Here is a 72,089-nt window from a genome sequence, read left to right as displayed (position 1 = left end):
TAAAAGCACGTAAAGTTTCAGAACTGTATGGCAGACCTCAGCTTTTCAAATCGTTCCATTTGCCTCGCAAAATTACAGCAACTTAGCATGAACCTTTTTTGCTCATCGTCCCAATTGCATTGCCAAGCAGGGTCCCTTCCTTTTCCGAAATGAACCCGAGTGTCGTTGAAATTCAAACGCCAGCATAATTCCATTTCACTGCTTTATTTTCAAAGTTCAATTTAAGTATTCATAGTTGGCTACAATAGTTAGATTACACAAACACAAATTAAGAGTGCGAGTTTTGTTACCGTATTTTAGCTTACCTGTGACTGCAGCTCAGCTTGGTACGTACTAAATTTTACAATTGTTAATTGTTCAGAATCGTTTAATTCAAGTTCAAAGTTAAATCTCTTCTTTCTAAATTGCGTAGATTCAAGTAGCTTTAGAATATGTCGATGTATAATTGGTTTGTTTCGTAAATATTATTTGTATTTTTACGCTGGGTCTTGCCTAGGGAAAACTGCTCTTAATTTGTGCTTGTGTAATCTAGCTATTGTAGCCAGCTATGAATACTTAAATTGAACTTTGAAATTAAAGCAGTGAAATGGAATTACGCTGGCGTTTGAATTTCAACGACACTCGGGTTCATTTCGGAAAAGGAAGGGACCCTGCTTGGCAATGCAATTGGGACAATAAGCAACAAAGGTTCATGCTAAGTTGCTGTAATTTTGCGAGGCAAATGGAACAATTTGAAAAGCTGAGGTCTGCCATACAGTTCTGAAACTTTACGTGTTTTTAGTCTTCCTTGTTGGTTGATTGAAGGTTTGAAGCCGTCGATCGAGGAGGTGGCGACAGTCACTCATTGACGGCCATCGCTGTTGCAGAAGCTGGATGTTGGCGCGCCTTCTTCTCGACACGGTCACCAGGCGAAACGGGCTCTTGATGTGCGCCAGCTAATGCTTCCCGTCCGCGACACCATGTCAGAAACTATCATCACGAGTCGAGCGCAATTACATGCTGCCAAACCCCGAAAGCGCGGCAACTCGCGGGAGCGTCACACAACACACCTGCTCCACTCGCTACTCCAGCCAGACTCCCACAGCTCTGCCCGCGCTCCACGCGGCAGAGTTAACACTACCAAAGATCCTACACACTTTGAGTCTTCACACGACCTATCGATGTAATCGTTCGATAGCAGTTTTCCCTAGGCAAGACCCAGCGCAAAAATACAAATAATATTTACGAAACAAACCAATTATACATCGACATATTCTAAAGCTACTTGAATCTACGCAATTTAGAAAGAAGAGATTTAACTTTGAACTTGAATTAAACGATTCTGAACAATTAACAATAGCAAAATTTAGTACGTACCAAGCTGAGCTGCAGTCACAGGTAAGCTAAAATGAAATGATTGTTGAGGTAGTCCAAGACTAACTGTATTTCGATGTGCTTCAGAAAGGAAGCTCACTATTAACTTCAGTCACTAAATTAACTTTCGATTTTCCGGTTTCATTAATTCTTTTGCTAAATTAAGTGTTGTTGTTGTTGTGGTCTTCAGTCCTGAGACTGGTTTGATGCAGCTCTCCATGCTACTCTATCCTGTGCAAGCTTTTTCATCTCCCAGTACCTACTGCAACCTACATCCTTCTGAATCTGCTTAGTGTATTCATCTCTTGGTCTCCCTCTACGATTTTTACCCTCCACGCTGCCCTCCAATACTAAATTGGTGATCCCTTGATGCCTCAGAACATGTCCTACCAATTAAGTGTAGCGAAATTTATTACTTCTGACAAACTTTCAGTTTTCACACTACACGTGTCAACCTTCAGTTGCCACGCTTCTAGTGCTAATTATATGTGTAATAAACTTTCTTTTTCAGTTATTATAGTAATTGTCCATAGGACTGGCGACCGTAATTTCCCCCAAATCTCAAATATCTAATTACCGCTAGTTGATTGTTAACGTAACGGCCGCACGTTTACTTTCTTTATTAACTTTATCACTATTTCAAAATTAATTTCCACCAGTTTCACTTGCATTTTTCCTTTCATTTAGATGTAACCCTTTCCTCCCTCTTTACCGACAGGTTAACTTCGGTGACGATTGCTTTTCCAAAATTCCCATTAGGTACACGCGGTTTCATTTTTCACTGTCATTAAGGTCGATAAGGGAGGGGGAGGTTACAATGTGATTACATTTTCACGCAATTTGGGTGCATAGATCCTGAGGAATCAGTTCCCAGAACAACCACCTCTGGCCGTAATAACGGCCCTGATACGCCTGGGCATTGAGCCAAACAGAGCTTGGATGGCGTGTACAGGTACAGCTGCCCATGCAGTTCATCGAGAGTACTAACGCGTATTGTGACGAGCCAGTTGCTCGACCAACATTGACCAAAAGTTTTCACTTGGTGAGAGATCTGGAAAATGTGCTGGCCAGGGCAGCAGTCGAACATTTTCTGTATCCAGAAAGGCCCATATAGGACCTGAAAACATGCGGTCGTGCATTATCCTGTCGAAATGTAGGGTTTCTAAGGGATCGAATGAAGGGTAGAGCCACGGGTAGTAGCACAGCTGAAATGTAACGTCCACTGTTCAAACTGCCGACTGTGCGAACAAGATGTGACGGAGACGTGTAACCAATGCCACCCTATACGGGTAATACGCCAGTACGGCGATGACGAATATACGCTTCCAATGTGGGTTCACCGAGATGTCGCCAAACACAGATGCGACCGCCACGATGCTGTAAACAGAACCTGGATTCATCCGAAAAAATGACGTTTTGCCCTTCTTGCGCCCAGGTTCGTCGTTGAGTATACCATCGCAGGCGGTCCTGGCTGTGATGCAGCGTCAAGGGTAACCGCAGCCATGGTCTCCGAGCTGATAGTCCATGCTGCTGCAAACGTCGTCGAACTGCTCGCGCAGACAGTTGTCTAGCAAACGTCCCCATCTGTTGACTCGGGGACCGCGACGTGGCTGCACGATCCGTTACAGCCATGCGGATAAGAGGCCTGTCATCTCGACTGCTAGTGATACGAGGCCGTTGGGATCCAGCACGGCGTTCCATATTACAATCCTGAACCGATTCGATATTTTGCTAACCAACGCGAGCAGCAATGTCGCGATACGATAAACCGCAATCACGATAGGCTACAGTCCGACCTTTATCAAAGTCGGAAACGTGATGGTACGCATTTCTCCTCCTTACACGAGGCATCACAACAACGTTTCACCAGGTAACGCCCGTCAACTGCTGTTTATGTATGAGAAATCGGCTGGAAACGTTCCTCATGTCAACACATTGTAGGTGTCGCCACCGGCGCCAACCTTGTGTGAATGCTCTGAGAGGCTAATCATTTGCATATCACAGCATCGTCTTCTTGTCTATCAAATTTTGTGTCTGTCCGTTGTCACGGAGCGACATGCTTCCACGATGCACCGTTGGAGATCATCGGAGGTTGTGACATATACACTATTCTTTAGATATTCCCATAAAAAGAAATCTACTGGTGTTAAATCGGGCGACCCTGCGGGGCATTCATGAGGACCACAGTGCTCCAACCATCTTCCAGGGAATCTGTTGTTCAGTTCTTCCACAACAGCATACGCAGAATGGGCTGGAGGACCATTGTGCTGCATCCACATGTGGGCGCTGATGTCTCGACACACAAGTTCAAGGAGAGCACCCAAACTGTCGACTGTAGAAGCCTGATATATATCATCTGAAAGTGTACCTGTGAAGCAGGTGAACAGATGATTTCATTCGCAAGGATTCCACAACATACATTAATAGACCACCGGCGTTGCTGTTCGACAGATCGTACCCTCCAAGGATTGTCTATGCCACAGTAGTGTATGTTATGAACGTTCACTGCACCATAACTTGTAGAAGTGGACACATGAGAGAACGTAGCACTTAGTAAAGAGTCCAGAGCGAAATTACGCATGGCCCATTCACAGAAAGTAACTCCCAGACTGAAATCATTCCCCTCGCATTTCCTGGGTCAGTAACAGGTGGTACGCGTATAACCTGAGTCTCGTAAGCTGACGTGGGGATCGTGGCGTATTGCAACTAAGACAACCACCTCCGTCTCCTCACTTTTTGCATGTCTTCGTCTGCTACTGCTGCGCCTGTTTCCCGAAGTCCTTCAGCACGAAAGAACGTAATAGCTGCCGGAGTTTTTCTCTTAGGATACCTCACCAAATACTCCACGGCTGCTTCGGTGGCATCGTGTTGGTATTCGCCGAGCATCAGCAACATGTCAATGTGCTCGTTATACTGTACGTGTATGCCACGTTCACACGACGTCGGTAAATGCGGCACACTGAACCCAGTTTGTTTGTGTGGCGCGACTTGTCGCTTATACGGCCGTATATGGTGACAGACGGTAGTCTAACAGCGCATCGTCGATGCTGGTCGCTCTGTGACACCGGCAACATTATCATCTCCCCGCAGCACCTTTAGAAGGAGCATTGCTCTATGTACAGCGTGTGGTATCCGCCCCTGAAGCTTTCAAGCGTTGTAGCTGCCATACTAAACGTGATAGGACTGTGATTTAAACTGATTTGTACACTTGTGCTTTCAACCATTCCAGTGCATGATAGAAACAACTATTGTTCCATTTAAAAAATTGTATCTCTTTGCTGTAACTCTTTAGAAAATAACGCAATAAACTATGTTCATAGATCCGCAGAGAGTGTAACGTTTCTAACGTTGATCTACCGCAACAGATTTTCCCGTCACCTATTACGTTGTAAGCCACAGAGGCAAAGACTTTTACTGAAACACCGTGTATATACAGGGTGTTACAAAAGGGTACTGCCAAACTTTCAGGAAACATTCCTCACACACAAATAAAGAAAAGATGTTATGTGGACATGTGTCCGGAAACGCTTAATTTCCATGTTAGAGATCATTTTAGTTTCGTCAGTGTGTACTGTACTTCCTCGATTCAGCGCCAGTTGGCCCAATTGAAGGAAGGTAATGTTGACTTCGGTGCTTGTGTTGACATGCGACTCATTGATCTACAGTACTAGCATCAAGCACATCAGTACATAGCATCAACAGGTTAGTGTTCATCACGAACGTGATATTGCAGTCAGTGCACTGTTTACAAATGAGGAGTTGGCAGATGCCCATTTGATGTATGGATTAGCACGGGGCAATAGCCGTGGCGCGGTACGTTTGTATCAAGAAAGATTTCCAGAACGAAGGTGTCCCGACAGGAAGACGTTCGAAGCAATTGATCGGCGTCTTTGGGAGCACGGAACATTCCAGCCTATGACTCCGACTGGGGAAGACCTAGAACGACGAGGACACTCGCAATGGACGAGACAATTCTTCGTGCAGTTGACGGTAACCCTAATGTCAGCGTCAGAGAAGTTGCTGCTGTACAAGGTAACGTTGACCACGTCACTGTATGGAGAGTGCTACGGGAGAACCAGTTGTTTCCGTACCATGTACAGCGTGTGCAGGCACTATCAGCAGCTGATTGGCCCCCACGGGTAAACTTCCGCGAATGGTTTCTCCAACAATGTGTCAATCCTCATTACAGTGCAAATGTTCTCTTTACGGATGAGGCTTCATTCCAACGTGATCAAATTGTAAATTTTCACAATCAACATGTGTGGGCTGGCGAGAATCCGCACGCAATTGTGCAATCACGTCATCTACACAGATTTTCTGTGAACGTTTGGGCAGGCATTGTTGGTGATGTCATGATTGGGCCCCATGTTCTTCCACCTACGCTCAATGGAGCACGTTATCATGATTTCATACGGGATACTCTACCTGTGCTGCTAGGACATGTGCCTTTACAAGTACGACACAACATGTGGTTCATGAACGATGGAGCTCCTGCACGTTTCAGTCGAAGTGTTCGTACGCTTCTCAACAACAGATCCGGTGACCGATGGATTGGTAGAGATGGACCAATTCCATGGCCTCCACGCTCTCCTGACCTCAACCCTCTTGACTTTCATTTATGGGGGCATTTGAAAGCTCTTGTCTACGCAACCCCGGTACCAAATGTAGAGACTCTTCGTGCTCGTATTGTGGACGGCTATGATACAATACGTCATTCTCCAGGGCTGCATCAGCGCATCAGGGATTCCATGCGACGGAGGGTGGATGCATGTATCCTCGCTAACGGAGGACATTTTGAACATTTCCTGTAACAAAGTGTTTGAAGTCACGCTGGTACGTTCTGTTGCTGTGTGTTTCCATTCCATGATTAATGTGATTTGAAGAGAAGTAATAAAATGATCTCTAACACGGAAAGTAAGCGTTTCCGGACACATTTCCACATAACATATTTTCTTTATTTGTGTGTGAAGAATGTTTCCAGAAAGTTTGGCCGTACCTTTTTGTAACACCCTGTATAGAGTGTTCCAAAAGTAATGGTCTATACTCACAAGGGAACCTCCCCATCGCACCCCCCTCAAATTTAGTTATAAATTGACACAGTGGATAGGCCTTGAAAAACTGAACACAGATCAATCGAGAAAACAGGAAGAAGTTGTGTGGAACTATGAAAAAATAAGCAAAATATACAAACTGAGTAGTCCATGTGGAAGATATGCAACATAAAGGACAACGTACGCCGATTAGCGCCGTGGTCTCGTGGTTAGAGTGAGCAACTGCGGGTCGAAAGGTCCTTGGTTCGAGTCCCCCCACGATTGAAAATTTTACTTTCTTTATTTTCGCAAAGTTGCGATCTGTCCGGTCATTCATTGACGTCTCTATTCACTGTAATAAGTTTGGTGTTTGTTTTTTGCGACCGTACCGCAAAACCGTGCGATTAGTAGACGAAAGGACGTGCCTCTCCAATAGGAACCGAAAACATTTGATCGCAAGGTCATAGGTCAACCGATTCATCCACAGGAAAACACGTCTGATATATTCTTTACGACACTGGTGACGGCACGTGCGTCACATGACAGGAATATGTTGTCGACCCACCTAACTTGCACACTTGGCGAATGGGTAAAAAGATTCTTCTACCTTACCCGATTTAGGTTTTCTTGTGGATGTGATAATCACTCCCAAAAAAGTGATGAAAACATAAGAGTTTGTCACATAAACTGCATCAAATGAATGCAACAGTTTCACAGTCGCAGAGTTTTCCCTGTGCTCTGTCAAAACATATGTTTTTTACGTTTTCAAATGTTTCCGTGCGTAGACCGTAAAATCCTGTATATGTCCAAGCAAATCTGAACATGTACTGGAATTTTGGAGAGCGAAGTTGATTATGTGTGAGTGCCTGAACATTGATAATTATCTGAAAATAAAAAATTAAACTTTTTACTCAAGAGAAGATTTGAACCCAGGAACTGTCGTTTCGCAGCTGCTCACGGTAACCACGGGACCACGGCGCTCGTAAGCTAACACGCTCCTTGATGTTGCCTACCTTGCACATGGACTACTCAGTTTGTATATTTTGCTTATTTTTTTCATAGTTCCACACTACTTCTTCCTGTTTTCTCGATTGATCTGTGTACAGTTTTTCAAGGCCTATCCCTGTGCCAAATTATAACTAAATCTGAGGGGGGGGGGGGGGGGTGCGATGGGGAGGCTCCCTTGTCAGTGATATGACAGGAATCATCATACGGAAGAAAAGGGTCAAGTAAACATAGGCTCTAAAGCGCATAGCTTAAGAGCAACGAGCAATTCTTGATCTTCGATAATGTGAAACAAATCTCTTCTACTGCAAGCTCTTTGCTTCCCATGCGTCTGGAAGTGGTAGTATGGACGAAAACAATAAAAAAGGTCCAGTAAACATATGCTCTGAAAAGCATATATTATGAGCACTTGTTCACTATAAGGGTTGAGTTTTAAAGTAGCGAAGATGAACAAGTGCTCATACCTCAAAAGGTATGAATTTTAGAACACATATTTACTGAAATTTTTTTCTTGTTTTGGTTCATACTACCACTTCCAAAAGATATGTAAAGCAATGAGCTTGCAGTAGAAGAGATTTGTTTCACAGTATCAAAGATCAAGATTTGCTCACAGCTTTTAAGGTATGCTCTTCAGAGCCAATGTTTACTTGACTTTTTGTTTCGAATGATCATTCCTGTGATATCCCTGAATATTTACCATTACTTCCGAAACACTCTGTACAAACAGACAAATTCTCATTGAAGTTTCTAAAACGTTTGAAGGGACAGAGATGACGCTGAGACTAGTAATTCAACATTTGCAAATGTCGGCAAACACCACAGTGACACGGATGACAAAGACTGAACATGCAATGTCACCAGATGACACACCTCGCCGCACCGGTTGAGCCAGTCGGTCTGCTTAACCTGACCATCCGAACCCCGGTGAATTATTCATGCCGCCGTGGCTCTGTGCCTACGTGCGCGACTTAACGACGCGGGGCTCAGGGTTCGAGTCTTGCGTCTAGCAGGCAGTACTTTTTTCATTTTCTGAGACAATTATCTGTTTATATTGAGGTATTAAGTTATTAATTTATTTACCGCTCGCGATTTCCACTTGTCTATTGCAAAGCACACTACAACAAATATCTACAATACTGCGTAACAAGTAAATCAGTATAAACTTCGAAATTGGGACGTTATAAGTAAATGAACTATGCTTTCGTTACTAAATAATGTTTGTTAGCAAAAAAGTAGAGGGAAAAGGAAAGCAACACGAAATAACAACAGATTGTGGTTGGTTACAGCGAGAATAATAATTTTGTAACCCCCACGTTTACAGTGGATCACATTTGTAAAAGGTGTTCGAAGTGTGCACCGTTCTCTTGAATGCATCGCTCAGTTATCCCATCACGAACGCGCTCGGAAATACCCTACGTATTTTGGATGTGACGTCATACATTTAACATTTGTTATCCACTTTTGAGGTACTTTCCGACTTTAGCTGCAACATATGTCGTATATTAAATTACTTGTCTCAGCGCAGTCTACGTTGTAGCGTTTCTTTTTAAACGCCAATTAGAATCATCTTCCCCACACACACACACACACACACACACACACACACACATATATATATATATATATATATATATATATATATATATATATGGCAGCAAACATCGGGAAGTACCTCAAAAGTGGATAACAAATGTTTAATATGCAATGCCACATCCATAATACGGAGGGTATCTCCGAGCGCGTCCGTGAAGGGATGTATATAAGGTGATTCCTATTACATATATTGAGTTGACAAAAGTCACGGGACGGCGATATGCGCATATACATTAGTACACAATGTATAAAAAGGCAATGCATTGGCATGCTGTCATTTGTACACAGGTGATTAATGTGAAAAGCTTTCCGACATGATTATGGCTGAACGACGGGAATTAATACACTCTAAACACAGAATTGCAGCTAGCCGTATGTGATATTCCATCGTTAGGGAATTCATCTTCCGAGAACTACAGTGTCAAGAGTGTGCCGATAATATCGAATTTCAGGCATTGCTTCTCACCACGGACAACGCAGTATCGTTGACAGCCTTCATTTAACGTCCGAGGGCAGTGGCGTTTGCCATTGGTAACAGTGGTAACAGACAAGAAACAGTGCGTGAAATAACTGCAGAAATCAATGTGGGGCGTACGACGAATGTATCGGTTAGGACAGTGCTTCGAAATTTGGCGTTAATGGGCTTTGGCAGCAGACGACGGACACGAGTGCGTTTGCTTACAGCACGACGTCAATAATGATTCAAATGGCTCTGAGTACCGTGGGACTTAACATCTGAGGTCATCAGTCCCATAGACGTAGAACTACTTAAACCTAACTAACCTAAGGACATCGCACACATTCATGCCCGAGGCAGGATTCGAACCTGCGACCGTAGCTGCAGCGCGGTTCCGTACTGAAACGCCTAGAAACTCTCGGCCACATAGGCCGGCAGCACGACGTCCCCTTCAGCGCCTTTCCTTGGCTCATGACGCTGGAAAACCGTGATCTGGTCAAATGAGTCCCGATTTCAGTTGGTAAGAGCTGATGGTAGGTTTCCATTGTGGTGCATCCCCGCCAAGCCATGGACCCAAGTTGACAAAAGGCACTGTGGAAGATAGTGGTGGCTCTGTAATGGCGTGTGGTGTGTTTAAATCGAATGGACTGTGCCTCTGGTCCAATTTAACCGATCGCTGACGAGATGGTAATGTTCGGCTGCTTGAAGACCATTTACAGCCACTGATTGACTTCATGTTCGAAAACAACTACGAAATTTTTATTGATGACATTGCACCATGTCAGAACATTCTGAACAGTTTGAGCGAATGATATGGCCACCCAGGTCGCCCGACATGAATCCCATTGATCATATACGCGACATAAGCAAGTTGTCATTGCGTGCAAAAACTCCTGCACTCGCAACATCTCAGCAATTATGGTTACCCACAGAGGCAGCATGACTTAATAGATTAGATTAGATTAGATTAATACTAGTTCCATGGATCATGAATACGATATTTCGTAATGATGTGGAACGAGTCGAATTTTCCAATACATGACATAATTAGGTTAATTTAACAACATACTTAAGTTAATATAACTACTTTTTTGTGTTTTTTATTTTTATTTTTTTATTTTTTTATTTTTTTAATATTTTTTTTCTTAATTTATATCTAAAAATTCCTCTATGGAGTAGAAGGAGTTGTCATTCAGAAATTCTTTTAATTTCTTCTTAAATACTTGTTGGTTATCTGTCAGACTTTTGATACTATTTGGTAAGTGACCAAAGACTTTAGTGCCAGTATAATTCACCCCTTTCTGTGCCAAAGTTAGCTTTAATCTTGAATAGTGAAGATCGTCCTTTCTCCTAGTATTGTAGTTATGCACACTGCTATTACTTTTGAATTGGGTTTGGTTGTTAATAACAAATTTCATAAGAGAGTATATATACTGAGAAGCTACTGTGAATATCCCTAGATCCTTAAATAAATGTCTGCAGGATGATCTTGCGTGGACTCCAGCTATTATTCTGATTACACGCTTCTGTGCAATAAATACTTTATTCCTCAGTGATGAATTACCCCAAAATATGATGCCATATGAAAGCAATGAGTGAAAATATGCGTAGTAAGCTAATTTACTAAGATGTTTATCACCAAAATTTGCAATGACCCTTATTGCATAAGTAGCTGAACTCAAACGTTTCAGCAGATCATCAATGTGTTTCTTCCAATTTAATCTCTCATCAATGGACATACCTAAAAATTTGGAATATTCTACCTTAGCTATATGCTTCTGATTAAGGTCTATATTTATTAATGGCGTCATACCATTCACTGTACGGAACTGTATGTACTGTGTCTTATCAAAATTCAGTGAGAGTCCGTTTACAAGGAACCACTTAGTAATTTTCTGAAAGACAGTATTGACAATTTCATGAGTTAATTCTTGTTTCTCAGGTGTGATTACTATACTTGTATCATCAGCAAAGAGAACTAACTTTGCCTCTTCATGAATATAGAATGGCAAGTCATTAATATATAATAAGAACAACAAAGGACCCAAGACTGACCCTTGTGGAACCCCATTCTTGATAGTTCCCCAGTTTGAGGAATGTGCTGATCTTTGCATGTTACGAGAACTACTTATTTCAACTTTCTGCACTCTTCCAGTTAGGTACGAATTAAACCATTTGTGCACTGTCCCACTCATGCCACAATACTTGAGCTTGTCTAGCAGAATTTCATGATTTACACAATCAAAAGCCTTTGAGAGATCACAAAAAAATCCCAATGGGAGGTGTTCGGTTATTCAGATCATTCAAAAATTGACTGGTGAAAGCATATATGGCATTTTCTGTTGAAAAACCTTTCTGGAAACCAAACTGACATTTTGTTAGTATTTCATTTTTACAGATATGTGAAGCTACTCTTGAATACATTACTTTCTCAAAAAGTTTGGATAAAGCTGTTAGAAGGGAGATTGGACGGTAACTGTTGACATCAGATCTATCCCCCTTTTTATGCAAAGGTATAACAATAGCATATTTCAGTGTATCAGGGAAAATGCCCTGTTCCAGAGAGCTATTACACACTTGGCTGAGAATCTTACTTATCTGTTGAGAACAAGCTTTTAGTATTTTGCTGGAAATGCCATCAATTCCATGTGAGTTTTTGCTTTTAAGCAAGTTTATTATTTTACTAATTTCAGAGGGAGAAGTGGGTGAGATTTCAATTGTATCAAGTTGCATAGGTATGGCCTCTTCCATTAACAGCCTAGCATCTTCTAATGAACACCTGGATCCTACTATATCCGTAACATTTAGAAAATGATTATTAAAAATATTTTCAACTTCTGACTTTTTGTTCGTAAAGTTTTCATTCAATTTGATGGTAATACTGTCTTCCTCTGCTCTTGGTTGACCTGTTTCTCTTTTAATAATATTCCAAATTGTTTTAATTTTATTATCAGAGTTGCTGATTTCAGACATGATACACATACTCCTGGATTTTTTAATAACTTTTCTTAATATAACACAGTAGTTTTTATAATTTTTGATAGTTTCTGGGTCACTACTCTTTCTTGCTGTCAGATACATTTCCCTTTTCCGGTTACAAGATATTTTTATACCCTTATTAAGCCATGGTTTGTTACAAGGTTTCTTACGAGTATATTTAACTATTTTCTTGGGGAAGCAGTTTTCAAATGCATTTACAAAAATGTCATGAAATAAATTATATTTTAAACTGGCATCAGGTTCACGGTACACCTCATCCCAGTCTAACTACTGTAGGCTTTCCCTGAAATTTGCAATTGTTAAATCGTTGACTGAACGTACTACTTTGGAGGACTGTTTAGTATTGCTGAATGGAGCTATGTCATATATTGTAACCAGCTGTGCACCATGATCAGAAAGACCATTCTCAACAGGCTGAGCATTTATCTGGTTAAACTTATCTTGGTCTATAAATAAGTTATCTATCAGTGAGCTGCTATCCTTTACCACCCGAGTAGGAAAATCAATAACAGGTGTCAAATTGAAAGAACCAAGTAATACTTCAAGGTCATTTTTCCTATTACCCTCTTTCAGAGAATCTACATTGAAGTCCCCACAAATAATAATTTGCTTCCCCCTGTCTGACAGATAGCACAACAAGGAGTCCAAATTTTTCAGAAATAGATGAAAATTTCCTGATGGGGACCTATATACAGTTACAATTATAAATGTGCTTTTATTTAATTTAAGCTCACAGGCACATGCTTCTATATGTTTCTCTACACAAAACTTTTTTGTTTCTATACTTTTTGCGCAATGATAACTTTTGACATATATGGCAACTCCTCCTTTCTCCATATTTTCTCTCATTACATGTGCAGAGAGCTTATAACCACTTACATTTATCTTATCCATATCAGTAACAATGTGATGCTCAGACAGGCATAGTATATCTATTTCATTCTCAGCTTCTAAATCTTCCAAACAAACCAGAAGCTCATCTACTTTATTCTTTAAACTCCCAATATTTTGATGAAATATACTTACATTATTTTTAATTATACTTTTATGAGAACCTTTCCTTATTCTAACATTTGCAGTACTCTCCTGTCTGAGTTTCTCATTGTGCTTAGGCCTAGTTCCTATACCAGTGGTCACATGGTGTTCAGAGAGGCAGATTATGTCAACTGGGTTGGGTGACTTTAATTCATCAATGGAATTACCTAGGACTGAGATACAAGTTGGTGGAGATAAAATTTCTGGTGATTGGTGAAAATTTATAATTGATAGCTGTGATTGGTGATCCAATGCGCTAGAATTGTGCTGTTTAATTTCTTTCCTAAACTGAAGATTTGTTTCAATCCTGACCTCTCGTAGAACTTGACATCTTTCTGTCTTACCTATCCTAAAAAAGGTGCTGCTCCAACACCTGTAACCACTGGTATTTTACCATTCATGGCAGTGCCTCCCCCCCTTAAATTTCCTGCTATTACCCCAGCCAGTTTCCCCTTCCCTTTCCTGTTGAGATGTAGGCCGTGCCCGGTATAGTCCCACCTACTGAGATAATCAACAGGAACCACACCAATATGAGCCCCCGCACCTGATCCAAGCAGCCGTTCAAACTCCAAATTAACTCTCCCAACAGAAGAGTTCAAATTAGGCCGGTCATGGCGTCTCAGGACAGATACAAATTCAACATTGGTGTGTCTCGATGCTGACGCAATCTTTACCAGGTCACACTCTATACTGTACCCAGGATCTCTGTCGATGCTGTTCCCTGGCCCTCCCACAATAACCACGGTGTCTTCCCTGGTAAATCCTTTACAGAGTGAACCTAAATCCTCTGTCACCTGATCCAGACTAGCACTTGGTTTGAAAAAATTTGTGACCTGGTATTCTGGTCCTAATTCCTCCTGCAGAAGTTGGCCTACACCTCTGGCATGAGAACTGCCTAACAACAAAACTTTCTTCCTTTTCGATGACTTTCCTACATTCTTTTTCAATTTCCTATTGAAAGTTTGTTGTGTCCTGTCTACACCTACCTCTGCTTGAGGCTCATCAGTTTCTAACTGAAGCAACAGGTCAAACTTATTTTTGACATTCACCACAAAACTGTCAGACTTAGTTCTAGGCCTGTTCCTTCTGCTACCTGTTGCCACTTCTCACCTCTCTTTGCCCTTCTCCCTCCTTAACCTGTCCAGATCTTCCCTAACCTGATCTAGCTCAGCCTGAAGGGCAGCAATTTTCCCCTCCTGTTCCACTATCTTCCTATCTCTGCTGCAAATCCTGCATAACCACTGATGAGCCTGATCCACTTTCCCAACACCCACGCCACTGCAGTCCCCCCAGTGAAAAAAACTACTGCATCCATCACACCAAACCCCGGAACTAACAATTCTACGGCAAGTCAGGCACTTCTCATTCATGGCAAAAATAATACTTTAGCTAGAATAAATCAATTAAATTACCGAAAATCAAAAAAGACGTTACAAGAATTAAGCCTATTCACAAATGTATATAAGCAAGTTTCTGATTTAAAATTCCGCTGTTTTTCTGAGATCTGTATTAAAACAACGAAGGTATACGCTATTTATTATATATTTCACTCGATGGAATGAAAAAAGGACAATTAAACGAGATACTTTAACTTTGATTCTCCAAAAACGTTACGAGAATTAGGCCTATAAACAAATGTATATAGGCAAGTTTCTGATATAAAGTTACGCTGTTTTTCTGAAATCTGTATTAAAACAATGAAGTTATACGCTATTTACGGTAGTTTACTTATTTGTTACCGAGAAACTAGTTAAATTACCGTGAAACAAGAAACAAACATGTTTACAAAATTTAAGCCTAAGCGCGACTTCACGAAGTTACGATCTTTTCGTGTTTTCTGAAAAAATACGCAAAGAAAAGTCAAACCTTTAACGGCAAGACTAAACGATACACTAATACACGTATTTAATTTGTTGTCGGCGTTAAACTAAATTACATTCCTGTCTAAATCACTTAACTTTCTGGAAATGGTTTCTGGCGTCACTTACTCGGCGGCCATCTTGGAACAGGACTTTCAATGACTTGTTGAATCCATGCTACTTCTAACTGCTGCACTACGCCGCGCATAAGGAGGTCCGACACGATATTAAGAGGTATCCCATGACTTTTGTCACTCCAGTATACATATTTAATTCGATGACAGTATGTTAGCACGTATCACAGTTCTTGTGACACTTTTCTCCTCTATTGAATGTATGTACATTGAGAAACGAACTGATGGTTTTTCCAGACGTCTCATGGTGGTGGTACTCACTGATGGTTGCCCCCGAACCGAGTACTCGCATAGCTACGCACGCACTAGCACTCGTTATAAAACTTCCTCATCACCACTACGAACTACTCTCTTCGTCATGTTGATTCTTTACTAAGAACAGCGACCACGTAAGGCACATGGCCTGTGCTTCGTTTGAGAATACACTGCAGAAGCATCGATTAACCAAAAACTAAACTCCAGACATTCACAGGTCTATACGAAGCGCGCATTTGCGAATTGAAGTCGTCGTACGATATAAATACCATAGCAATATCGTGCGAACACAGCTTGTCATTTTATGCGGTTGGGTTAATAATTGTTCTTGAAACTTTATAAGTAGCCTGCAACAAGATAATTTCTCCCTCGAGCGTCTGCCAATTCAGATTTTTCACGGTTAATGTCTACTATTAGTCCTGTTTGTCGTAAGTCCCTAAAATTTGAGTAGTATTCTGAAATTGGGCGCACAAGCTATTTATCAGCAGCGACCAGGCCGAACGTATGTTCCCAGTATCCTGCTAATGAACCGAATTCTGCATTAACCTGCCACTGAGTCTGTGTTGTCAGTGCATCTCATATCCCTAAAAACTGTTATGCTTCAGTATCTGTACGGGTTGACTGATTCCAACGGTGACTCGTTGATGTCGTAGTCATTGAAAACTACTACTCCGCGTTTTGCCAAACGCATAATTTTACATTTTTGCACATTTGAAACAGGTCGACCATCTTCGTACCACTGCGTAGTCTTATCAACACGTAACTGAATAATTATGCAACTTATTTCACATTCTACTTCATTATAGGTTAAGTGCTTCTTCTGCGAAAATATCTGAAGTTGTTACTAATGTTCTCTGTAAGTTCATTAATGTACAACTGGGATAGCGATTTCCACGCTCGTGCAACCACATGTTGATTTAACCATTTGCTACCCTCTTTAGACAAAACGTACAGAAGGACTATTTCCAGTTTCCTAAAACTGTGGCATTAGACAAGTCAGCAACTCGTACTCTGTTGTCGATAATTCTTCCGGTTATATGGCCGTGGTCCATGGAATTCTTCTATTTCTAACGGTTCTTCCAATACTACGTTGGACATCTTCAGAGGTATGGCTGGTCCTGCTGAGTCCTGCCGTTAGGAATAGAATAATTCCATGGACCACGGCCATATAACCCGGAACAATTATCAACATCAGTACCATCCGGTCGTGAAAGCCTTCATTGTATAACTCGTAGTCTCTTTAGTACGTCTCATTTGCGAAGGATGTGTCAGTGGATGTTTTTACATTTTCAGTTTCCTGATACATGGTACAGTTCTGAATCCGCAGCTAGGATAATGTTGTCTAGCACAGACGATCTAGACAAAGTACAACTGATGGCCTCATTCGCTGCATCGTGCTCTAAAAGTTTCAGTAATTATGTCTACGAAAATAAAAGCCGAGGAACTAAGAAGAAATACGATATTGTTTACGAACATAGTTATGGGTTAGCATGCAGCCGTCGTTCACGAACTCTGTCCTCGCCATTACCGCGGTAGGATTTTAAGGTCAGCGTTGTGAAAGCATAAAGTCAAACAAAACTTCGGCGGGGAAGGCGGAAAGCGTGCCGGAAATGCAGCGGCATTGTGGCACCGGCGGCATCTCGGGCGATTGGGTCGCAAGCTATGAATAACGACCGAACATTAACATAAAAAGTGCCATCAGTCCCTGGAACAGCCTGGCCACAGGCGCTGGCTAGCGCGCGCTGGAGCCTGGGAGGAAGAGCGGGAAGCGCCTGCAGGCATTGACCAGCTGAGGGACGTTTCGGGGCTTAGGCGGAGGAATGGTGGGCGGGCCGCACAGTCACTGCGGCTAAATTGTACAATCGCCCGGCGGCGGGACAGCGACCGGCAAGCTAGCGGAAGAAATGGGGGATCCCCCGGTCCCCGGAAGAAATGGGGGAACCCCCAGCCGTCGTGCTAGCCGCTGCAGCTCCACACTCTCGCTAGGCAGCCAGTGAGGCTGATCCCCATTTCATTCTTTTCTTCTTCTTCCTCTCCTTCCTAGAGACTGGTCCATTGTCCCATGGTCACGGGATTTTCTTTTGTACTTAATGATTTGGCAGTTTATTTATGAATCTTCAACATCGCAGCGCGTCAGCAATCGTTGGTTAATATATTAAAAAACTAGAAACCCGCATGGATTGCGAAAAAAGCACCTAGTGTTAACCTAGGTTTCGGCGTAGATAACTACACCTTATTCAGAACAATGAAACCCACAAGTGCCATGCCCCAACGAACGTAGGCCGGTGTGAGGTGGAGGTTACACCATTAAGTTAAGTAACTGTTTAGACTTTGTACATATGTACTGTTTGTGTTTTCCTTTTTTTCGTTTATAAGTGTATAGCTATGGTGTTCTTTTAAAATGGTTCAAATGGCTCTGAGCACTATGGGACTTAACATCTGAGGTCATCAGTCCCCTAGAACTTAGAACTACTTAAACCTAACTAACCGAAGGACATCACACACATCCATGCCCGAGGCAGGATTCGAACCTGCGACCGTAGCGGTCACGCGGTTCCAGACTGAAGTGCCTAGAACTGCACGGCCACACCGGCCGGCTGTTCTTTTAAAATTTGACAAAGGTATTCTGAGGTTCTTCTGGGTTTTATTGTTCTGAAGAAGGCGTAGTTATCTACGCCGAAACCTAGGTTAACACCAGGAGCTTTTTTCGCAATCGAGGCGGGTTTCCAGTTTTTTAAAAGTCCTTCCTGCCATACACGTGACAGTTAATTTAACCCTTTCACTAATCGTATATTTTTTCGGAGTTAAAGACATTAATTGATTTTGTAGTCACAAGTAATGATATGACAAAAATACTTCCCGCCGTTTCGTTTCCTAACGCGAGGACATATAGGGCATACAGAATTAATCATAAATACCAGTAGGTTGTAATTAAAGTAGATTGCTTACGGAGGTAAAGTGTGGGCTGTAATTACCGTATGGCAGCGAAATTTGATAGATATTGCATGGGGGCTTAATTATATTGATATGAATTCAAATACTTTTAATTTTTAGTAGCTGTCTGTCCGGTTACGCTGTCTCGTTAACGGTTGGCCCTGACTAGTATTTGTACGCAATCTGACTGCTTAGAACAACAACAAAGAATGAAAGAAAATTTCTGTTAACACTATTAATTAATTAAGTCCCCAGCAACTATAAAACCTAGGAAACAACAAAACACAAGTGTAGCTGTTCTGTGTGTGGAAGTGTGATTCAACGTACACATCTGGCACGGTTCTTCGTCAATAAGACAAGATATTTTGAACACCATTTATACTGAAGCATTAAAAAAAATAGAAATACTATAATTGCGTAAGGAAACCAGAATTACACTCTAATACAAGAACACAAGCCAGATGCTTTGTTGACTGAACCTGTAATGACGCATTATTTAAGACATTGAAATAATAAAAAGAAAAGGGAATTTTTTTACCTTCATATATATTGACGAAAAGCACTCTGATCATTACAATATCTCCATTCGAACATCATCTGCTGTCTAGCCCATCAAACAACTGCATAAAACATGGAACAAGCACTCCCTACTACAACATCTCAACACCGACTCACTACTACCACATCTCGACAAGCACTCTCCACCACGACTTCTCGACAAGAACTCTTCACTACGACATCTCAGCAAGCACTGCCAGTGGAGGCGGCTGAATAATACTCTTTGGCGCAATCTCTGGCGCTGTGGCTCAGTGTAGCCACCTTTCAATATGCTGATGTGTTGAAGCGGAACCGATTTACGCTCCAAAAGAGTTACTTCCAATTTTGGCCACCAGGTGCGGATCTGGTGCTGTATAGCATCTCGTCGACGTTTCTGGTGCTCATACTGAACGAACTGTGTAGGTGGCAGTTAATAATAAAGTCAACATTGTGCCTTTCCCACTTGTTTGACCTTTTCTGCCCACATTCCTTTCACAATCCATTAAATATGGATACATTTCTTTGCATCTGTCTTGCATTCGCGGTGCCAGATTTGCACGTGGTGGCCAAAATGGGAACCGAGCGAGGTGGCGCAGTGGTTAGCACACTGGACTCGCATTCGGGAGGACGACGGTTCAATCCCGTCTCCGGCCATCCTGATTTAGGTTTTCCGTGATTTTCCTAAATCGCTTCAGGCAAATGCTGGGATGGTTCCTTTGAAAGGGCACGGCCGATTTCCTTCCCCATCCTTCCCTCACCCGATCTTGCGCTCCGTCTCTAATGACCTCGTTGTCGACGGGACGTTAAACACTAATCTCCTTCTCCTTCCTCCTCCAAAATGGGAACTAATTTTTTTGTATTAACACATTACCATATGTGCCAAGTTTTTCTGCTATACGATAATTACAGCCCACATTGGACTTCAACGATAAGCACCTGATACCTCTGAGGTTCACAAGATGACCATGGAGAATCTGCAAGCCATACAGAAAGTAAACATGACAGTAGAGCAGCTCTCCTTGTTTTTAACTCTCATTATCGATGCTCAGTATGGGCACCGTCTGTGCGGCAAATATCAGTACATCACCATCATCATCATCATCATCATCATCATCATCTACGTTCACGGACTAGGTTCGAGGAACTTGTTCAGATTTCAGCTTGTTAACTCCATTGCTTCCTGGGCTGGCCCACATCCCTTACTCCTTTGGGCATATACTGCAAATCTTTTTAGGGTTATCTGACTTGCTGCGTTCAGTCCACATATTCCTCCCATTTCTTCCTACGTGTGTCGATTTTTTCTGTAGCTGTAAATCATTTAAGCTCATTTCTAGTATCTTCGTTTATTAATCCGTCTTCTAGTTTGGAGAAGTAACTCATATGAGGAATTTCATTTCATACGTCACTATTCGATTAATGTCGCCCTTTTTTACCGTCCAAGCTCTAGATCTTTGAATTAGCAGTGGAACAGCTAGTGATTTATAAAATTTCAGTTGCGTTTCTTTAGTTGTCATTTTGTTTAATGTTCTTTTTATTGGTACATTAGCGCCAAGAATTTTTTTCTGTTTTCCCTTTCTACGTTTATCATGATTAAAAGAAATACCGCAGACTGTGCAGTTAAAATGATTTATTTCCTATATAATTTTGTTTTCCATAACTATTTTGATCCTATCTGTTGTTTTCGTCGGAATGCCGCTACTTTTGTCATTTCTGTACGTATTTTGAAACTACAATTTGGGCCAATTGCTTAAATTTAAAAAAAAATATTTGTTTGTATTTCGTCTTCTGAAGTGGCTATTATTATCTGGCTGTCGAAATTCAGCAATATTTTTATGTAATGGACCTATTCCAGTTTTATTCCTATGTTGTTTGTTGTTTACTTATTCAATTTTTGATCATGTTACTTATGCGATTTGAATAAAATTTGGATACTACTGGCAACCTTGTTTATCTCCTTAGTTCTTGAGTCATTATTTCTTACTTTGTTCCTTCGTTTTATCACATATAAGGTTATATGGTATGGGCTTTTAATAGCCCATATCAAGTACTTTGTTCCTTCGTTTTATCACATATAAGGTTATATGGTATGGGCTTTTAATAGCCCATATCAAGTGCCGCAGAGTTCCATTTCCTTGCAGTACTGATCAGAGTTTCAAAAACGTCACTACACGCATGCAGTTCAGTGACACTAATTGTCCGTAAAGGCTCAGTAGCAGCCTGCTTTGCACATTTGTTTATTGGATGTTGCCTATCTTGATTCGAAAATACATATCGGAGCGGGACAGAAAGTTATGAGTGAAACGTGAAGAAAGCGCAACCTATAAGCGTAATCTGTAATAATAAGAATTCTACAAACCGTTATCAGGCTTCCCTTTATCAGTGGGAAATTAATAAAAATCAGTAATTTGCAGCAAATTCCAACTGGTTTTCTGATAATCTATCGTTGTACACATATCGTAGGTCCCATTAGTAGTGAGATGGTTAATGTAGGAAAGTAGTGTAATGCATATGATCATCCTAAGCATCATAAGTTACTTTATAGTGTGTAATAATAATAATAATAATAATGATAATCATCATCGGCTCAGTGGTAGAATAAGTTAAAAGCTCTCTCTGATGGCAACAATGGGTAAAACAGAAATAGTGTTTACTAGTGCGCAGAGATATATGAAGAACTTGGACGCAGAATTTCGGTCTCTCACAACAAAACTTCAGCGTGCCAGCAGATTCACCTCGTGTGCATCGTCCGCCATATTCAAGCTAAGCAAAAAGTTTCTGTCGATCCCTACGTGAGTAAAGATTATTCACTTATTGCTAGTTATGAAGCTTATGTCGTCCGCAGGGTGTTAAGACAGTATTCCAAATTTTGAGAGTTGATAATATGGATCATATTAAGAGACATAAAATGTACAGTAAATATGGGATGTAAATTGTATACCTTAAGTGGTATGAGCATTTGTTTACCTTTGCTGCTGTAAGACACATATGTAAGGTGTTTCCTATTACGAACGACCTACACAATGCAGTAAACGAAACGTCTTCGTCTGCTATTGCTCATGGATTCAGCACGCAAGATACATGTGTTAGTCTTGTTTCTATAAACCATATTCACAGTTCACCGTATTCACAATTCTCACAGTTCTCACAATTCATTATTTGTAGTGGAACCAGTTCGTATTTTGATACGTTCTTGAAATGCAGTTTTATGTTTGCACTTACACTCGTAGTTTAAGCTCGTCAAAAACCAATATACCAGCTACCACACCGTCCGAGCAGATGTCCAGGGCGTTCGTCATACAGCGATTTAGGCCTTCCTATGAGGGTAATGGTTCCTAAACCAAGACAGAGAAAGCGCCTGCGTAACACGTGAAACACCCTATAAAGTACGGTATCCTGGAAAGTTTATTTTCATATTTACATTCATGGAGGCTCGGGGAAATTTGGTAAGAAAACAGTCAAGCAGTAGACAGCAAAAGAAGCAATAAAAAATATATTAAAAAAATTCGCACTAAGCTCTATATTAACTAGTACCCGCGCCATCTCCGATTCTTTAAGAAATATAACTCCCTTGTATAAAACAGTTTTAATCGAAAATCAATAAAGGAAAAAAATGTTTCAATATCTGTTTGCTTCTCAGACGAGTTCATGTGTGAAATATTTGACGTTCAGCATGTAAAACTCTTATCGCTATAAAATGCGAATCTCTAACCTCCTTTTTTGTTTTTCTTTTTTTTAGTTTCGGAGTTTTCACTTGTAGACTAATGACAACTTCAAAACGAAAAGCAATCAGTAAGATTGAGGTAAAAAAAAATAAAAATCAAAACTTCATGTTTGATGCTGAAGTTTTATCCGATCTCTAATGACATCGATGTCGACGGGACGTTTGACCCTAATCTTCTTTCCTTCTTCCTTGAAGTTTTACCCCATGCACAGCGAACACGTAGTACGCCTTTAATTGATTTCATTTTAGCATTTTGTCTGCTGTAAGCAGGAAAAAGCTTAGAAAAAGTTAGCAATCACGATTAAATTTTGTTGATAGTCGCTAAGTGCTCTCATTATCAAACACTGAAGCATTGTAGTAGGGGTAATTTGCGCTCCGTTTTAAGATTTTCGATAGCTGTGGATAGTATCTGCGAAATGTATTAAAGAAATAATAAATTAAAACAGAACTTTTCGTACTGAAAAAAAGGATGTGACTTACTAAAGGACCAAACTGCTGAGGTCATCGGTCCCTAGACTTACACACTACTTAAACTAACTTATGCTAAGAACAACACACACACCTATGCCCAAGGGAGGACTCGAACCTCCGGCGGGAGGGCCGTGCAATCCGTAACATGGCGCCTGAGACCGCGCGACCACTCCGCGCGGCTTTCGTACTGAAGTTTCAGTGCATGAACAGAGGAGATACAGCAAGCGATAAACTTTTTTTACTTTGACTATTACTTGCAGGGTGTCAGCGATAAAATATTTCGGAAAGATGTAAAGGTGTAAATTTTTTGTATGTCGGTAAGAGCTCTCATTCGCAAATACTGGATGAAAAGCGTCTGTGTAATATGCACGTTGTGAAGTACGCTGCCACAAATCATATGAACAGTATCTCATTTTAAATCTTGACTTATTCTGTTCATCCTTTTACATAAGATTATACCTCTCAATAAGTAAATTATGACATCGGCTCTGAGGACTATGCGAGTTAACTTCTGAGGTCATCAGTCGGCTAGAACTTAGAACTAATTAAACCTGACTAACCTAAGGACATCACATACATCCATGCCCGAGGCAGGATTCGAAACTGCGACCGTAGTGGTCGCTCGGTTCCAGACTGTAGCACCTAGAACCGCACGGCCACTCACCGTCAGATTATGACATCGTTTCCAGTTTTTAATTCGTCAGCAATTATATGAAATATTGAAAATGAAACTATTTTTGCATCTAGAAGCTGGTAGGCAACCTCCACTCAAACTGAGTTTCATTTATATCCGTTAAATCCTATTTAAGGGGCGATAAAAAGTTTCCGTTTGAGCGCGTCGCTGCAGCGTATATGCAACTTAGCACGTAGTGCACCACACATAGCATGCGGCCATAGCAACATCGACATTCAGACATGGGATTAGTGTGGCATCCGTGTCTTTACGACGTACATGCGGTAAATGAGGATAGGCGAATATGTTCTACTTCAAAGTCATCAGTCTTGTGACGGGTCTGACGCGGCCGGCCATGAATTCCTGTCCTGTGCCAACCTCTTCATCTCAGTCTAGTACTTGGAACCCACGTCCTCAGTTATTTGATGGGTGTCGTCCACTGCAGTTTTACCCTTTACAGCTCACTCTAGCACCCCAGAATTGTGAACCATGGCGACGTTATTACCAAATTCTTCCAAACCGGCCCAATATGTTTTTATTATTTTCTTGGCTGACGAAGAACAAACCCAGGTAGACAGCCGTCAGAAAATGAAGAATGTGTAGGGGGAGGGGGAGGGGAGAGAGGGCAGCATGTTTTCCGAAAACCACAGTTGTGGAATGGTGCGCAAAGTTCAGTGCTGGTCGTGATTCGTCACAAGATGCCGGTCGATGTGGGAGGCCAGCCTCATTTCAAGGAACCTGATGTCTCTGCCACTGGTGAACGGTACTGCGCAACGCTGTTGGAATAAAAAGTACAAATAAGCTGAAACGTTACTCCGTCCACATTGGCCTCGGAAGACCCAACGGTACCGACCGAACGCCGTGTCATCAGCAGCTTACAGGCATCACTGACTGCGAATATGGACGGGCATGTGGTTAGCACTCCGCTCTCCCGACCAGGCGCCAATTGCGGAAGATCAGACGCGGCATCATTCGCTAAACGGTCGTTGATAAGACTTTGTTGGTTACCCTTTAGTTCATCTGGGCGGTGGGTTGCTGAACAGTTGCACGTCTCTTCGCCCGAGCACAACTGCGCAGCCCACGTTCACCCCTTTCATCTACGTCCGTTGGTGCATCACAGTTGCCTCGTCGCCTGTTTTGGTTAGTGCCATTCTGCCTCGCATGCTTTAGTTTACAAAGTTAGCCCTTACGGAAATGTTTCCGTCCTTGGTCCGAAAGCCAATGATCATGCGCATTTGGACGTCAGATAAATCGCTCACTTTCCGTATTATTACAACGACTGCATTGTTTCCGCGTCCCCCCCCCCCCCTTTCACCACTGACACGCTTTATCTACCCTCCACTGCTAGTGCTGCCATCTGTTGTCTGTGAGTGCTTACTGCACGCTGACGTAGAACATAGGAAGTGTTCATACTAATATGACTGGGCCTTGTAGTATACATATTGGTGTAAAGTAGTTACATAATTTCCTTTCAAACTCACAGGAAGTCAAAATGCATCTTACTCTCTCTTCACGAAGCAAGTTAGCTCACAAGTGAGATCCGAACTAGGTGTGGCTTTCTGTTCCCCAACTGGCAACACACTGATGAGCCAAAAATATTATAACCACCTGCTTAGTAGGATGTCGGTCCAACTTTCCCAGAAATTGGTCGCGCGGTGTAGACGCGTGGTCTGAGGCGCCTTGTCACGGTCCGCGCGGCTCCTTCCGTCGGAGGTTCGAGTCCTCCCTCGGGCATGGGCGTGTGTGTCGTCCTTAGCGTAAGTTAGTTTAAGTTAGGTTAAGTAGTGTGTAAGCTTAGGGACCGATGACATAAGCAGTTTGGTCCAATAAGACCATACCACAAATTTCCAATTTTACGAGAAATTGTTTGCCGGTTGCTTGTGGCCGTTGTGCTGGGCTACCACAGTGCCCCGCAGGCGTTCGATAGAGTTCAGGTCAGGTGAATTTTCCGGTCAAGTTATCAACATGAGTTCACTTTTATGCCGGCCGCGGTGGTCTAGCGGTTCAGGCGCTCAGTCCGGAACCGCGCGACTGCTACGGTCGCAGGTTCGAATCCTGCCTCGGGCATGGATGTGTGTGACGTCCTTAGGTTAGTTAGGTTTAAGTAGTTCTAAGTTCTAGAGGACTGATGACCACAGATGTTAAGTCCCATAGTGCTCAGAGCCATTTGAACCATTAGTTCACTTTTATGCCACTCATTCCACTGTAGGACGATTGGGGCCTTGTGACATGGAAAATTGTTCTGCTGTAACATGATATCGCTGTCGGGGAAGACATCAAGCGTGAAGGGATTTGTACGCTGTCCACAGCTGCGATGGTGCCTTCGAACACTACCACCGGTTTCGTGGAAGTCTAAGTGAATGTCCTCACCCCTTCCGTTCCGTATAGCATAATACTGGCCCGATCGGTCTGCATCGATGGCGCTGTGTACATTTCGAGTAGTTGGGCAAAGGAGTATCGTAACGCGATCATTGACCTGGTGTAACAAGAAACGTGGTTCATCTGACTAGGCGATGCGTATCCATTAACACACCGTCTAGACTCGATCATCCCGTACCCATTGTATCCACATAAGAAAAGGGGTCGTTTCATGCAAAGCCACTCATTCAACAGGGCGCGCTGAATAGTGTACTCACAAATACTTGCGCCTGCAGCAGGATTCCACTCTGTCATTAGATGTGTCACAGATAGCCGTCTGTCCTGCTTTACAGAAAGAAGCACATTAACTAGGCAGTAACAATGTTATGAATCAACAGTACACTGCCAGTAGGGGAACGGAAAGCTACATGCAATTCCAGATACACTTCTTTGCTACCTTGCTAATCTACCGTTATAGCTTTAGGCTATAAAATGCCTCGAACATTATAAAAAATCCCTCTTCAGTAATGGTGTGGTCCAACAATGTACGAACATTTCGCACGATTAAAGTAATTTGTTTTCTCCGCATCCGCAGCTGAGAGGTTAGCACAGCTGACTGCCATGCGGAGGTCTAGAGGTCGATTCCCGGTACTGCAAGGGATTTTTCGTTTATGGGGGCGCTGCAACGGTGTGCAATCAGTCTCGAGAGACCAGCTGATGAGCGGTTCCAATCTCAAGAAACCAGACAACGGCCGAGAGAGCGGTATGCTGACTACATAACCCTCCGTACCGCATCCAAAGACACCACTGCCGAGGATGACACGGTGATCGGTCGGACCCGATTGGCCAGCATAAGGCCGGAACTCGGAGCTTTATTCGCTTACTTAATTTAGTTTCTTTATATTGTGTGTATGCTGCCAGTCCTAGTACCAAGCAGTGCCCAGAACCAATTTGTACAGTACTTCTTGACTGTTTTACTGGGTGAAACTAAGAACTTGTTTTGTTTTTGCTCTTCCGAATGGCGGTTGACGCTCCGCTTGGATACTTGTTGTATTGCAACTGAAGTTGAACTCTTTTTAATAGTTTTAAGTTCTGATCTGGTGATGGAAGCATACAAATTGCCACAATAAGTAAGGAAATGTACTAAGCGATCTGGGCGGATTTCTTCCAAAAAATTCACAATCGTTGCAGAATTGCTTAGTGATTTTTTAACAGTCCAAATTTCATCTACATCCACATTATACTATGAAAGCCACCCAACGGTACGTGGCGGAGGGTACTTCTGGCATCAGTAACTGTCCCCCCCCCCTCCCCGCCGGCCACTGTGGCCGAGCGGTTCTAGGCACTTCAGCCCGGAACTGCACTGCTGCTACGGTCACAGGTTCGAATCCTGCCTCGGGTATGGATGTGTGTGATGTCCTTAGATTAGTTAGGTTTAAGTAGTTCTAAGTCTAGGGGACTGATGACCTCAGTCCCACAGTGCTCAGAGCCATTTGAACCATTAACAGTTCACCCCCATCCATGTTCCAATCGCTAATGGGAAGAATGATTGTCAATAAGCCACTGTATTAACTGTAATTTCTCGAAATTTCTCGTCATAGTCATTTCGCGCGATGAATGTTGCGGAAATTAACTGTCCAACTCGCCTCGAAAAGTGCTTTCTCGAAACTTCAGTAATAAGCCTCTTATAACGTCTCCCACTCAGGTTTGTTGAGCATCTCTGTTACGGTGTCGCCCCGACTAAACGGTGCTGTGACGAAACGCACTGCTCTTCCTTGGGTGTTCTACATTTATTCTGTGAGTCCTACCTGATAAGGATCCCAGATTGATGAACAGTACTCAAGAATCGGTCGACCGAGTGCCTTTTATCCACTTCCTTCGTTGAAGGGTTACATTTCCTTGAGATTCTTCCTATGAATCTGTCTGGTGCCTGCTTTTCCTACTATCTGTTTTGTGCGGTCATTCCATTTAACATCCTCTGGACAGTTGCTCCTAGATATTTTACTGTGGATACTGTTTCCAGCAGTTTGTTATCAATGGTGTACTTGTACAGTAGGGTGAACTAGCAGAGCTTGCACCCCTCATCATTTCTCTGCAGGTCATTCTGCAAATCGGTAATGTCTTCTGACGTTGCTACTTTGTTATAGGCAACCGCTTCATCAGCGAATTGTCTTAAAGAGCTTCCCACACTTTGTACTAGATTCTTTATATACATCGTAAACAGTAATAGTCCTTACAATGAAATGAATACCCTTAGCTCCATACAGGCGTTGGTATGTCAACGGGGACAGTTGAAAATGTGTGCTCCCACCGGGACTGGAGCCCAGGATCTCCTGCTTACATGGCAGACGCTCTGTCCATCTGAGCCACTGAGGACATAGAGGAATAGTGCTACTGCAGTGACTTACTTCTGGCACGCCTCCCGTGAGACCCAAATTCACAACTTATAGTCCCGCACTATATTCATAGTGCCACTGCCCATCATACTCATTGCTTGCGGCTATACCGCCGATTCCCGTAGAGTTGGGGCACTGTTCATGCATTCGCACCGAAGAAGATTGTCAAATGGTCGGTGAGCCGTATCTGTTCTTTCGGACATGTCCGGGAATCGGCGGTAAAGCAGGGAGTAATGAGTATGAGGGGCAGTGGCACTATGAATATAGTGCGGGACAATAAGTTGCGAATGTGGGTCTCACGGGAGGCGTGCCAGAGATAAGTCCCTGCAGTAGCACTATCTTCTATGTCCTCAGTGGCTCAGATGGATAGAGCGACTGCCATGTAAGCAGGAGATTCCGGTTCGAGTCCCGGTCGGGGCACACATTTTCATCTGTCCCCGTTGACTTATATCAACGCCTGTATGCAGCTAATGGTATTCATTTCATTGTAATTTCATTCTAATGGGCTGCATGGTCACCGACGGTATCTGTTCTTTCAGACATGTCCGAAAGAACAGATACCATTTTCATATGTATATATATATATATATATATATATATATATATATATATATATATATATATATATATATATATAGTAACAGTCCTGTGACATTTACTTGGTTCACTCAAGAATTTACCTTTACAGCTGTTGGTTTTGTTCCGTTAAGATCGACGATTTGAGTTCTATCTGCAAGGAAGTCTTGAATACAGCGGCAAATCTGATCCGACAGTCGGTAACCAGGTATTTCGTTTAACTCGACGGTAGTGCGGGCTGGCGTCAAATGCCTTTCTGAAATCAAGGAACACGGCATCGACCTGAGTGCCGTTGTCCGCAGCGGTATGGATCTGATGGAGGACCAGAGCGAGCTGAGGATCTCTGTTTTGGAACCCATTTTGATTTTTAAAGAGGAGATTTACGAACTCTATAAACGTCGTAATTCTTGAGCATAAAACATGTTCCATAGTTCTACAACAGATTGCCGTCAAACATATAGACCTATAATTATGTGCATCTGTGATATGACACCTTCTCGAAAACGGAAATAACCTGCGCTTCCTTCCAGGCGCTGCGCACCCTTCGCTGCTCCAGAGATCTACGGTAAACTACTACATCCATGCACGAGGCAGGATTCGAACCTGCGACCGTAGCGGCCGCACTGTTCCGAACTGAAGCGCCTAGAACCGATCGGCTACAGCGGCCGGCTTAATTATCTCAATATTTACCATTTCGACTTTCGTCACTCCGTCACCTCAAATAATTTTTACCGTGTAAAATAGATTTTTTTATACCTTTTCGCATGGAGGAATAGTGATGAATGCCTAATGAAACGAAGAGTATCAAGTTTTCGCAACTTTTTATCACCGAGACGCAGCCATGTACTTCTTACTTGAGTGAAAACAATATTGTCGAATATTATAATTGTGTTGTGGGTGTATCATTCATCAGAATTGCGGATCTGTCTGAGTGAGTGAGTATGAGAAACAGTGGAATAAAAATACACTGAATATCGATGTTTTTGAGTTGTTGTTTGAATGGTGCGTCGCTGAGAAGTTAACTGAAACTCTCGTCGAGTGTGGCGTAAAAGTCACTAATCGCTTGCCTGGACGGTGCGTACTGTAAACTTCATATCAGCTACTCTGACGCAAAAAAATTCCAGTTTTTCTAAAAATTTTAAAGACCGTTGTATTGTTCATAACAGGTAATTCAATCGACTTTCGGTCCTTTAATCATATATTACTTTATGAAACAAACAACTGTAAACTATTTTCTTGTCACATCAAAATGCCAGATTTAGTTTGTATGCTCTGAAAAACTGATAGAACGACTGATTAGCAGCAGCAGTTTGCGGAAAAAAACAGAGATGAAGTTTACACCACTGTACGTGAAAATTAGCCCCGCAAAAACAAGCAATACGTTACGCTTATGCCACTATCGACAGGGCGTGGAAAACTTCCGGAGTGGGGAGAGGGGTGGGGCATTGAAATGACCACAACTGCTACAGAAAGATACTCACATTCAAATAATTTCTACTCCGAAATATCAAGATAGACCCGCGAAAGCGCTGTATCACTGATTTTGCCTCACGCGCAACTGCTGTCTGGTGGAAAAAAGATGATAGTTCCGTAAAAGAACGACTGAATCTCGGTGATGAATGAAGTTACAAACCCATGTAGGACTTTCTTTTAAGGGCCCGTGGTCAATATTCGTCTAGATGAAGAGATATTACAAATTATTTAACAAGTTAAAATTGGATGATGTGAAAAATTTAGGCACCTAACCCTGTTAAGTCGCATTGATAAATAGTAGTGTAACATTTTTTCTGAGGTTAGCTCAATAACTATATGACTATTTCTTGCGTCAGAATAAAAAGTGTCTCTGTATGTAGCAAATTTTAAACTACCGTTTGTGCTCCAGCTTCTAAATTTCTAATTCTATAACAACTTACAAGTAAAGTTTAATTTTCTTGTAATAATGTAATGCTGGAGTAAAACTGATGGTGTAACTTCCTGAAGTTTGAGATTTTGAAGATAAGTATTGTTCTGCAGACCATTTAATTTAATAACTGTAGAAGTGTCAGTATTAGCTAGATATTCTTTTAATGCACAGCAGCAGCCAGAAGTATTGTAACGTTTTGCTCGAACGCGGAATAGACAACCACTTAGTTCACTCTCTGTCAACAAATTAGTTGCCATCCGCGTCTCTCGGAATCCTAAAACGAATGAAAACTTTTCCAATGCTACCACCAAGTGAACCTGAGCAACGCTGTTCCAGATGCCGTAATAGGGAGGTGATAATTTTTAGTGGCGTAAGACTGCCGAACTTTGTGCCCGACACAACTCCATTCACTTCTCACTGTTTTGGGGGAGGGGAACTCTTTTCAGGCTGGCGACAATCTGCACTGGCCCAAAGAATGGCAAGGTCAGCCGCGGGGGGAGGGGGGTTGGCAGATGTGGGTTGGTAAGGGGTGGACAGATAAATTGAGAGATGTCCCAGAGCGTGGTAGGAGCGTCCGCGGAACAATCGCAGGGTTTCCAGCGAGCTGTCAGATTCTGGAAACTGTGACCTCAGCTCGCACCAGTAACTCCAGGAATGGCCAGAAGCTACCCGACGCGAACTGATTCTTGTAGACTGCTTCTCCGAACTGCTGTGAAGGGACTGTGTTGTTCCCTAAAAGTTGGTCTGTACTAAAAAGTCATCTCAATTTCCAGACATAAACGGAGTAGCGGGTAATAAGTGTAGGTACTTTTATGTGTGGTACCCTCGAATACAGACATCAGTGTGTCGGTTGTTTTTTCTCTGCGTCGAATTGTCTTCTCACAAACTCGTGACAATGCACCACTAAGTGAACTACGTCTGTCAGTGTAGACTAACCGTTTTGCATCAATGCGTCCACGCTTCACCACTGACCTGCTGAACAGGAGAAAATAAGCATTAATAGCTTGCTCTTACCGCATGTACTTGGAGGTATTGACAGTGGCTATACTTATTAGTCTGCAAATAACGTGAATACTTATGTAGTGTTGTTCAGCACACGTTCCTCGGTCACCAGCAGAAATATTTACATTTATACCACAGACATGCTGACCCTACGACTTATCTTAGCAGATACATTATGGAAAGGCAAACCTAGATTTCTAGCATTTGTAGACTTAGAGAAAGCATTTGACAATGTTGACTGGAATACTCTCTTTCAAATTCTGAAGGTGGCAGGGGTAAAATACAGGGAGCGAAAGGCTATTTACAATCTGTACAGAAACCAGATGGCAGTTATACAAGCCGAGGGGCACGGAAGGGAAGCAGTGGTTGGGAAGGGAGTGAGACAGGGTTGTAGCCTCTCCCCGATGTCATTCAATCTGTATATTGAGCAAGCAGTAAAGGAAACTAAAGAAAAATTCGGAGTAGGTATTAAAATCCATGGAGAAGAAATAAAAACTTTGAAGTTCGCCGATGACATTGTAATTCTGTCAGGAGACAGCAAAGGACTTCGAAGAACAGTTAAACGGAATGAACAGTGTCTTGAAAGGAGGATATAAGATGAACACCAACAAAAGCAAAACGAGGACAATGGAATGTAGTCGAATTAAGTCGGGTGATGCTGAGGGAATTAGATTAGGAAATGAGACACTTAAAGTAGTAAAGGAGTTTTGCTATTTGGGGAGCAAAATAACTGATGATGGCCAAAGTAGAGAGGATATAAAACGTAGACTGGCAATAGCAAGGAAAGAGTTTCTGAAGAAGAGAAATTTGTTAACATCGAGTATAGATTTAAGCGTCAGCAAGTCGTTTCTGAAAGTGTTTGTATCGAGTGTAGCCATATATGGAAGGTGGACGATAAACAGTTTGGACAAGAAGAGAATAGAAGTTTTAGAAATGTGGTGCTACAGAAGAATGCTGAAGATTAGATAGGTAGATTATATAACTAATGAGGAGGTATTGAATAGAATTAGGGAGAACAGGAGTCTGTGGCACAACTTGACTAGAAGAAAGGGTCGGTTGGTCTGACATGTTCTGAGGCAACAAGGGATCACCAATTTAGTATTTGAGGGCGGCGTGGAGGGTAAAAATCGTAGAGGGAGGCCAAGAGATGAATACACTAAGCAGATTCAGAAGGATGTAGGTTGCACTAGGTACTGGGAGATGAAGAAGCTTGCACAGGATAGAGTAGCATGGAGAGCTGCATCAAACCAGTCTAGGACTGAAGACCATAACAACAACAACAACAACAACAACAACAACAACAACTCCAGACACACTATAGTACTGAGAGTAGTTGAAGAAAACTACTTTGGTAGTGCCAGTGGCGTTACTGAAGGAGGAGTGCGACGACAGAATAAACTGAAACGTAGCAGTGATTTATGTTTATATTTATTTTTGTATTTACACTACTGTGCAAAACGCATAGGACGAAAGTAACTCCCACATCATGTGTCACTCCCAAGTAACATAGCTCTATATAACTTTGACCATACATAGAAAAAAGTACTAAGTATAGGACACAAGTTAACGGAAAGATATACGCAATGAGACTATTGCAAATGGCACTTTCATTCAAAGACAATGATTACGCTGAGGTCATCACAATTTGTGATGGTCCATTGGACAATAAAAAAAGTGAGGAATGGTTTTTAATAAGGTGCGCGATCACCACGGACGGCGGTATATGTTTCGCGGTGTACTCTCACGTCCCGGCCGGGATGGTAAGGAGACGTTGCGCTAGGGCGTTCCTTTCGTCAACCAGCGCTATTTACAGTTGCCGGATGGCCGTCGGCGCATGTGAACTTGTTGCAGTGCGCCTCCCCAACGCATCCCATACGTGCTCGATGGAGTTTAAGTCGGAGGGAGCAGGCTACTCCATTCGCTGAATACTCTCTCGTTGCAAGACCTCCTCTACCTCCAGTAAGGTCGCACATTGTCATCCATAAATATGAAGTCAGGACCGAATATTTTTTTTTTTTTTTTGAGTCGTCAGTCGTCTGACTGGTCCGATGCGGACTGCCACAAAGTCTTCTCCTAATCGAGCCTTTTCATCTCTGAGTAGCTATTCCAACTTATTATTTATTGGATATATTCCAATCTCTGTGTTCCTCTACATTTTTTTATCATCTACAGCTCCCTTTGGTACCATAGAGGTTAGGCCCCTGTTGTCTTAACAGATATCCTGTCATCCTGCGCCTTCTTACAGTCAGTGTTTTCCGTTTATTCCATCCTCCACCTAATTTTTCAGCGTTCTTTTGTAGCACCACATCTCAGATACTTGGATTCTCTTCAGTTCTGGTTTTTCCACAGTCTTTGTTTTACAAAGAAACACCGCTGGATCCAAACGCATATTCTCAGAAGTTTCTTCCACAAATTCAGACCTATGTTTGATACTAAGTAGACTTCTCATACCCGGTAATGCACTTTTTACCACTGCTAGTCTGCTATTTATGTCCTCCTTCCTCCGTCCATCATGCATTATCTTGCTGCCAAGGTATCCGAATTCCTTAACTTTGCCTACTTCGTGATCCCAGAGTCTGATGTCAAATTTCCCGCTGTTCTCATTTCTGCTACTTCTCGTTACTTTCGTCTTTCTTCAATTTACTCATTAGACTGTACATCTCAGTCAAAAGATCCTGTGGAAAAGTTCTGTGAACATGTTTTGATTTGCCCTCAGTCTTCCTTCCCTTATCAACCACGATGTCAGAACCGTCTCTCTTGTGCCTTCACTTTTCCTAAAGCCAAACTGAGCGTCATCTAACAGATCCGCAAGTTTCTTTTTCACTCTTCTGTGTGTTATTCTTGTCAGCTACTTGGTTCAAAGAGCTGTTGAGCTGAATGTGCGACTATTTTTGTCGTCGTCCCTCGACACACACACACACACACACACACACACACACACACACACACCATAACACCTAGCCCACCAGAACAATCATATTCACAATGTTCCTGGGTGCATTACGCATCTCATACGGTGAGATGTAGGATCATTTACCACAACCAGGAACACTGAAGAACGTGATGGTTTTAGTGGTCCAGGTGTTGTCGTGTAGCGAAGCACAATGTGCATGGGCGTGCTGATCTCCGAAACTTCGACTCGAGAAACACTCACCGGTCGATGTTATTGAATATTTTACACCTTACCCATGTGCGTCTCTTCAGGGAACCACTCGGTTCTGACTTCATTTTTATGGACAACAATGCTCGATCTACATGTTCCCCCAACTTAGAGCCCAACGAACACGTGTGGGAGGCGTTAGGGGGGACGTACTGGAACACGTCCACATGCACCAACACTATTCAGCAGTTGTCAACAATTCCTTGCCATCCTTGTTGTGAGCATTTGAGCAAATTGCGGAGCATGCATTTCTGTCCCTGGTGTTCACACACCCCATTAAGAACTATTTCCCGTCTTTTGTAATGTCCAGCGGACCATCATAAATCGCGGTCAGCTCTCTGTAATTACAGTCTTTGAATAAAAGTGAATTTTCTTTTAGAATGTCGTTGAACACCAAGTATTATTGTCACCACTCGCCTGTGTACTATCAATACTCTTCCAAAGTAATAAATTGCAGTAGAAAATTGTGCCAAAATGAGTGGAAATATGCAAAATAAGATAAAATGTTGTTTAGTTTCCAAAAGTAACAACAATTTTTTAAATTAGTCAGCAACATGTCTTACAGAATTTAGATTATCGTATTCTGTTCACGGGCTTCTGTTCTTATGATACATTTATTTTTGTTAGTCTTTTTGTACAAAACCGAAAATCTTTTTCTTCTGTAATTGTGGTAATGATCGTTTAGGGGCAGTCTCTTACTAATTATTTGAAAACCATTGTCATCCATTTGAACGGTATGTGCTGAGATTCGATCAGGATAGAGCTAGTGAAAAATGTCGATAGTTCCCAACCGCAAGGTTGGACGAGTAGTACATCTTCGAGTAGTAAGATCTTTGACAGCTAACAGAGCCAGGTGCACGCGGTAAAAGTTTGAGTGTGGTGAGGAGATGCGCAGAGACAGCAGACGAGTTTCGAGTCGGAGCTACATGCCTGCAGGAGACAGCCGGGTCGTGACAGCATCAAAGTAAGAATTGGGGCTACGCACATAATAAGCTATATATTGAGCGAAACTCGGCACATACCTGGGGGAACTAGAAAGAGTAATTAATAAAATAGGTTTTCTTTGGTTAAACAATGTCTAAAAGCTAGATAGAAATTCCATTGTTGATGCAATAAGCGTTTTGTGAAACTTTCTCGTAAATCCATGCAATAGAAGTTTTTTTTTAGTTTTTCACATGTGCCTTAAAAGTTTGAACAATAAATATTTTTTTAGATAAAGTTAGAGTTTCATCTCACACCTTATGTCGTTCTACGCATCCTGTGCTTGCATTGAACCAAAAGGTACATTAAAGTAAAGTTCCCATGAGTAAAGCTAATAATTTCATTTATCAGAGTAAAATAATCTATATGCCATAGCACAGTTGGCAAATTATTCAGATCAGGACAGAATTTTTATTAAGTAACAAACAGGGCCAAAATGAGTAAAGTTATCTAGAATGACAATTTTATGCCATTGCACTACGGCTGAGTTGAATATATGTTTTATTATCGGCTAAACGGGAAGGAGTGCACGAGCTAAGTCCACAGACGCAGTCAGATGCAGGTTGGTGACTTTCATTTATTTTTAACACAAAACTTTCATGCAGTCAGATGTGTATTTTGAGTATTAATTTTCCAACAATATTTTCATACAGTCAGATAAAGTTCAGTTCAGTTAAATACGCAGTCAGATGCAAGATTTATTAAAGACTAAAGCAGTCACATGCAGTTCAGTCTAGTTTAAATAGAGAATTTTTATTAACAACACTTTCACATTTTTTCTCTGTAGCTGTCTCTCTGACCGGATTAACGGTAATGCTTGTGTCATCGGTAACAAGTGTCAAGTCCACTTGCTGTTTATTAATTGAAGTTCATTCACTTATAAATGGCATACTATAAGGTCAAAAATCGAACTGTGTGGTAGTTAGCGCAGTCTAATGTGTAACTTTTGGTAGTGATTTTGCGGCTTATCAGTAGAAACTTCAAATATCACTTTTTATCGCTGTGTTATACAGAACTATAACGGCGTTTACCCACGTCTGCTGAGTAGAGATCCTGTGATTTGCATTTCGGTGGCATTCGGCGGACTGTTGAAGCTAGTGACTGCGGTAAGCAGCTATGCTGGCCCTCTACCTGTCAGGGACCGGGGAACTGAATTGCTGGTCCTGACACGTCAGCCTCCTTATGAGCCAAGACTGCTCCATATGTATGCCTCCGGCTGCAGTCCCTCGAGGGCGACCCTCCATCAGCACTTTATGGTGACCATTATGGCAGCGCTCAGGACGCCAGCAGCGACGTAGTGCGGGCTTCCGGTCCGCAGCCAACGAGGCACACCTGGTTCGTGCCACTCCCGTCCGACACACTCTTCAGGCTTAAAAGGTTTTTGCTGGTGTCGCCAACATTATTGTGATACCAACTGAATGATTCCTTCGCGTTTTCAAATAACACATCTCACTCAGTGATCAGGTTGAAAGCGGGCCTAGTGCTCGTTTGTACGAAGTAAGTCAGTCATTTAAATTCGTAAGTCGACGAATAAATAAATCAATCAAGGTGAAATTGAACCACTGGAAGCTTATCTTCCTGGTTATCATTTCATTAAATTCAAAATAAACACTCTCATATTAACACATCAAAAAATATTAAAAAACCAAATAGACATTGATAATGAGATCTCTCTGAAGAGTTGCACTAATTGAGGTAAAAATCGCAAATGGGAAGTCGTTTAACAATTAGAGATTATGTTTCAGAACAACGTCGATGAAAAATCATAACCGAAAGGGAACGCCTTATTCTTTTTATAATACATGAACCTGTATGAAAATGTGAAGAATATGGGATAAGTAAAAGGTCAGGCTTCGCCGAATTACGCGCACGCGCACGTTCGCCCTTGTACAAACAATCTACAGACCGAAAGAAGAAACCATGTGGATAATTCAGTACACGCGGTGGTTAGCACACTGGACTCGCATTAAGTAGGACGATGGTTCAAACCCGCGTTCGGCAATCCTGGTTCAAGTTTTCAGTGATTTCCCTAAATCGCATCAGGCAAATTCAGGGACAGTTCCTTTGAAAGGGCACGGCCGACTTCCTTCCCCATCCTTCCCTAATCCGATTGGACCGATGACCTTGCTGTTTGGTCCCCTGTTCCGAATCAACCAACCAGTCAACCAACAATCTGCAGGGGTGAAACAATTGGAAGTGTAAATACGGAGAACATGATTAGTCTACAATATTTGCCAAAAATGCTGCTACAAATGTCTACAAATGGCTAGGACAGGCGGGGAACATCAAAATACACAACTGGCCATTAAAATTGCTACACCAAGAAGAAATGCAGATGATAAACGGGTATTCAGTGGACACACATACTAGAACTGACATGTGATTACATTTTCACGCAATTTGGGTGCATAGATCATGAGAAATCAGTACCCAGAACAGCCACCTCTGACCGTAATAACGGCCTTGATACGCCTGGGTATTGAGTCAAACAGAGCACGGATGCCGTGTACAAGTACAGCTGTCCATGTGGCTTCAACACGATACCACAGTTCATCAACAGTAGTGACTGGCGTATTGTGACGGGAGAAAGTGCTGGCCAGGGCAGCAGTCGAACATTTTCTATATCAGAAAGGCCCGTACAGGACCTGCAACTTGCGGTCGTGCGTTATCCTGCTGAAATCTGGGGTTTCGCAGGGATCGAATGAATGGTAGAGCTACAGGTCGTAACACATATGTAACGTCCACTGTTCAAAGTGCCGTCAATGCGAACAAGAGGTGACCGAGACGTGTAACCAATGGCACCCCATACCATCACGCCGGGTGATACGCTAGTATGGCCATGACGAACACACGCTTCCAATGTGCGTTCACCGCGAATTCGCCAAACAAGAATGTGACCATCATGATGCTGTAAACAGCACCTGGATTCATCCGTGCCATTCGTGCACCCAGGATCGTCGTTGAGTACACCATCGCAGGCGCTCCTGTGTGTGATGCACCGTCAAGGGCAACCGCAGCCACGGTTTCCGAGCTGATATTCCACGCTGCTGCAAACGGCGTCGAACTGTTCGTGCAGATGGTTGTTGTCTTGCAAACGTCCCCATCTGTTTACTCAGGGATCGAGACGTGGCTGCACGATCCGTTTCAGCCATGCGGGTAAGATGCCTGTCATCTCGACTGCTAGTGATACGAGGCCGTTGGGATCCATCACGGCGTTCCGTGTTACCCTCCTGAACTACCGTTTCCATATTTTCGACCAACGCGAGCAGCAATGTTGCGATACGATAAACCGCAATTGCTATAGGCTACAATCCGACCTTTATGAAAGTCGGAAACGAGATGGTACGCATTTCTCCTCCTTACACGAGGCATCACAACAACGTTTCACGAGGCAACGCCGGTCAACTGCTGTTTGTGTGTGAGAAATCGGTTGGAAACTTTCCTCATGTCAGCACGTTGTAGGTGTCGCCACCGGCGCCAACCTTGTGTGAATGCTCTGAAAAGCTAATCATTTGCATATCACAGCATCTTCTTCCAGTCGGTTAAATTTCGCGTCCGTAGCACGTCATCTTCGTGTTGTAGCAATTTTAATGGCCAGTGGTGTAATTGAGGATTGCATAGCAACCCATGGCCGCAAAAGTCGTCGTATACCGCTAGGTCGTGCTGTACACGAAAGGAGTGGAGTGGAACATCAGCACTCCGTCACTCTGTGCTAACCAGCATACGAGGGCAAGAGACGGTATACGAACGGTGATCTTGCAGACATCCACTTAATGTATGCAGTAGCTGAGTGCAACCGACGAGCCGATGGATGCATTCATCGACAACACTTCCCAGACATCAAACGCACCATAGTCTGTTTGCTCGTCTGCATCTAAACTTGTGCAAATATGGGTCATTATGAAGTGGAACGGCTACTGATGGCAGGCCACTACCGACGCGTTTGGTCCTTAAGGAAGAAAGAGTATTGGATGCCGTGGAGACTAATCCAAGCTCAGCACACGTGCAGTTGCTTCGGACTTGCGAATCTCTTGTAGCAGTATCCAATGGTAGTGAACTCAGAGTTCTTACACGCCTTTCATCTTCAAAGGGTGCAGTTAATTGCGCCTCGATGACCATTCAGCATGTGTGCGTTTCGCACAGTGGTTTTTGCAACAAAGTGACCGAAATGTGCATTTCCCAGCTTCTGTGTTATTCACGGATGAGCCCTCATTCACTAGGGGCGGCGCATTCAGTCAGCACAGTGATCATTTGTGGGCACCAGGAAAACCCTCCGTTGTGCGGTACCACGCCGTACATCATGATCTCATAGTTAATGTGTGAGCGGGTTTGGGTGGTGACTGCTTAGCCAGGTACTCTTTACCAGCCCTCTTGACTGCCGTGAGTTATCAGACCTCGCTGTAACAGATACTTCTCGGCGTGTTTGAAGATGTTCCAGCAAATGTGAGGCGCAGAATGTGGTTTCAGCATTATGTGGAGCCTGATCAGTTAGGACTGGCCGTTGGTAGACTTTTGAAGATGTCATTCCCACGTCAATGGTTTGGACATGGTGGACTGGTTCCCTAGCCTCCCATGTTAACCGGTTTTTCTTTCTGAGGGGAACCAAACAATCTCTCACGTATCGCTATCCTGTGGAGTATGAAACGGATTTCGCCTGTGCAGCTGCTACAACCAAAGTAAGTCTCGATAAGTTCGAACGCGTGTAACAGTCAATGCTCTACATCTACATCTACATTTATACTCCGCAAGCCACCCAACGGTGTGTGGCGGAGGGCACTTTACGTGCCACTGTCACTACCTCCGTTTGCTGTTCCAGTCGCGTATGGTTCGCGGGAAGAATGACTGCCGGAAAGCCTCCGTGCGCGCTCGAATCTCTCTAATTTTACATTGGTGATCTCCTCGGGAGGTATAAGCAAGGGGAAGCAATATATTCGATACCTCATCCAGAAACGCACCCTCTCGAAACCTGGACAGCAAGCTACACCGCGATGCAGAGCGCCTCTCTTGCAGAGTCTGCCACTTGAGTTTGCCAAACATCTCCGTAACGCTATCACGCTTACCAAATAACCCTGTGACGAAACGCGCCACTCTTATTTGGATCTTCTCTATCCCGTCTGTCAACCCGACCTGGTACGGATCCCACACTGATGAGCAATACTCAAGTATAGGCCGAACGAGTGTTTTGTAAGCCACCTCCTTTATTGATGGACTACATTTTCTAAGGTCTCTCCCAATGAATCTCAACCTGGCACCCGCTTTACCAACAACTAATTTTATATGATCATTCCACTTCAAATCGTTCCGTACGCATACTCCCAGATAGTTTACAGAAGAAACTGCTACCAGTGTTTGTTCCGCTATCATATAATCATACAATAAAGGATCTTTCTTTCTATGTATTCGCAATACATTACATTTGTCTATGTTAAGGGTCAGTTGCCACTCCCTGCACCAAGTGCCTATCCGCTGCAGATCTTCCTGCATTTCGCTGCGATTTTCTTATGCTGCAACTTCTCTGTATACTACAGCATTATCCGCGAAAAGCCGTATGGAACTTCCGACACTATCTACTAGGTCCGTCGGTGTCAGGCATGCTTGGCGTCAGATGATGCAAACTTTTAGCACTTGTTGTAATATTAAAGATGTATTCATGTAGTACCACATGTGTACTCATTACGTGCAATAAATGTTTCAAATAATTCACTCTCTTGCTTCCTTTCCGATTTTCGACCTCTCTTTCCACTTACCCATGACGTTTGCGTCATGGGCTTCTATGTAATCCTTAATTCGTACGGTGCGCTCCACCTGCTCAAGAAGTTTTTCTCAATATTTCTCTGCCCTGCATATGACCTGATACATCTATCCCCAAGTTGTACCCTCCGCTCCTATGCCACATTGCGTATTACGAATCGAAAGTTTGGTTAATCCACTCATATCCGTCATTTTTCTGTAATTTTGTATTTTTCGCACAGTCGTCTAAGTAAACCCTGGACATACGTATGAATAACTCTGTATATCTCATACAAAATCCGTAAAAAGTACGTAAACTGCCGGAGGATTAGCCACAAAAGATAAAATACATTTTCCAGAACATGAAAGTAGTGAACTCTGTACGACGAGCTAAACGCTTAGAAAGATAAAATTTCTTAGCGTTTATTTTGCAGTTCTGTCGCCTCTTTATGCGTTCCGTACACTACACAGTTTGTGTATTTCTGAAACTTCCAATTCCATCTTCCCCTATGTGTTACGAGTTTTCCAAAGTTGTCACTGTCGAAATAATTCATCCGTCTGGGTTACTTTCATCGATCGCTTGTTATTTTTCAAGGGCAGCTCATTATTTAGTCTCCGAGACGCAGGAAACAATAGCGGGATCCGTACTCCACACATTTTTCACCCCGCTCCTGCCCTGCGACAGCCCCATTCCGCGTTATGACGGATTACCCAGAGTGACACGACTGTACCCGGACTGGAGTACGAATCCTGTTCGTGTGTCGTGTGCAGTGAGAGGACACAAGATTGATTATCCTTCATATGGAACTCAGTGGAGAGTGACAGATATTTATTTGGCTCAGGATGAGAATGCTGCCGGCAGTAAATTCTATGTTTCGACTGCTGTCATAAGTGATGGCCCGTTACCTTCCACTAACAAAAATAGTACCAGCCACCTTCTGAAAGCACCGAAACATGGTGAACGTCTGAAGTTTGTTCGGTAAAGGATGTTGCTGTGTATTGCAGTACTACATTTCACTCTGTGTAGATCATGTAGTCAAATATTTTATCTCCTTACGCTTATCCATTACTTATGACTTTTTATTGGATGTAAATACAGAAAATTGCAAACAGTCACTTTTTTTCAAAGCTGGGTACAAGCTCTCCGACAAGAAGATGGAACGTGCGTTTTATACATTGCGACGACTATGTTCCATCTTCTTGTCCTGGAGCCAGCACGCAGTAATACATTTTGAAGTAGCTATGTAACCTCTTGAACACTATCTTAAGATGAGACAGAAAAGGTTCATGGAATAAATAACTATTTCAAAAAAGTGACTGGTTGTAGTTTTCTGTATATACATCAAATGAAAAAAAAGTTCAAATGTGTGTGAAATCTTATGAGACTTAACTGCTAAGGTCATCAGTCCCTAAGCTTACACACTACTTAACCTAAATTATCCGAAGGACACACACACACACACACACCCATGCCCGAGGGAGGACTCGAACCTCCGCCGGGATCAGCCGCACAGCCCATGACTGCAGCGCCTTAGAATACATCAAATATTTTATCGTTTTGGAAGAGTAAAATACAGCGTACACTCATAGTCTATAGAACCAAAAACTCATGTACATGTCACTGAAGTGGAGTAGAGGTCTAATATATTTCTTTATGCGCCTGTTTAGAAGACATCCCTTTTTTCTCGACTTCGACATGCTGTGGACTACGGAAAATTATTGGTTTGATAGTTATCGTTTTCTTCTCCTCTCATAATTTCTTCATTCTTTCGTTGAGGCTTCTCCTCCTTTCCTCTGTCCAGATGGCCTTGGTTTTTGCATTTTGCATTTCCTGGAATCCTTCAGTTTGTCACCCTTCATTCGAAATACCTATTCATTCGTGATGCCTTTATCACTAACGCCAACTTCCTTCGTGTCCTTTTTATTACCCCGATCCATCTTGTAGTCGTGAATATTTTCTTTGTCAGTCTGCATTCCGTCATTCTGAAGAGGTGCCCACCTGTTTATAAGATTTACATTTTTCCGCTTCTACCATATTCAGTAGTTTCAATTTTGCGGTCCGAGGATCTTCCTTGAAATTTTTCTTTTCGTCTTCTTTAGTTTTCCATTTCTCCTTTCTTACTCAGTATCAATTATTCAGAATTGTAAGTGCTTTCAGTATAACAGCCGAGGCGTAGTACCTACTATTTACTGGTTAGGAGATTCCGTACTAAACAGTATGCTAGTTCTATCTTTCTAGATCGTCCTTTGTTTTCATCAAGTGCATTTCGTTGGAAGACGTTCAGTTAGTTACCTGTTTGGAGCGTTATCTTTTATTACAATTTATTGCCATAAACTGTCGAACAGGTCGTTTATCACATCATAAAACTATATTCAAATATAGTTTTACTTCCGAGCTCTTATGAAAAATTTGAAACTTGTAGTAAGGAAAGGTACAGAAGGTACTAAATTAGCAGCGATGATTGAACTTAAAAAGCAAAAATGAGAAGGATACGGAAGGTAGAAGTTGTGGCCCGCCACCAACGCAGGCCCGGCGCAGCCTGAGGCTTGGGAAACACGTGGAGCCCGGTTTCCCTAAACGGCACGTACAAGACGCAGCACGCTGCTCCAAAGCCACATGTTGCGCAGTTACATATTCTGCTAAACACTAGAGTTTCTGAGGCGCCCTTCTAGGTGTACAAAATTTTTTCGTGTTCCTTTGGTGTATAGTAATAAGCGACAGCACCATCTGTATTTAGGATCCATAACCCCCCCCCAGTGTGAATCAATGGTGTGAATTTTACCAGTTGAAAGTGTAGAGCGATTTTCCAATTAAAAGCTTATATCACGGCATTTGAGGTATATAAGCTTTTAATGCACAATTTGTAGTTTAACGTATTGCTGATATTCAAAAAAGTTTAAGATACTCAACACGATTTATTAATGCCAGTCTAAAGAACAACCTTTAAAAAAAATAATTAAAAATGTTACAAAAATTGTGATTCATTTGCATGAAAAAAAACGGTATTTTGATTTTGAAAAGAACATGTTTTAACTGAAGGCGTAAGTTACGTCTGCAGTTGTAGGTGACGCAAATTGCATGGAGAAAATTACATATCTTTACTTACAGCGTTACGAGTAACCAAGTTGGCAAAAGCAATAACTGAAGGTACTTAGCTTTCTCTGGTTGAATTGTAAGTTGTTCATATAACTGAATAACGTCCTCGTTCACTGATCCGTGGGTTCCTGCATATTGAGGACTGTGCCGCAGGTATGTACTCGCTATCTTGATGAACCTTGGATGGCAGTCTTCCAGGGTTCGTCGTGTCTTCTCCCTGGGATCTCTGCATACGTCAACTTGCAAGTGGGCGTAGAAGAAGACTATTAGCTCCATCATTGATTGTTGCAATATCTGTATTTGTCAGTGTCTGTATCTTCACATAACAGTGGCATTCAGACATGTCTGAAGGAATAGACACAGTTCTTGAAGACTACAGCTGTGGTAAACATAACAAAATAGATTCTAATTCTGCCACGATATACTGACGTCAGCTGTTTGCGACACACGAACCCGGATTTCTCGCTTATCGTTAGCAGTCGCATTAACATCTTCGGCTATCCGAGCAGACCTCCAGGACAGATACAAACTTCCACGAAAATTTGTGCTGGATCGGGACTCGAACCCGGATTTCTCGCTTATCGTTAGCAGTCGCATTAACATCTTCGGCTATCCGAGCAGACCTCCAGGACCGATACAAACTTCCACATCTCACGTAGTCGCAACCATTCTAATCACAAATTCGTGATTCCCGCACAGGAAGACAAGTACACCCTAAGACAAAATATAGAACGCTGCACCACAAAGGAACTGTGAGAATGGGACGGGAATCAGTAGTTGTGACGCACACGTAAAGACAAATTGGTGAGTTATTCAACAGAAAGAGTCTCACAAATTGAGCAAGTCAACAACGCGTTGGTCCACCTCTGGCCCTTAAGTTAACAGTTATTTGGCTTGGCATTGATTGGTAGAGCTTTGGATGCCCTCCTGAGAGATACCGGGCCAAATTCTATACAAATGGCGCGTTAGGTCGTCGAATCCAGAGCTGATTGTAGGGCTCTGTGCATTGTGCTCCAAACGTTCTCAGTTGTGGAGGGATCCGGCAACCTTCTGGGCCAAGATACGGTTTGGCAAGTACGAAAACAAGCAGTATGAAATGCAAGCGCAGGATGGCTTGTCATAAAGGACAACAGAAGGGGGGTGTAGAATACATATATACATAACGTCGACATACTGCTGTTCTGTAAGGGTAACCTGGATGACAACCAAAGGGGTCCTGCCACGAAAGGAAATGGCACCCCAGATCATCACTCCTGCTTGTCGGGCCGTATGTGGGGCGACAGTCAAGCTGGTATCCCACCGCTGTGGCAGTGAATGATAAACTGTTCAGCATTATTGAGTTTCTAGTATTAAAGTTAACATTACTTTGTTGCACGAAACATTTTTAATGAGTCTTGGTCATAATTCGTGTATTTATATGCGTATCTTACAACTTCTATTACATGTAATGACGTATCCGTAGGGATTTTGCTTGGAGGTAACATTGTAATGTTCATAGTTCATGAATTGTACATAATGGTAATAATAGTTTGTTGTATTAAGGATCGAAAATCCTCGAGGACAAGATCGCAAATATTTCTCGTTTTTATTTTGATTACTTTTTTCTGCTATACCGGCACGGTCTTCAGACCATAAAAACTTTGATTAATGTAATTGATATAACGCTTCAACAGATCGTAAATTTTTTTTAATGACGACATCCATACAGGATGTATAGGCAACGTAGCATTACAATGTTCATAACCAGTTAAGCAGAACGAATCTCATAAACCCAAAGCGTTACGCTGTTTAAACTTAGTAACAGAGACAATTTAATGTCTTGCTATGCTATGAGATAATACAAATGCTAATTAAACAGTGTCACTTATCAAGTTTACATGGTAAACGGTTTAGTTTTATGGCCTTAGTTTTACTTGATTCGTTATGAACGATGTAAAACACTTTACCTACACGCTCTGTATGGATGCTGTCATTTTTAAAAAGTTTTTAACGATGTGTTGAGCTATTATGGCAATTACACTAATCAAGAGTGTTTTTATGATCCGAAGTAGGCTCCCGTGTAACTGACACTAGTAACCGAAATATGAAAAACAATTGTTTGCGATCTTGACTTCGAAATTTTTCGATTGTAAATATAAAATTTATGACACAAAAAAATGGTTCAAATGGCTCTGAGCACTATGGGACTCAACTGCTGTGGTCATCAGTCCCCTAGAACTTAGAACTACTTAAACCTAACTAACCTAAGGATATCACACACATCCATGCCCGAGGCAGGATTCGAACCTGCGACCGTAGCGGTCAAGCGGTTCCAGACTGCAGCACCTAGAACCGCTCGGCCACTCCGGCCGGCCTCACTTTAACATATCAGAGGCAAAGACGAAGCTTAGAAAATGTGTATGTAATTGAGAAATCCTGCCTCTAGCTTAGGTGCAAACGATCTGTTAATGTGATGAAACAGCATTTTCCTTGAGAGATATGTGTCTCAACTTTATCTTCCATAATGTTGGAAACCATGGCACAAATTTTAATTCAATTCTTTAGCTTCCATCATTATCGAAGATAAAGTTGAGACACATATATCTCAAGTAAAATCATATTTCATCACATCAATAGATCACCCAGGCCTGAGGCAGAGGCAGAATTCCCCATTACGTATAAAACTGGAGTGCTGTTCCAATATTAGAAAGTCTCAGCAATACCGACAATTTGATAATGGAGAAAAAGGGCTGAAGGCGTGAACTGAAATTTGTGTTCGGCAAGGCATTGCACTAGGATAATCCAGGCAGCTGTATTCACGTTACTGCTTCAGTGATGTAATGGCTGGCACATACGCCTACTAAGCAGGACGCCCGCGTTCAAGTCCCGGCCATGGCACAAACTGCTGTCCATTTCTTTACCTACCATCACTGCCAATCTAATTTATATGAAAATAGAAACTCCATCCGTTGCACGCGCAAAAATACACTCCTGGAAATTGAAATAAGAACACCGTGAATTCATTGTCCCAGGAAGGGTAAACTTTGTTGACACATTCCTGGGGTCAGATACATCACATGATCACACTGACAGAACCACAGGCACATAGACACAGGCAACAGAGCATGCACAATATCGGCACTAGTACAGTGTATATCCACCTTTCGCAGCAATGCAGGCTGCTATTCTCCCATGGAGACGATCGTACATATGCTGGATGTAGTCCTGTGGAACGGCTTGCCATGCCATTTCCACCTGGCGCCTCAGTTGGACCAGCGTTCGTGCTGGACGTGCAGACCGCGTGAGACGACGCTTCATCCAGTCCCAAACATGCTCAACGGGGGACAGATCCTGAGATCTTGCTGGCCAGGGTAGTTGACTTACACCTTCTAGAGCACGTTGGGCGGCACGGGATACATGCGGACGTGCATTGTCCTGTTGGAACAGCAAGTTCCCTTGCCGGTCTAGGAATGGTAGAACGATGGGTTCGATGACGGTTTGGATGTACCGTGCACTATTCAGTGCCCCTCGACGATCACCAGTGGTGTACGGCCAGTGTAGGAGATCGCTCCCCACACCATGATGCCGGGTGTTGGCCCTGTGTGCCTCGGTCGTATGCAGTCCTGATTGTGGCGCTCACCTGCACGGCGCCAAACACGCATACGACCATCATTGGCACCAAGGCAGAAGCGACTCTCATCGCTGAAGACGACACGTCTCCATTCGTCCCTCCATTCACGCCTGTCGCGACACCACTGGAGGCGGGCTGCACGATGTTGGGGCGTGAGCGGAAGACGGCCTAACGGTGTGCGGGACCGTAGCCCAGCTTCATGGAGACGGTTGCGAATGGTCCTCGCCGATATCCCAGGAGCAACAGTGTCCCTAATTTGCTGGGAAGTGGCGGTGCGGTCCCCTACGGCACTGCGTAGGATCCTACGGTCTTGGCGTGCATCCGTGCGTCGCTGCGGTCCGGTCCCAGGTCGACGGGCACGTGCACCCTCCGCCGACCACTGGCGACAACATCGATGTACTGTGGAGACCTCATGCCCCACGTGTTGAGCAATTCGGCGGTACGTCCACCCGGCCTCCCGCATGCCCACTATACGTCCTCGCTCAAAGTCCGTCAACTGCACATACGGTTCACTTCCACGCTGTCGCGGCATGCTACCAGTGTTAAAGACTGCGATGGAGCTCCGTATGCCACGGCAAACTGGCTGACACTGACGGCGGCGGTGCACAAATGCTGCGCAGCTAGCGCCATTCGACGGCCAACACCGCGGTTCCTGGTGTGTCCGCTGTGCCGTGCGTGTGATCATTGCTTGTACAGCCCTCTCGCAGTGTCCGGAGCAAGTGTGGTGGGTCTGACACACCGGTGTCAATGTGTTCTTTTTTCCATTTCCAGGAGTGTAAATCATTCATGTAGCTAACTTCGTGGTTCAGTTTCTTTATCCCATTTTTTAATTTCAAATGTGAGGCCAATAGCAGTTTTAAATAGGCTTAGTTGCGGAGACCACCCGATGAACCATAGACCTTGCCTTTGGTGGGGAGGCTTGTGTACCTCAGCGATACAGAGAGCCGTACCGTAGGTGCAACCACAACGGAGGGGTATCTGTTGAGAGGTCAGACAAACGTATGATACCTGAAGAGGGGCAGCATCCTTTTTAGTTGTTGCAGGGGCAACAGTCTGGATGATTGGCTGATCTGGCCTTGTAACATTAACCAAAACGGCCTTGCTGTGCTGGTACTGCGAACGGTTGAAAGCAAGGGGAAACTACAGCCGTAATTTTTCACGAGGGCATGCAGCTTTACTGTATGGATAAATGACGATGGCGTCCTCCTGGGTAAAATATTCCGGAGGTAAAATAGTCCCCCATTCGGATATCCGGGCGGGGACTACTCAGGAGGACGTCGTTATCAGGAGAAAGAATACTGGCGTTCTACGGATCGGAGCGTGGAATGTCAGATCCCTTAATCGGGCAGGTAGGTTAGAAACTTTAAAAATGGAAATGGATAGGTTAAAGTTAGCTATAGTGGGAATTAGTGAAGTTCGGTGGCAGGAGGAACAACACTTCTGGTCAGGTGACTACAGGATTATAAACACAAAATCAAATAGGGGTAAAGCAGGAGTAGGTTTAATAATGAATAGGAAAATAGGAATGCGGGTAAGATACTACAAACAGCATAGTGAACGCATTATTGTGGCCAAGATAGATACGAAGCCCACGCCTACTACAGTGGTACAAGTTTATATGCCAACTAGCTCTGCAGATGACGAAGAAATTGAAGAAATGTATGATGAAATAAAAGAAATTATTCAGATAGTGAAGGGAGACGAAAATTTAATAGTCATGGGTGACTGGAATTCGAGTGTAGGAAAGGGGAGAGAAGGAAATGTAGTAGGTGAATATGGATTGGGGCTAAGAAATGAAAGAGGAAGCCGCCTGGTATAATTTTGCACAGAGCACAATATTATCATAGCTAACACTTGGTTTAAGAATCATGAAAGAAGGTTGTATACATGGAAGAACCCTGGAGATACTAAAAGGTATCAGATAGATTATATAATGGTAAGACAGAGATTTAGGAACCAGTTTTAAATTGTAAGACATTTCCAGGGGAGATGTGGACTCTGACCACAATCTATTGGTTATGACCTGTAGATTAATACTGAAGAAACTGCAAAAAGGTGGGAATTTAAGGAGATGGGACCTGGATAAACTGAAAGAACGAGAGGTTGTACAGAGTTTCAGGGAGAGCACAAGGGAACAATTGACAGGAATGGGGGAAAGAAATACAGTAGAAGAAGAATGGGTAGCTTTGAGGGATGAAGTAGTGAAGGCAGCAGAGGATCAAGTAGGTAAAAAGACGAGGGCTAGTAGAAATCCTTGGGTAACAGAAGAAATATTGAATTTAATTGATGAAAGGAGAAAATATAAAAATGCAGTAAATGAAGCAGGCAAAAAGGAATACAAACGTCTCAAAAATGAGATCGACAGGAAGTGCAAAATGGCTAATCAGGGATGGCTAGAGGACAAATGTAAGAATGTAGAGGCTTATCTCACTAGGGCTAAGATAGATACTACCTACAGGATAATTAAAGAGACCTTTGGAGATAAGAGAACGACTTGTATGAATATCGAGAGCTCAGATGGAAACCCAGTTCTAAGCAAAGAAGGGAAAGCAGAAAGGTGGAAGGAGTATATAGAGGGTCTATACAAGGGCGATGTACTTGAGGACAATATTATGGAAATGGAAGAGGATATAGATGAAGATGAAATGGGAGATATGATACTGCGTGAAGAATTTGATAGAGCACTGAAAGACCTAAGTCGAAACAAGGCCCCAGGAGCAGACAACATTCCATTAGAATTACTGACAGACTTGGGAGAGCCAGTCCTGACAAAAGTCTACCATCTGGTGAGCAAAAGGTATGAGACAGGCGAAATGCCCTCAGACGTCAAGAAGAATATAATAATTCCAATCCCAAAGAAAGCAGGTGTTGACAGATGTGAAAGTTACCGAACTATCAGTTTAATAAGTCACGGCTGCAAAATACTAACGCGAATTCTTTACAGACGAATGGAAAAAACTGGTAGAAGCCGACCTCAGGGAAGATCAGTTTGGATTACGTAGAAATATGGGAACACGTGATGCAATACTGACCTTACGACTTATCTTAGAAGCTAGATTAAGAAAAGGCAAACCTACGTTTCTAGCATTTGTAGACTTGGAGAAAGCTTTTGACAATGTTGACTGGAATACTCTCTTTCGAATTCTGAAGGTGGCAGGGGTAAACTGCAGGGAGCGAAAGGCTATTTACAATTTGTACAGAAACCAGATAGCAGTTATAAGAGTCGAGGGACATGAAAGGGAAGCAGTGGTTGGGAAGGGAGTGAGACAGGATTGTAGCCTCTCCCCGATGTTATTCAATCTGTATACTGAACAAGCAGTAAAGGAAACAAAAGAAAAATTCGGAGTAGGTATTAAAATCCATGGAGAAGAAATAAAACCTTTGAGGTTCGCCGATGACATTGTAATTCTGTCAGAGACAGCAAAGGACTTGGAAGAGCAGTTGAACGGAATGGACAGTGTCTTGAAAGGAGGGTATAAGATGAACATCAACAAAAGCAAAACGAGGATAATGGAATGTAGTCGAATTAAGTCGGGTGATGCTGAGGGAATTAGATTAGGAAATGAGACACTTAAAGTAGTAAAGGAGTTTTGCTATTTGGAGAGCAAAATAACTGATGATGGTCGAAGTAGAGAGGATATAAAATGTAGACTGGCAATGTCAAGGAAAGCGTTTCTGAAGAAGAGAAATTTGTTACATCGAGTTTAGATTTAAGGGTCAGGAAGTCATTTCTGAAAGTATTTGTATGGAGTGTAGCCATGTATGGAAGTGAGACGTGGACGATAAATAGTTTGGACAAGAATAGAATAGAAGCTTTTGAAATGTGGTGCTACAGAAGAATGCTGAAGATTAGATGCGTAGATCACATAACTAATGAGGAGGTATTGAATAGGATTGGGGAGAAGAGGAGTTTGTGGCACAACTTGACAAGAAGAAGGGATCGGTTGGTAGGACATGTTCTGAGGCATCAAGGGATCACCAATTTGTTATTGGAGTGCAGCGCGGAGGGTAAAAATCGTAGAGGGATACCAAGAGATGAATACACTAAACAGATTCAGAAGGATGTAGGCAGCAGTACATATTCGGAGATGAAGAAGCTTGCACAGGATAGAGTAGCATGGAGAGCTGCATCAAACCAGTCTCAGGACTGAAGACCACAACAAGAACAACAGTTGCGGAGAAAACTAGTTTAAAAGACAGGGTGAAGACTTTCAGGGATTTGTTTAGTGACCAATTGTCAGTATCTGTTATAGCAAGGCAGGCAGAGGAAACAAAGGGCTAACATGGCGAGCTTAGCGTTCTGCAAGCTATTCTGGAGGTCTCATGTGGAGGGTTTTAATTGGAGAGTAAAATACTGCGTAGTTTTCCTTCCTGGACAACACCTCTGATGCACAAGACCACCTTGTGTCTCGAAATAGTGTCACGTAATTCGCGTTGTTACAGTATGGTAGAAGCATTGGGCGGCTAAACACTATTCAGTGTTCGGAATTACAAAACAGAAAAGTATATGAACGTGAGAAAGACCATGGAGACTATGTGAGCTCCCATCCAGTGAAAGGAGAACGGACCTGAGTGTCTTCGAAAATGGTCTCTGCTATTTGCCGTCCAGGTCTTCTCGCTACAGATGGTGCGAGCACAATCAACGGTAGGGACATACCGAGCGTGTCCTCTACACGGGGATTCAGCTGCTCCCACAGATATCGTTTCATGCAGCCCGCAGTGTTATACCTGGCCTTCAAACATCTCATGCGAGATTTTTATATTCACTCGTTCGCTACGCGGGAACTATCAGTCCTATAGGAAAAAATGAAAGGAACTTTTTGTAGGAAATTTAAAAGTTTAAATTTTATGCTGGGATATGTTTCCGCTGGAGGCCACGGATTTCGACTTATTCAACAAAAACGTACAAATGTCATCTTCAACTGCACTTTCACCCCCACACCCATCCCTCACAAGTGAAGATTTATATTACGTTGTTCGTGGCACTCGCTCCTACTACTGTACAAAAATTTCCGATTACACGAACATTTCTCGATATTCGACCTTTTTTCGTCTCTATTGATTCAGCTATTACGTAACCAGTATAGTTTGCTATTTCCTTAGTATTATTAATTTAAACGCGTCTATGAGCGTAATGAAAGAAAACCGATTTTTGTAAACGTTATAGTATAACTAATTACGTTGACAATTCGATCCGAATTTAACACTTACAAGCACCTTAGCTTCGTAGTCAGAAGTCCTGGCGAATAGAACGACATAATTGTTCAAATTATGCCGTTAAAATTCTCAATATTATTAGAACACATTTACGCAAACGTCAGTTTTACAATTTGCAAATGGTCGCATAAGCTGGTTCCCTAATAAGGCCAGTCAATGAAGACCAAAGTGCGAAATAAGACCCAAAGTGGGAAATAATTCGTGCAGGCGTCTATTTTTGTACAGTGTTAGGAGAGAGTGCCATGAACAACATACTAGGAATTCAGACCGGTGAGGGCTGAGTGTGGATGTGGGAATGCATGAGAGTGTCGCAGAACAAAATTTAAATTTCCTACAAGAAGGTCCTGTTCACTTTTCTGTATGATTAATAGTTTCCGCGTATAGAGAGAATATGAAAATCTCGTTCGTAGCTTTTAAAGACGAGATATGACACCCAAGTTGTATAAAACGACGCCGGCATGGACATCTGCATGACCCTGATTGATAGCCAAGGCTGTATTTTCTACGTTTCTGATAAAACTGTTGCGCCACAGCCAGGTTGCCATTAGTCTGTACTATGGGTCATCGCCACAGAGCATGGAAGCAAGTAGAGCGACCTTACCCGTGTTGCAGCACTAGTCGCGCTGCTGTTTTCCCTGAGTCTGCTTGTTTACTCACTACCTCACGTCGCCTTTCTGTCGGGTTTAATTTGTTAGTTTTCAAGTTATTGCCGACGGCAGAACACGGAACTGAACTCTGTTTATGTACTGACGGGACCAAACGCGTCCGACAATACTAGGCAGCACACTACTGACACACCTGCCTCGGCATTGTACAGTAACTTTACAGTCATTGTGCGTTACTACATCCGCGTATTCTTAGCGTCTTAAAATAGATAGTCATCGCGCATATATACATTATCGTAGAGTACGCTCATATAGAAAACTGTTGACAAATAATGTAGTACCTTTCTGTCCATAAGAGAACCAAAAATCTTTGCTTCATTTAAAAAAAATAATTTAAAAACAGGGCATCTCTGGTCGAGAGAAAGGACAACGTAGCATGGCGTGCATATTTTCTTAGAACAGTGAGAGAAAACGAGAAAGATGCAAAGAAACCTATAACTTTGATCTGAATCCCAACACCAGTTACTAGATCGTTAAACAACCGTTTTATTTCAATTTCGTACACGTCTCTCTAGAAGAATGTATTAATATTATATTACGCATTCACTTCAGTTACTTGAGGGTAACACAAGTTTCATTTTATTTTTTTCATTTCGTTCGTTTTCCTCTAGAATATATTAAAACCGAAATTACCGTTGTCTCCCACACGCACAGCTGCGTATTGCCACCGTGAAATAAGTTTTATTTTTCTGCTGTTCATTTGGACTGATTTTCTGTAGACATGAGTTAACAGAATGTATGTTTGTTTTATTTGCTGCACATATTGAAAGTATAGTTCAGGAACCGTGTTAGCAATGTGACCGAGAGCAGTTACATCGCTCGTGCGTCATTCGAAACAATCAACAACACAACGTGTCAACAGTTCGCAGCGCACTCAGCTGAAACAGCAACTGTAAAGTGAACAGGTTATAATAAATGAGCAAACAAATTCAGCAATGTACGTAACATTGTTTCCTGAAGCCAGGCAGCATCGACATAAAATAATACACAGACAGCGTCAACTGATGACTCCCGGTGTCTTTTCGTGTCATTAAGTTTTTCTTTCACTTCCAGCTTCGGTTTGTATCGGCAGCATACGAAGAAGAGAAGGACTAGACAGCTTCGCATTCCGTATAGCAGGTCATAGCAGGCGGCGAAAGCCGCGCATGCGTGGCGCGTAGCTTCCAATCTCGTCGCGGAGAATGTCCAATATATCTCAAGTATTTTCTTGATATTGGAAACAGACATCACCCTCCTTACACCGTTAAAAACAATTTCGATGTGTTAGCTACAGTACAAAGCAGCAACCTATGTACACTCATGCTCATAATGTGGTGTCACACAACGTGGTTCTACACAAAACTGGCGCTAATAGCATAGGCACATAGGGAACACACACGATACAGATCTGTAAGTCCACGGTACTGGTTGACAAAACCGTCCCGAAACACACATGCTACAAACCTCTGCTGTTTCCTGCGCATGTACCCCGACATCAATATGGGATATGATCACCATGCACACGTATAGAGGCCGCACAACAGGTTGGCATACTCGGGATCAGGTGGCCGAGCAGCTGCTGGGGTGTAGTCTGCCATTCTAGCACCAGTGCCTGTCGGAGCTCCTGAAGTGTCGTAGGGGTTTGAAGACGTGCAGTGATATGTCGACCTAGAGCACCCCGGACGTCCTCGATGGGGTTTAGGTTTGGAGAACAGGCAGGACACTCCATTCGCCTGATATCTTCTGTTTCAAGGTACTCCTCCACGATGGGATCTCGGTGGGGCCGTGCGTTATCGTCCATCAAGAGGAAGGTTGGACCCACTGCACCCCTGAAAATGCGGACATACTGGCGTTAAATGACGTCCCGATACACCTCATCTGTTACAGTTCCTCTGTCAAAGACATGCAGGTGTGTATGTGCAAAAATCATAATTCCACCCCACACCATCAAACCACGACCTCCGTACAGGTCCCTTTCAAGGACATGATGAAGGGGTTGGTATCTGGTTCCTGGTTCATGCTAGATGAAAACCCGCCGAGAATCACTGTTCAGACTATACCTGGACTCGTCTGGGAACATAACCTGGGACCACTGTTCCAATGATCATGTACTGTGTTCTTGACACCAGGCTTTACGGGCTCTCCTGTGACCAGGGGTCAGTGGAATGCACCTTGCAGGTCTCCGGGTGAAAAAAAAGTGTCTGTTCAGTCATCTGTAGACTGTGTTTCTGGAGACAACTGTTACAGTGGCTGCGGAAAGGTACCGAGCAAGCCTGCCTGCATTACTCCGTGGCCGTCTGCGGGCACTGATGGTGAGATATCGGTCTTCTTGTGGTATTGTGCACTGTGGACATACATTACTGTAACGCCTGGATACGTTTCCTGCCTGCTGGAATCGTTGCCATAATCTTGGGTTCACACTTTGTGGCACACGGAGGACCCGTACTACGACCTGCTGTGTTTGACCAGCCTCCAGTCGCCCTAATTTTCTACCCCTCATAATGTCATCAATATGTGTTCTTTGAGCCATTTTCAACACACAGTCACCATTAGCATGTCTGAAAACGTCTGCACACTTACTGGCTGCACCGTACTCTGATATGCACCAACACACCTCTGCGTATGTGGACTGCTGCCAGCGTCACCGTGCGACGACCGCAGGTCAAATGCACCGCATAGTCACACCCCGAGATGATTTAAACACGCAAATCGCCCACGAGAGCGTTGTTTCACCAAGTATTAGCATTATCCTTAATTTATGAGCATGCGTGTAATAAAGCCCAACAAACGTAAACTGTAAACTTCATGGAGTATGCACGGTGTTGTACTTTACTTCGAAGTATCACAATAACTAGGGGCCATGACGGAAAGAAAACAACTTCATTATGAAGCAGCAATGTGTGCCTATTAAGATGCGGAAAAATAATGTATTTTATCGAATATTTTCCTCAAAATCGAATGAGAAAGACTCCATAGCTGAGAAAATACGCGAATCCCAAAACGGTGGTATTTATTTGTCTACGCGAAGACTAAAAATTTTAGAAAGAAACTAACTACAGAAAGGAATAGAGCTTTCCTTCATTTACATAAAACCGTTTTTAAAGACAAATCGGCTGACATGCAATTTCACTCGCCGTGTACCGTGCGATACGTTTTGCGTGAAGTGACAAGCACCTTAGTGGGTTGTAGATACGCGGATGGAGGGAGAGCTTGACTTACCGGAAGACCATTCGACATCTATGCTCTGCGGTTGTCGCCCGCTGCTGCGATCCGCGTCCTTGCAAAGTCGCTGCCGTCATCATTGCACGGGGAACGCGACGCTGCAAACGGCCGCATCGCTTCACAGGCAGCCTGCAGTTTACTCTGGGGGTGTTGGATTCATCGTGCATCGTCACAACTGCTATAGTTTGTTGCACAATATATTAACGTTTTAACAAGGTTTTTTTTTTTTCTGGCGATACGTCGGACGACTACCAGGCACCCGCTGGCCCCGCAACAGCGGCCTGCAACACTAGCCTCAGCAAAATTACAAAAGTCTAGTACCAACTCATTAAGACGATCATTTTGGGACCATTGTGTTAGTAACCGATGGCCGACAGCTCATTGCGACGAAATAATTGCAGGAAACAAATGAATGTTAACATACCAGAGGAACTCCTGCAATAATCCTCCTCTCTTTAAACTGCTTTTTTTTATCACGTACACTTTATTTGGAACCAATTGCTTATAAGGTTGACAATAAGGACAATTATTAAATTTGGCTGTTAAGACAATATCTAATTAAAAATTCTTTAGACAAATTGCATTCACGGCTGAAGGCCTTAATGACCAGAAATTCAAATTATTTGTCGTCTGAAGGCCCCAATAGTAATAACTCAAAAAACAGTTTGACAGCTGAAGGCCTGGATAGCAAATTCTTACTAAAATATTATAAATCAGAAAGGACAATCATATTAATAGGCTATATCTGATTTAAAATTCTTAAGGCAAATTTCATTGACGGCTGAAGGCCTTACTGACAAGAAATTAAAATTATTTGACGGCTGAAGGCCAAGATAGCAAATTCTTACTGAAAAATTACAAAAAAAGACTATCATATTAAGATACAATATCTAATTAAAAATTCTAAAGACAAATTGCAATCATGGCTGAAGGCCTTATTGACAATCATCGCAATCTGACCAAATCAAGAGAGAAGTAGACCTCAGACAGTGCTCCGAGCATCGACCTGGGAAAGTCGCTCAACTTCGTAAACGATGAGACAGGCAGCCAAGAGTTGCACTCACTTAACCAGATGGAAACTCAAAGTACTGACAGCTTAAACGCAGACCAACACTCTTGCAAAATCTACCTAACGTCTGGTAACCAACACAACGATGGAATAACCCAGGCAAGGCAGAACCGTCGGACAACACTGCATCTTCAGAATCCGGTGTTTAGAACATCCAGAAACAGGAGTAACCACTACTACCACAGTAGACCAAAAGAACATATCCGAACCAGAATCGAGGAGGCTGTCGAACTACACGACTTACCGGACAGCAGCGGCAAGGCGAGGAAAAGTACACCGCCGCGAAAATACGCTAACCTCCAGGGCAGGTAATTGGGGCGTTAGCGGCCACAAAGTAGAAAAATACCGCTGGTTGAACTTCCTGAATAAACACAAGGAATTCAATGATTAATAACAAAAGGTGGAGGATAACTAAATTTCGTCACCTCTAAACACACCACTCGCTGCTCTTCCTCTCAATGAGCCTGCGGGCAGCAACACACGAACAAACGGCGTGATCGCAAAATAGTGGAGGTTTCACTGCTGGGTTAATGTTCACTCAACTGAAACGTCCTGGGTCCGGTGGACAACGAAGTTGTGGCCCTCGCAACTACAGCTCCTCGATCCGGCAATGCCTGCATGCTGCCGGCGGTCCCGGGATGTCCTCGCGATGCTGGACCCCCTTCCAGCACCGTCCCAACCGACCTACCGACGCACCCGATCCGGAAAACACTTGACGTCCTTCCAAAGATAGTACCACAGTACTGCACTACTGGCCATTAAAATTGCTACACCACGAGGATGACGTGCTACAGACGCGAAATTTAACCGACTGGAAGATGCTGTGATATGCAAATGATTAGCTTTCCAGAGCATTCACACAAGGTTGGCGCCGGTGGCGACACCTACGACGTGCTGACATGAGGAAAGTTTCCATCCGATTTCTCATGCACAAACAGCAGTTGACTGGCGTTGCCTGGTGAAACGTTGTTGCGATGCCTCGTGTAAGGAGGAGAAATGCGTACCATCACGTTTCCGACTTTGATAAAGGTCGGATTGTAGCCTATCGCGATTGCGGTTTATCGTATCGCGACATTGCTGCTCGCGGTGGTCGAGATCCAGTGACTGTTAGCAGAATATGGATTCGGTGTGTTCAGGAGAGTAATATGGAACGCCGTGCTGGATCCCAGCGGCCTCGTATCCCTAGCAGTCCAGATGACAGGCATCTTATCCGCATGGCTGTAACGGATCGTGCAGCCACGTCTTCATCTCTGAGTCAACAGATGTGGACGTTTGCAAGACAACAACGATTTTCACGAACAGTTCGACGACGTTTGCAGCAGCATGGACTATCAGCTCGGAAGCCATAGCTGCGGTTACCCTTGACGCTGCATCACAGACAGGAGCGCCTGCGATGGTGTATTCAACGACGAACCTGGGTGCACGAATGGCAAAACGTCATTTTTTCGGATGAATCCAAGTTCTGTTTACAGCATCATGATGGTCGCATCCGTGTTTGGTGACATCGCGGTGAACGCACATTGGAAACGTGTATCGTCATCGCCATACTGGAGTATCAACCTGCGTGATGGTATGGGCTGCCATTGGTTTCACGCCCCGGTCACATCTTGTCGCATTGACGACACTTTGAATAGTGGACGTTACATTTCCGGTGTGTTACGACCCGTGGCTCTACCCTTCATTCGATCCCTGCGAAACCCTACATTTCAGCAGGATAATGCACGACTGCGACGTTACAGGTCCTGTACGGGCCTTTCTGGATACAGAAAATGTTCGACTGCTGCCCTGGCCATCACATTCTCCAGATCTACTCTTGATGAACTGTGGTATCGTGCTGAAGCTTCATGGGCAGCTGTACCTGTACACGCCATCCAAGCTCTGTTTGACTCAATGCCCAGACGTATCAAGGCCGTTATTACGGCCAGAGGTGGTTGTTCTGGGTACTGATTTCTCGGGATGTATGCACCCAAATTGCGTGAAATCGTAATCACATGTCAGTTGTAGTATAATATATTTGTCCAATGAATACCCGCTTATCATCTGCATTTCTTCTTGGTGTAGCAATTTTAATGGCCAGTAGTGTAGATATCGTTAACGTTGCTGCTGCCACTCGCGGACAGACAACGCTAGCAAACGTAGTGGCTGCACTAAACACAAGAAAGAAACTAGATGCCGCTGTCGCTATTACACGTTGCCAACCTACCAACGGCACCAACATGAGCCGCTTACGGTTCAGTGACATTGGAACCTAGCAGCTCCAGTAGAGCAGGCTTCGATATGCCGAACAATTAACATTGCTTGTGTTTCAGATATTGACTGATGGGTCACCAGTCTTATGGGCACGCAAGGCTTCCAAGAGGTCGACTAGCGACAACGTACACCTTAGGCAAATAATTGAGTGTGTTGGGTGTGAGTTCTATTCTGAGACCAACAGACTGGCACGGGAGAGTAAATTGCAAAGCCAGACTCTAAATCCATTGTTTACTCTACAAATCGTTTTATGGTGGTTGCCGGAAATGGACCAGGAGTCGGTCAGGCGGCAGCCAGCGTCTGCCCAGCCGGTTGCAACACACGCTGGCACCCCGCTTTGCTGACGTCTGCTCTCGGCGGCCATCCCGCGGCCATGTTGCATAAGACGCAGGGCTGACGTCAGCAGTGCATACTGTAATCCTGCAGAGGTAGCCCCTCTTCAGTGAATGAATGCAAGCAGGCGGTCAAGCTGAGCGCCAAGAGACCCGCCGCCTCGTTGTCGGAAGGCGGCCAACGCGCCCAGGGTGCGACCTGGTAACCCTCTGGCACGAGACTGGTGGGTGGTGGAGCGGTTTGGCAGATCCGTTGCGCTGTGGCACCACGTTCGTTGGGCGGACATTCAAGCACAGTTCCTCACCTCGTAATCGACTTTTTGAAACCAAATGTACGGTGATATAGGTCAGGATTCTAGGTATGACACCCTGCAGCTATGCACCACGGTGGGCCTTCGAGTAATTGACAAAAAAACTTCCGGAATTTTGTGTGATGCTCAGTAACGTTAAGACAGTCCAAGTATGTAGTCTGCTTGCGTGGGGTAAGGAAGATGATAATAGAGTGGTATGCCGTAGGTTGTCGGTTCGATTCTCGTCAGCTACAGTAATTGTTTTATTTGTAAATCTATATCTAATGGCTTTGATCATCACTTTTGTTCAAATAATTGTGTTAAAGGTAGTTTTTATTTCAATTCATTTGTCATATCATTTTAATTACAGGATGAACTTCTTTCCTTAGTTTCAGTTTTTCTTTATACATTTGTTTTTCCAATGGGAATTTTTTGTGAATGTGAATTTAATTATATTTACCTATCTATTGTAATATTCAATTATTTGGAAATTCGAACCCTGCCTCGGGCATGGATGTGTGTGATGTCCTTCGATTAGTTAGGTTTAAGTAATTCTATGTTGTAGGGGACTGATGACCTCAGGAGTTAAGTCACATAGTGCTCAGAGCCATTTGAACCAGTTATTCACTGGCAGCGGTATGAAAAACGTAGCCGGCCGGCTTGGCCGAGCGGTTCTAGCCGCTTCAGTCTGGAACCGCGCGACCGCCACGGCCCCAGGTTGGAATCCTGCCTCGGGCATGTATGTGTGTGATGTCCTTAGGTTAGTTAGGTTTAAGTAGGTCTAAGTTCAAGGGGACTGATGACCTCAGATGCTAAGTCCCATAGTGCTCAGAGCCTTTTGAACCATTTTTGAAAAATGTATTTTTCACTACCATTTTTGCAATTTTTTTCATGGTAATGTTCATATAAACATTTAAAACATAACATCAGTACCTAAGGACACTAAGGACAAAATAATGCAGATGAATATTTCAATGAAAGGAGGTTTTAAAAGAATAATGGTATTCAAACAGGATGAGAAATGGGTATAATGAACTCAGTAATGTGGATGAAAAAACAGTGTGTTAAAATAAAAGAAATTAAATCAAAATTGATACCCACAATTAATTAAATGCACATGAACCTAGATTTCAAGTGGAAAAAAAAGAGAGGATGAAATACGAGAGTAAGTGAAAAAGTTGATATTATGATTAAAATGGTGTGACAAAGGAATGGATTTAAAAAATAACATTTTAAATCAGTTAACTGAGTACGAATGATGATCATAGTAATTTGGATAAAGATTTAAAAAGGAAAAACGTTGTTGCACCTGGCTAAATTCGAATCTGCAACGTCCTACACTTTAGTCCAGTATCCTGCCTATTACACCACGCCACCAAACTATTTAAATAACCTTTCTTAACGTCACTGAGACGCACACATAATTCCAAATTTTTTTCATAAATTGCTCGCAAACGAGAGTGAACCATGGTGAATGGCTTCAGTGCGTGATACGTTGGATTTGAACCTATGTAACCGTATAGACGGTTTCAAAAAGTCGATCCCACCGCTGGGGCCCTCTCCTTGTTAGTGGTGGAAGAAGGTACCCCAATGCGGACTCAAACCCGCTACTGCGGCTGGCAGTTCCATGTAGTCTCATCGTCTGGCGTGGCCCCTGCGTCGTGGTGGTACTGCTGCACTGCAAATGACTGTGCTATAAAATCAATGGCTTGGTTCAAATGGCTCTGAGCACTATGGGACTTAACTGCTGAGGCCATCAGTCCCCTAGAACTTAAAACTATTTAAACCTAACCAACCTAAGGACATCACACATATCCATGCCCAAGGCAGGATTCGAACCTGCTACCGTAGCGGTCGCGGGGATTCGGACTAGCGCCTAGAACCGCTCGGCCCCTTCGGCCGACTAAAATCAATGGTTATTCATACCAGACAGCGGTGCACTAGTTGTGTCAATGCGTCAATCCCGGTTACATATTCGCCAACACCCTCAAAACCCCAGTGACGAAGACATTACCTTGCCTGCGCCGTGTATTACTGCTGTACTGGGTAGTTACGCCAAGTGACGCTTGCCTTTCTTGCAATAATTTTACATACTTGTCTTAACGAACGCGGCGCACACCGGCCACCAGCGGCTAATGCAATGTTCCACCACATCTTCTCACAAATTTTATTCTTAACCTCATAGCAGCGTTACACCATACATGCTCCCTGCATTTTGTTACGATTTTCTATTACTACAGCTTCTCTTCGTATGACATCATCCACGAAAAGCCTTATAGAAATACCGTCATTGTCGACTAGTTCATTTATATTCAATATGTTCTGACAAGTATCGGACCTATATAAATCCCTTGGACTATTTCCGAAGCTATACCGGGTGATCAGAAATTCAGTACTAATTTGAAAACTGAATAAATCACGGAACAATGTAGATAGAGAGGTACAAACTGACACACATGCTTGGAATGACATGGGGTTTTATTAGAACCAAAAAAGTACAAAAGTTCAAAAAATGTTCGACAGATGGAGCGTCATCTGACCAGAATAGCAGTAATTAGCATAACAAAGTAAGACAATGCAAACATTATGTTCGTTACAGGAAATGCTCAATACGTCCACCATCATTCCTCAACAATAGCTGTAGTCGAGGAATAATGTTGTGAACAGCACTGTAAAGCATGTCCGGAGTTATGGTGAGGCATTGGCGTCGGACGTTGTCTTTCAGCATCCCTAGAGATGTCGGTTGATCACGATACACTTGCAACTTCAGGTAACCCCAAAGCCAATAATCGCACCGACTGAGGTCTGGAGACCTGGGAGGCTAAGCATGACGAAAATGGCGGCTGAGCACACGATCATCACCAAACGACGCTTGCAAGAGATCTTTCATGCGTCTAGCAATACTTTTTTTTGGGTTATAATAAAACCCAATGTCATTCAACGCATGTGTGTCAATTTTTACCTCTCTATCTACATTATTCCGTGGTTTAGTAAGTTTTCAAATTTATACTGACTTTTTGATCACCCAGTGTTTACGTCTGAAGACTTCACTCCGTTAAAAATAACGCGCCTTGTTCTACTTGCTAGGAATTGTTCAGTTCTCTCACGAAAATAGTGTGATAGTCCGTACGCTCGTATTTTGCCCATTAGGTGGCACTGCTCAGCCGTAAGGAACGCTTTCTAGAAGTCAAAGAATACAGCACCAACCTGGGCGCCGGTTGGTCTCGTGAACGACCTGTCTAATTATCGAGAAAAGGGGGGGGGCAACAAGTTCTTTGTCATACTCTTCCTATCATGTCTAGTCGCCTTGTTTTTGTTGAGCAGTTTCAACAGATCTTTTACTCCGAGACCACTTGTCGCAATATCTCGGCCACAAGCTTTCAGCGTTAACAATAAGGCGCACTGTTGCGCGTTCTTCACTGTGGGACGCAGCAAAGAGATGGGCCTCCCCCTGGAGACACAGAGCCCCTTGTGACAGGGCAGGCGTTATACGGTGATGGCTGCCGCAGCCGCCGGCTCTGACGTCACTACATCCTAACGCCGTGCGCGCTGCCGCTCCCGTAATTACCTGAAGACTGCGGCAAGGCACGCGAACCGGGAAGAGGCCGTGACAGGCAGCCAACGAGGGTAGGGGCAGGGGGGGGGGGGGGAAGGGGCGGAAATATCGCCGCTGCCTGTCTTGTCGTCTAACAAGTCGGCCTCGCTCTAATGCTGACCTTCACTCCAACGCGGGCAAATCAAGTATGGGCATTACTTCTGTATAGCGGACTAGGACTCGAACAAGGATCCTTGAATTTCGCGACCAATGCTCTTACCGCCTGTGCTATCGACGTACGACTCATGACCAGCCCTAACGGCTTACCCTCTGCTAGTATGTATGTCCCTCTTCCGAAAATACACAGCAAAATGAGAAAAAGCGAAACGTTATAGTTGATCGAAGAGTGCGGTGTACTACACCAGAAGCCGTTTCAAGAACTCACAAACTCGGCCTACCGTAACAACAGTGGCCACTTGGCCTTCACAACAGTAGTGAGGAGGCCTATACAAAACTGGCGTCGAGGGTTTAAAAAAAAACTTTAAGGAGAAAATGGCATTAACATTCAACAGAAGAAATAAAAACTTTAAAGATGAACGTATGCGAGATTGTAGTACTTTGAAAAAAAGCATGAAGTCCAGAGTTCTCAAGACGCTATAACTACATTTGGCAGTTGTTAAGAAATGTTGCATACATACACAAATTAATTGTCATGCTTATTGGCGTTATAAATTTTTAATTATAAACAACTGAAATGTTTAGCGAGGTGAGTACAAATGTTCCTTTTTTGAACAATGTGTCACAACTAACTTAAAGCATTTCTGTACAAATTTTAACATTCCGTTATTACAAATATCTGTAAAATAGAATTTTGGTATCTTTTTCTACATGATTTTTACAGCTCACCAAATATCTGCGAAAAAAAAAATGCACCAAATTTTTGGGCTTTTGTCTTACATACAAGCCTTACTATTGTATTAAATGTAAATTCCTTCCACGGAATATTTCACTATAATATTGACTAGTTGCATGCCAAATTTAAGTTCTCTGACGTCAATGGTTTGTAAGGAAAATGTAAGTAAAGTTTCCAAAATGTAGGTGACAGGAAACCCGAATCAAAGATTTGACAGGCCTTACCTTCTGTGAGTGAACTAGTGCAAACCGTGTGTGTACTCCTTTTCATCCTCAAGCAGTCTTTTCCTTTTATTCTTTCCTTAATCTGATTTTCAAACTGACCAGCAATAATATTAGCTGCAACAATTTTCCTATTTGTGAGTTAAATAATGAAAACTGCATCTGTTAATTATTTTTTGATGCTTAGTACAACACGTTCTGAGAATTTATTCTCATTTTTAAGTGTATTTGTGCATTTGTTTACGTGAATAAGTTTGATAACGACACTCGAAATGAGTTGTGTTAAGCATCAAAAAATATGTAACTTCTGCAGTTTTCACTGTGTAAATCATCATTTACAAGCTTTCCTGAATCGTCTGATATGATGAAGGAAATTACGTTCTCCTGTTATAGAATTACTTCAGTATCGACAGTGTGAAAGCCCCTGGATCAAATCCTTGCCCCCGTAGCGTTCCTAATCTGCCGACATCATTAAAGTGAAGTAATTACACTATACTGGAATGGGGCATGCTGCAGATTGTAATAACAGATCTACACACAGCTTTGCAACTACTTGGAACCAAACACCATAAACCAAAGGATACAAAATCAGTGGCAGTGACGCTATTTCACAGCCTTCTTGATGTACTACACAAACATTCCCTACATGATTATTGCATAAAACTGGAAGAAAACGGCGCAGGAATAAACAGTATGAGGACATACAGACCAAGAGGGGGGCATGGCCCCGTGCAAGCTTTTGCCATTTATTATTTTTATTACAATTAAGAAGGTAATTGGAATGTAATATTGAAGAACTGAAATTTCAGTACCATGTAGTAAATGTAGAGCTAATAAAAAATTTTCACAATTTTGGTCGCTTTCATGTACGTCCAGCCTTAAGATTCCTCTCGATGACACTGTGAATCTGTCTGAGACGGCAAGATAAGTTGGACGGGCTGCTTTACGTTCACTCAGAACGGATCCGTATACTTTGGTTTTATTCGCACACAAGAGCAGTGCTACAGTGGTGATGATCTAGCAGTATTACGTTTAAAGTAGGCTGTGTTCACTATCTGATTCAGCGTATCGTAGAATTGGTACTGAACCTACAAAAACTGTTGAAAGACTAACAGTCTCGTGAAGAATAGTTCTTTGTCGTAGATTATCAAAAGTCTTAATTCTTATTGTGCGTTCCCGTTAGGTTATGTGGCTTTTAAAACTTTCTCACATTAAGAACTAGGCGGATATCTGACCCCGATTGAAGGGACTGTGTTTGAATGACTCTGATATTCTAGAAAGTTTTGATGTGGTCTCTGTATTCACTCGCGTTCTTCTGAGTCGTTATAGTTAACTGACGACTATGTTTGGTGTTGAAATAACGAAACCATTTTGACGTATGCTGACTTCCACTTGATTTATAGGGTCCCGTACCTCAACGGAAAAAACGGAACCGCTACAGCATCACTTAGTTCTCTGTCTGTCTCCCTGCCTGTGTCCGACTGTTAAAAACTCGCTTTCTCAGGAATGTGAATCTTGCCTGTATCGATATCGATAATACGGAAAGAACGACGAGATTCTCGATTCCAGAGATGAACGAAATAACTGCACATAGAATTAAGTTTGTACGGAACGCTCGGTGCGCGAGTACTACTCGCAGTTATCAGGATTTTTATTCGATAACAATAATACGTACAGAAAGATGGAGCTGCAATGGGAATCCCATTGTCATTTACTATTGCCAATTTGTTTACGGAAGAATTCGAGGAGTGTGTCTTGGAGACAGCGACATTGAAATCTGTGTCTTTTTTTCAGATATGTAGTTGATATTTTGTTGATTGGCTTCATGGTAGTGAGAATTTAAATGTTTTTTCTTAAACCAATCGACCTGGATATTCGTTTGCCTTTTTCCCTTCTTGTCTTGGGCAGAAGAAAGGTTGATGGTACGTTGAGACATGCCGGTTTTAGGAAGCAAACTCAAACCGAATTGTATCCACAGACTGATAGCTGTCACAATCCGGCTCAAAGGGAAGGGATAGTTCGTAGCTTGGTTCACAGGTTGCACGCCCTTTTGTTAGAATCGTTATAGCGAAAGACATATGAGATGTGAGTTGCACTGTACCAAACGTGCACCGCATGAGTAATGATAGTCTCGAGGTGACAATAAACTATGCGGTCTTTTTGCTTTATGCAGTGTGACGTCTCCTGGAAAGCTCAATAAAAATTAAATTAAACCTATACAGACGTGTAAATGTGAAGTGTAAAAAATGGTACAAAACCAAGTATATTTCCGTCGACAAAAATCGTAGCTAATACGACAGATAGCTATAAAACGAACAACTCTCCTGTATGATGTCTTTTTGTGTTAAATATGTAAAGAAATAGCTATAAAACACACAACTCGTCAATATGACGTTTTGTGTTAAATATGTAAATAAAATATGTATTTTAGTAGCTATCAAAGAGTAAATATACAATGTAAAAACATTGTTTCTAATAATGGACATATAATCTCATTGAAGTTAAAAAACGATTTCGTTAATTGATCGACGACTACTATTATCTTTGTTGTTGAAGAATTAAGTCGTTTAGCTCTTCTCACTTACTAAATATTTTATGTATGTATTTCATTTCGGTAAGAAGTGAATTTCTCCTGTTCTTTTTCCAAATTTCTCCCTCCCTGTGGAAATATTTAAGTGAAAATAATTACTTAAAGTGAATTGCGTAGAAGATTGCCTTTCTGGCAGCCATTACGTAATAGTTAATTAAATATTAAGTATTGAGCTTCACCCTCAAGTTAACATTATAAATACTTTGAATTTTGATAGTAATTTTTAAGTGTTAATAGTTGAAAGTTCATTTTATCATAAGTTTTATGGAACTGCGTAGGTAGATTTAACTGCAGTAGGAACAAGTCTTAGGTATGCCTTACGATATCTTCCAGTTTGCAATTAAATCTATTTCTGTCAAGGAAATGCTTAGTCTAAAATGAAGCTAATTTGCTTATCAATGAAAATTATTTATCATGAGCAAAACTCCTTACACTACGTAGGTGGTTATACCGTCTCTCCCTTCGCAACAATTAATTTAAGGGCAATAACAGTAATTGTTTCAAGCTACTTCTGATTATCTTTGAGCTAACTGCGAGTTTAGATAACGTAATCAAACCATTACAAGCAAACCCATTTTTAGTAATATTTGTGACTGCGTAGCAACCTTTGATTATCGTCGTCGTACATCTAAGCCGCATTTACGAGAATGCAGAATATACGCAACGCCAACAGTATATTAAATATTCTTTACCTTTTTTTCCACAATCCCGAGCACATCTTACAATAAAAAATCAAAGCGTTTTCAATCCAAAAAGAAAGAGAGAGAGAGAGAGAGAGAGAGAGAGAGAGAGAGAGAGAGAGAGAGACGATATAGGGGGAAACTTTTCCAACAGCACTGGTCGTTGTTGTTGTTGTGGTCTTCAGTCCTGAGACTGGTTTGATGAAGCTCTCCATGCTACTCTATCCTGTGCAAGCATCTTCAACTCCCAGTACTTACTGCAACCTACATCCTTCTGAATCTGCTTAGTGTATTCATCTCTTGGTCTCCCTCTACAATTTTTACCCTCCACGCTGCTCTCCAATGCTAAATTTGTGATCCCTTGATGCCTCAGAACATGTCCTGGACTGGTCATATTCTGTGGAAATATGATGTGACATATGTTTTGCGACTACAGCCTAAGAGTAGGACCCTTTAAGATCCATAAAGGATTGTCTTGGGTTGCGTGAAACCGGTGTCTATTGTATTCCTTGCGAGTTGTTGCGTGTCGTGTAATGTTCAGACCATCAGAACCATGAAGGACCGGTGTATTACGCATGAGCGTCACATACTCTTACAACAAATGAGAAAATCTGCTGTTGCAGAACATTGCATCGTCCTATGAAATATAACAACACGGAGATTCTGGCATGCACTTCGAGTTACTGGGATTGCGTTATTAAGGAAGCAGTTTGAAATTAAAATAGCAAGTGAACTTACGAACTGAGAAGGAGATTTTTGCTTACATTCTGCGTGGTCTCCTGCTCTCTCCTTTGTCAAAGAACAGAGCGACAGAGTTACTACTTCTTGATTCGTTGGTTGTTAGTGTTCACCGTCGAAAGCTTCTGACGTCGGACATCTATGGTTGTGTGATGGCGCTAGTGTTTACTGTGTGTGTGCGTGTGTCATATTTCGGCATTCTGCATGCCAAGGTGTTAAATTCGCTTGCACAGCACTTATTTGCTACATTTCTGCTTTAAAAATAACATGGTTTGCACCTTTTGAAATATCGGTGGTTATAGAAGACGTCACTCGGCTACATCCCGTAGGTTATTTTTGAATAGATAGTGTACTGGAAACAGGTTACTAGACGGCTATCAACGAAAGAAACCAAGGGTGGTGGAATGAACCATAGTCGAATAATTAAGTCCGACAATGCTGAAATGAAACACAAAAGGTAATAGATGAGTTTTGCTGTTTGGACGTTGAAATAAATGACTATGTATGATGCAAATGGAATATAAGATGCATACGGGCTATAACAAGAAGATAATTTCTGAAGAAGAGAAATACGAATTTAACTCTTAGGAAGTCTTTGCTGAAGGCTTCTGTGGTGTATCACTGTACGGAAGTCAAACGTGAACGATTACAGCTCAGTTAAGGAAAGAGTAGATATTTTTGGAAAAAAAATTGTTCAAATGTGTGTGATCCTGAGGGACCAAAGTGCTGACGTTATCGGTCCCTAGACTTATATACTACTTAAACCAACTTATGTTAAGAACAACACACATAGATAAGATATCTGTATGGTGCGAAAAGTGGCAGTTGAACCTGGATAAAGAAAAGAGTGAAGTTATTCATATAAGTACTAAAAGAACTCCGCTAAATTTCGATTACGCGATAAGTCACACAAATCTGAAGGCTGCAAATGCAACTAAATACTTAGGGATCACAATTACAACTGGAATGGTCACATAGAGAATGTTGTGGGTTGAGCAAACCAAAGACTGCAATTCATTGGCAGAACACTTAGAAGGTGCAACAGGTGTACTAAAGAAACTGCTTGCACCACGCTTGTCCGCCCTATTCTAGAGTATTGCTGTGAGGTGTGGGATCCGCATCAGGTGCGACTGACGGATGACGTCGAGAAAGTACAAAGAAAGGCAGCTCGTTGTGTATTATCGTGAAGTAGGAGAGATAGTGTCACAGACATGATACGTGAATTGGAGTGGCAATCATTAATACAAAGGCGTTTTTCGTTGCGACGGGATCCTCTCAGAAATTTCAATTACCACTTTTCTCCTATGATTGCGAAATTATTCTGTTGTCACCCACCTACAAAGAAAGACGTGATCATCACGATAATCTAAGAGAAATCTGGGCTCGCACAGAAAAATTTAAGTGCTCGTTTTTTCCGCGCGGCGTTCGAGAGTGGAACGGTAGAGAGACAGCTTGAAAGCTGTTCATTTAACCCTCTGCCAGGCACTTTATTGGAAACAGCAAAGTAATCACGTAGAC

Source organism: Schistocerca piceifrons, chromosome 6, assembly GCF_021461385.2.
Source record: "Schistocerca piceifrons isolate TAMUIC-IGC-003096 chromosome 6, iqSchPice1.1, whole genome shotgun sequence".
Lineage (NCBI taxonomy): Eukaryota > Metazoa > Arthropoda > Insecta > Orthoptera > Acrididae > Schistocerca > Schistocerca piceifrons.
Note: the sequence above shows the minus strand (reverse complement) of the source record.